This window comes from Siphateles boraxobius, unplaced genomic scaffold (assembly GCF_051911475.1).
Source record: "Siphateles boraxobius isolate OS27281-9 unplaced genomic scaffold, OSU_SipBor_1 1, whole genome shotgun sequence".
NCBI lineage: Eukaryota > Metazoa > Chordata > Actinopteri > Cypriniformes > Leuciscidae > Siphateles > Siphateles boraxobius.
The window spans coordinates 10,423,827-10,484,774 of record NW_027508699.1 but is presented as its reverse complement, the minus strand read 5'-3'; the positions used below and the strand labels follow the sequence as shown (position 1 = coordinate 10,484,774).

General features: G+C 39.2%; 1 protein-coding gene across 2 annotated transcripts; it reads left to right on the top strand.

Annotated features, from left to right (window-relative positions):
* Positions 1–2,063: 2,063 nt before the first annotated feature.
* dipk2aa (divergent protein kinase domain 2Aa) lies at positions 2,064–34,450 on the top strand. Of its 2 annotated transcripts, none has more exons than XM_077203739.1 (4): positions 2,064–2,531; positions 10,214–11,112; positions 24,285–24,588; positions 32,436–34,450. In XM_077203739.1, exons 2-4 carry the CDS (start codon positions 10,465–10,467, stop codon positions 32,774–32,776), a joined length of 1,293 nt encoding a protein of 430 aa, XP_077059854.1. In that variant the 5' UTR covers positions 2,064–2,531; positions 10,214–10,464; the 3' UTR covers positions 32,777–34,450. The 2 variants fall into 2 exon arrangements, with proteins under 2 accessions (XP_077059854.1, XP_077059937.1); XM_077203822.1 differs by having other exon boundaries at positions 2,158–2,531; positions 10,218–11,112.
* Positions 34,451–60,948: the final 26,498 nt, after the last annotated feature.

The window sequence follows — 60,948 nt, the reverse complement described above, 5'->3', positions numbered from 1 at the left end:
GGACTCGGCATGGATCTTCTCCCTCCTCTGGCTCTCCAAATGGACTCAGTAATGGGATGATATTCGTATCATTCTTGTCTCTGCTCATCTGAAACATCAGGCTAATGACTCTGATTGGGTCGTGCCACAGAGAGTCACCAAACGGCCCCGACAGAACTCGTTCACAATCAAATATCGTCCCTTAAGATTACTATTTGAAAGATTTAGGGGAGACTCAGGATGAAAGTAACACCTTTTGTTTGAGCATCAGTAATCCAGTGTTTCTTTGTGATATATTTCTCAAATTTGATATGTAGCCACATTTGTATGAAAAAAAACAACTAATATTTTGAAATATTATTACAATTTATGTATATTACAATATATATATATATATATATATATATATATATATATATATATATATATATATATATATATATATATATATATATATATATATGTTCAATTAACATTTATTATTATTATTATCAATGTTGAAAACAGTTATTTACATTTTTATTTCAGGATTCTTTGATGAATAGAAAGTTCAAAAGAACAGCATTTATCTGGTATAGAAAGCTTTTGTAACATTAAACACTACCGTTCAAAAGTTTGGGGTCAGCAAGAATTTTTATTTTATGTTTTGGGGGAAAGAAATAAAATAAATCAATACTTTTATTAATCAAGGATGAATTAAATTGATCAAAATTTACAGTAAAGAAATGTATAATGTTACAAAAGATTCTATTTCAAATAAATGCTGGTCTTTTTAACTTTCTATTCATCAAAGGATCCTGAAGTAGAATGTACACAACAGTGTTCAACACTGATAATAATGTTTTTTGTTGTTGCTTCAAATCTGCATTTTAGAATGATTTCTGATGGATCGTGTGACACTGAAGACTGGAGTAATGATGCTGAAAATTCAGCTTTGGTCATAGGAATAAATTACATTTGAAAATATATACAAATAGAAAACAGTTATTTTAAATTGTCATAATATTCACAGTATTACTGTTTTTAAATTTTTAAATCAAATAAATGCAGCCTTGGTGAGCAAAAGAGACTTCTTTTAAAAACATTACAAAGCTTACCGATCCAAAACTTTTTACTGGTAGTGTACATGCAACACATTTTTTTTTTAAATTACAAAAGTTTGAATTGTTTCAAAAGATGGAGCAATAGAGCATAAACGACTTCATGCATTTGCTAAAAAAATCAGTCGACACCATTTGCAAGCCATTGTAAAATCTCTCTCTAAAGAGCTAACTCTGAGGATAAACTCCAGCATCATTTCTTCGCAGAGAGGCGCTAGGTATTTCAACGTTTGATATTTTATCGAATGCAATGCAATTTTGTCATTCCCCATCATTTTTATGTGTGACTAGTTTTAAAGCCACTGCATAACATCATTTTTTTCGAAAAAAAGTACCACTAGATGTCACCGGAGTACTGACATCTCCTAGAGAGCTCTTTATATTGTGAAGAGGAGCGATTCAGGGGTTTCTCATTATTTCCAAAGAAATTAACATGGGTTCTTTTAAAGAATTTTGTATTAATCAACTTTATACTTTCGTTAAATATTGTGATATATGTTTAACTGGAGAAACATTTTCAAAGTCAGGCTACATTTGTATTTTCTTGTTCATTCAAAGTCCACTATTGTTAAAAAATAATAGGCTACTAATAATAGAAGGGCATATAGGCCTTATCAATGTTACACTTTCATCAAATAACCTGATATAAGGTTAGGCAAGTTTTACTAAGTTATACAGTATTTGCCTATTCCTGTTAATTCCAGTCATAAACGCATTACAAATTAACATATTAACAGTAGCCTAAATTAATTATATGAAATACAAAAATGTGTTTAAGGCTACACAATATTGCGATAGCTAACAGTTTGATTTTCCATGCATAAATTAATAACTTGTTCGCGTCCTTACATGAACTCAGAATAACTGCGATAGACTGACATGAGTGGTTTTCAATCTCTTCACTCTCATCAATTGCCATTTTGGAAAGTGTTTATGTATGTGGGCGTGCAACAGTGAAAAATATTCACTGATTTTCACTCACCTGCTATTTGAAAGAGAGGTCAAAAGTAGGAGGTATCCTCCATAAATTAGAGGGGGGGGGGGTTCTTATAAAATGTCTCAATTACAGGTCAGGAACATACACCTGAGGATGAGGACGTGAAGAGGGCAGCGCTCCTGAGATCGAGGGAGGAGTTACGACACGATCACCTAGTAACCACTAACGTAAACTGACCAGAAGGGTCGTAAATACGAAACCCGATCCGCGAAGTCGGATCTTTTGTGCAGCTTCCTCAACGCTCGCAGACCGAACTTGTCTCGAGATTGAGAAGACAACCTTTGCGAATTTTAAAGGAATAAAGAAAAGGAATAGGAATGTGCACGCAACAAATGGACAACGTGGGAAAGCATCGATGCACGCGGCTGGTGAAAAGAGACTGGAGTTAATGAATAGAAAACGGACGCTTCCTCGAGCGAGTGGTATAAACCCGTAGTTTCACACATTTTTATTTGGTAGGTTGTGGAATTTGCATGTAATCATTGCATGTGGTCATATTCATATTTCCAATGTTTTCTACCGTGAAATGTGTATGAACTTGTATGAACTTCTGTGTCGAAACGACTAAAGTAACTTGAGTTGATTGCTAAGCGAATGGATGGAGGAACTTTTCTATTTTGCACTGATGATAATGGATCACAAACTGCTCGATAATAATAATTACTATTATTATCATGTCAATACCCATTCAGCTATTTCGTATTATTCTTATCGATCAACATGGGTGAAAATGATATTATCAACAATGGCAACATCTCGTTCTGTGATCGTGTAAGTTACTTCAGAGTGCATCATACCCACGTTTGCCATTTACTTTATATCGCACTAACAAAGTCAAAGTTCCCGAATGCATTACTCAATGTCCTCGCAGTTTCGTTGCTCTTGTTTACCTGCTTTTCTACTACTCTATATTACCCGCTGTTAATATGCTTTAAGTCTTCTTGTCCATTATTGACGTGGCGAATTGACCATTGACTCCAGCGGTCAGAGTTTGAATGGTCAGCTGCTGACATGGTTTAAAAAACAGACGTTTACAGGTCTTACTGGTTGTTTGTGTGACTTGCAATAATTCAACGTCACCTCTAAAGAAAGAGAACTTAAACCAGTTTGTTCAGGCGTCCAATAATTCATCACTGTAAAAAAATAAGTGTTGGTTTAACTTAAAGTAAGTTACCTGGTAGCCTTAATTGTGAGTTCATTGGAATAAAAAAAAAAGAGTTAATAAAATGAATGACAATTTTTTACAGTGATTTTTTTTACAGTGTGCCAAAGTTAACACTCAACTAGTGAACTCCACAGCGGGTGGGCGAAACCATGCTTTGAAACAAAACTCAAGTGAAGTTTCTCTGAGCTGTCTGATTTCATTGTGTGTGTGTGTGTGTGTGTGTGTGTGTTGACAGGAATTATATGGCAAATGAGTTTGGAATGACATCAGTGCTCCAGACTGCGACTTAGTCTATGTTCAGAATGCAGGCAAATGTTGCCCAAATCCGATTTTTGTTTTGCTCACATGCATGTGACTTATAGGCCTAGATCTGTTTTTCTTATGAGCGTGTGAACCGCATACATCTTTTTAATTTCCGATTGTGCCACATCCAAATGTGGTAAGTCTGGAGCCCTAGACATGAAGCTTTATAAATGATGGTGGTGGAGCTTTCATTTTTGGGTGAACTATCCCTTTAAGGGTTGTTCATGTAGGTCACCCACTTGCTTTCACACACTACAGCTATCAATCATAAGAGTGTAAAGTGCAAGCTGACGTCTACCCCCTCACATTTGTGCTTGGCTCCTGTTCGGTGAGGTTTCTTACACGCATAGCATGGATAATGTATTGCTCTTTATCTGGTTGGGATAGTGACTGTTGTAGTTGCAGCATAGCGGCTCAGCCGCGTTGTGTGATCAAACATTATTGACTCGAGCAGTCAATAGCTGTGACAACTGTGGTTTTTCATTTTCAATACCACAGAGAAGTGGAACTTAAAGCAGCACGCAACACAATGAATTGCCCAGCACGCATTGTTTAAACATTTATAGAGAAGTAAGAGAGCCTTTTTTTAAAGACATTCACGTATCATTTACGTAGGCTACTCTATTCTTGAGTCTATGTTGGGTTCGTTTCAATTTTGTATTAGTCAGTGTTGAATTTTTTCAGCACTGAAGCCTGTGTGTGTGTGTGTGTGTGTGTGAGATGCTAATGAGACACTTTTGACACATTTTAAAAACTTTTGGTTTTCTTATGACTTTTCGGAGTCCTGCAAATACAAATGTATAGGCTATCAAAATATTGTGAGAGTAGAGAAAAGTTTCCATAGTGTGACAGGGTTCATTGGCATTCCCAAGCATCATTGTTTGAGTTCATTTGTGAGGGGAAATGTTGAACTTTTTTTTTTACTAGAAACTGGATTTATTTCGCAGTGCTGGAGCCCAGGTTTGTTGTGTAGCTAGCTTTGAAACTGGTGTTGATGAATCATCTTGAAAACCGTCACCATCTGCCAGACGCTTTCCAGGTCTGTTTACCTCTCTCTGCATGATGTGCCCTTATCCCTTCAGAAGAAGTTTTGCGCTGTATATACAAAGTCTTAAAAGTTGTGAGCAGCGAGAACTTTGTGTCTTCTTCTGTATGGAAAACATGTCCGGTGAGAAGGCTGTTTAGTTATCTGAGCTCTTTCTCCATTATGAGGTGTGGTTTTTATTGGAACCTTTTTTCCCGCTCGTAAAGTGCTGAGGGAGAGGCAGAAAATCACTACAGCTTGACTCACATGAGCCTCAAAGAAAGCCATGAAGAACCATCAACATGCATGTTCCTGTCTTTGGGGCCATTCACACAGCACGTTTTCCACTGCACTACTTTTCCATTGTTTTTCAATGTAAACATGCAACGTATTTGATCATTGCGCTCGTGTCTTTAGGTCTTGGAACCAAAGATAGCCTGTGAAAAAATGTTCAGCAAACACACTGTGAGATGATCACGCTAAATTTCTGACACGGTCACAGAAACTAACAGTGACACTAACACAGTGATCCGACAAAACCTGACAAAGTGTCTGTTGCCATCTGTTGGGGTGTGTCGGTCGTCTTTTTCCAGCATCCTGAGCATTTCTCAGTTAAAAGACGTTCAACTTTTAAAAAACACGTTTCTAGACCGTGCTCTCTTTTTTGTTCCACTGACCTGCGTCTTGCGTTTTTGCTGTCAGTGGAACAAAAACTCATTCTGTGTGAACCGGCCATTACTGAAGGTTTCATGCTTACAAATTGCCTACAAACATCATCAATTCATCACTTTATTTTTTGCCATTTTCATAATCCTTTTGTTTTTCATTTGCTTCATGCCAGTGTTTGTGTCAGACATACGTCTTTGGTTGTTGATTTGTCTCACTGTTTTTTTTTCTTTCTTTTTCTTTTTTAGCATATTCATTATTACAGGCTTTGTTACAAAAAGTACAACAATACTGTTTTGTCATTATGCAACAAGGCATTTCCTGAAGATTACCATAATTATTTTAATTAGCAGAGCTGCAAGCATTGTGGTTTTAATAAGTTGTGTCTATTGAATAATCAGTGTTTATTACCTTTTAGGTAAAGAAAAAACAAATCTATGCATGTTTTCCACATTTTTAGTTATGCAGTTGTTTATGGGCTGACATTGCTGTGCCATTATTTGAGTTTTTCCCCAACCTGTCTGTTAATGCGTTATCAGCGATCTCAGGTCAACCCGACTTTATATGACACGTAAAAACAAAAACTGTGGTTGAGCGCTTTACATGCTGGTCTCTTCCTGTCTCTTCCTGTCTAAGTCTGTGTTAAGTGGGTTAGACTTTATGCGGCAGTAGTCAAAAGTCTGGCTACATGAGACTACCAATGCAACAACTGCCAAACACACATAAACACTTTTATTATGATAGGCTTGTGTACTAATTTAGGGTGGTTTTGTTCTCATTAAAAATGTCTCTCTACCCTACTTTATCCAATATTTAGTCAAATACTGTATTCAAAGTATGCATGCTGCTGCCTTGTTTAAAACCTTCTTTTGAATTCAAGTTAGTGATGTAATCACTGAGTCATATATCTCGCTTGACTGACATATTTGACTAGCCCGATCATGCCTGGATTTTCTGCTGCTCTAGCAAATTGACTGTATACGTTTCTCTTCATTTCATTTCTGTCTCTATCTCTGTCTTTTTTTGCTGTTGTTGTTGCTGCTATTTTTAGTAGGGCTAGGCGATATGGCCAAAAAGATTATCACAATGACATTTTTCATAGCAGTCGATATCTGTAAATCACGATAAATGGCAAATCTTTATTTCTTTTAAGTTTAAAGGCAGATTTTTGCTCCTAAGTGAAAGTTGTAGAAACCAGACCATTTTTCAAAAATATTGCATTTGAATATTCGGGCTCATAAAAATCGAATATTTGTTTATTTAAATGAAGTTTAACGAAAAATAGCCTACATTATTTTAATTATTTTAATTAAAGTTTTTAGTTTGTCACCATTTCTGAATAAGCTTATGATTAGGCAATCTACACAACAAGCTTACAATATATGTTAATTTTCTTTTAGTTGAAAATATTAAAAAATAAGCCTATGTGTAAACAAAAAATAATACCTATGTGTAAACAAAAAATATAAAGAACAAAAGGATTTTAGCTCAAGCAGCGCAAACAAAAAACAAAAAAGCCTAATAAAACAGTTATTGTACAGAACATACATATATACTCGAATCAGCATATTATTATCGTTTTTATGTTGTTTCACATTTATGTTGAGATAAACAATAATGTTAATATCCACATGCTCCAGTGAGAAAACACGCGTGTGCTGCCAGACGTTTCAGAGACACAAAAAAAGATAATGATGTTCTAAGTTTCTAACAGCACTTTGCGTTTTCTGTTCTTAAAGGCCCCCTGATATCAAAGTTTACCTTTTTTAGCTTTTAGTATGAATATGTTAAGCAGTTATGAATAAGCTGTTCTGTTCCAAACCAATGACAAAATTTGCATTTAGGAGATATAAGCATTCAAAACATACAGTCCCACACTTCCACTTAAATGGATCATGGATTTTTATGACATCACCGCGGACTTCAGCTTCTCATCACATCTTCTGTCCAATCAAATGCTCTCTAGAATCTAAAGCGTCCCGCCCCTTCTGTTATAAATACCACCTGGCCAAAGCGACCATCGTTGAAACCTCGCGGAGCAATATGGGTTTTTGCCAGGCTCGATATTGTCCCGACCACTTTTTGAAACTTCTCGCGACACAGTTGTACATAATACAAATAAATAAAACATCTCAAATTAGCTAGCATTTTGTTTGTTTGTCAAATAAGAGCGCTGAAATGTTTTGTTTTTGAAATCAAGCTGCTGAACTCGTTGCCGCGGCTATCAGTGTCATGGATACAGTGTTCTCATCTGGCTCGCGCACATCTTCACTCGGACGCGTGCTTCAATCGATCGCCGTTGCGGAGACGCTCTATTCGTTCCGGTGAAATCACAAAACAAACTGCACACAAACGTGTCCCTGATTGATATACAACCACTGATTAACATATTTGGTTTTGATGAGAGAAAAAAAAAACTATACCAGTGCGGATTAGAACCCAGAACCTCTGGCACGCTTGGCAAAAGTTCTGCCACTAGCCCATGAAAGCACACAAAATTGCTATTGTACACAATATTGTAGATATCTTCGCATTCTATAGCAACCTCCTCTCCCCCACACCCCACACACTTGTCCCACCCACTTTTTAAAACAAAATTATGCCACTGGTTGGAGATGTTTGTTCGGTTGCTTCGAGTATTATTCCGTTTTTTATTCCCAACTGTAGCTACATTGGTTAGGAATGAAATGACTAGAGTTTATTCACACCTCTACTATTGAATCCAATATATCATCAGCGCTCGGATTCACTTCCAAGGTGCTGTCAAATAAGACTTGCAGTCTGTGAGGTAAACTAAACGCTATTGGCTATTTGAAAAGGGGGAGGAGCCATTCAATATGTCCCGCCTTAGCTTCCTGTTTCAGTGGAAATTACGTCAACGCATCATACAAAGCTGCGCGTACCAAGGCACTTCAGTGGACCTTTAAACATGTCTACCTCAACGAAACTTAAAGGAAGTATGTGTCTCAAAATCATTATAGTCCCTGTAAAGTCAAAATGAAGTATGTGTTCTGAGTTGGGCATATCACAGAAAAATGTGTTATTAGACACCCAGCCAAATTTGAATGATAAAAAAAACCCGGCAAGTACATAAAATAAGCTATCAAAATCTTGAAAAAATGAGCAGTAGTCTCTGCTTTCAAACGCTGGTGGCGTGTCCGCTGGCTGCGCTGAAACCACGCCCACTCGTGGTAAAGCTGCCGTCGCCACAATCAACTGTCACCCGCTACAGCCGGAATGGATGCTCCTAGCTGCTTATAGGGTTAATTGTAACATAAGCGCACAAGGCAACTTACACTCATTGGTGGGCACGCACTGCCGATGATGTCACCAGTTGTCTGCGCGACAGGATGAAGTACCCTTTTAGCCCCGCCCAAAAAATCCGTAAAATATCAATGGTGAAAAACTGTTTAACGGTCAAACTCCACAATTCAGTACTTCACAGTTCACAGTCTTTGTAATGTGTTTTAGCAATACATTTCTAACATTTATAATGTGTTTAGAATTTTTTTTTTTAAATTGCCTTTACAGGGACTTTAAGTTATCATCTGGGCTCACTCGAGTTCAGCTGCGCTTACCTGTCGTGAATGCAGTGATGGACAGCCGTCTTTCATCGTTCAACTGCTTTTGACTCAAATCAAAAGTATTGATCAAAAGTAATTACATTTTGTAAGATCATTTAGTAAGATCATTTTCAAGTCATTCCAAACTTCGCGAGGCAGACGACAACATTATGTGATCAAATACAAACAACTTAACACGCTCCACAGCGGCACCCAGTGCATTTAATTATAACTGCAAGTTAGTGCTTGGGATTTATCATGGATTCACAGCAAAGCAACGTAATAAAATTCAAATAGTATTTTATTTTTCGAATAATAATTACAGATCGAATATTCGTGCACGACCCTAGATTTAAGCTGTTCTTTATTGCAGAACATGACAAACATTGAATGTTAGGAGTCAGACTTGTTCGGCCAACACAGTTTTTTCACTTCGACTTGGACCCAACTGAAGACCATAAGCTATGATTACTATAATGCATCTTTTTGCATGGAGATAATTATTTGGAAGTAATTTTTTGAGCCAATATGTATTTTTTTTTTTTTTTTTTTACTGTTTGTATAGGAGCCTCATCCCACATTGTTCTGGAAAGAGTCTTCTCCTTAGAGCAGCAGTTTTTTGCTGGATATCAAATGTCATCTAGAGCCTTTTATAAGTGCCTTTTAATTATTTAATGTATTATAAATGTTTGTCTGAATAATTCAAATAAATCTCATGGGCTAAAAAAAATGGACATTGAAAATGCTTTCAAAAAGTTAAAGTTTGGGGTCAGTAAGATTTTTTTTTTAAATAAATAAATAAAAATGTTTTGGTCAAAAGGGACAGTAAAAACAAATATAATGTTACAAAGGATGTCTATTTCAAATAATTGCTTTTCTTTTAAATCTTGAATCATGTAAGACTGAAGACAGGAGTAATGGCGTGTGGAAATTCAGCTTTGTCATCGCAGGAATAAATCAGATTTGATTTGTTTTCTGTTTTAAAAATATATTTTATTTAAATTGTAATAATAATTCACAATATTATTGTTTTTAGTGGATTTTGAAGAAATATATGCTCCTTGATGAGCATAAGAAACTTCTTTCAAAAACATCAAAAAATCGTACCGACTTTTGAACGGTAGTGTACTGTACATTACTGAGTTTGAAGTGTTAAGAACTCACAGTGAGCATTGCCATTTAAATTTTTAATAGTTCCCACCAATCTCTTTCCCTCCCCACAAGGCTGGGCTTTGAATGTAAGATTGAAACATAAACTGACACGAGAAAATGCCAACCTGCAGATTGATTGTTCATCTGTTTTCCCCAATAAACTCTTTAGAACAATATGTTCTCTGAAATGCATCTTAAAGAAGCATATAACTGCATCATTAACGCGTATGGCTTTATTAATCTGATTTAATTTTTCTGTTTCAGGTAGAGTGGATTACTGATGTTGCAGCTTAATGCCTGAACTCAACGTAAAACCAGAGAGCCCTCCTGTAAAACATGGTGAGAGGGGCTCTTGAAACCAATGGGCTTACCAGGCAACATTGCTTCCAGCATTGAGCACTCTAACTAACGTGAACGTGATGGGGATGATAATTATATTACACATAGCAATGATGGATCACCCACATTGACGGAGACTAACCGCATTTATCTTCAGTGCGCTGCAGCCAATCAGCATGCTGCGGTCGCTCAAATTTGGTCGCGTCTACCGATGTGGCAAGTTCCTCTTCATCATAGCGCTTTTTGTGATCCTGCTGATGAACACTCACAACCTGTTCGCCTCGTTTCAGAGGAACGAGCTTACTGACCGCCGATTCATCGGCCTCAACAAGTGTCCGGCCTGCTTCGGCACTAGCTGGTGTCGCAAGTTCATGAACGGCCAGGTGACCTTCGAGATGTGGGGTCGCCTGCGTTTCCTAGACTTTTTCAATGTAAAGAACGTCTATTTTGCTCAATACGGAGAACCCAGGGAAGGGACGCGCAGGGTCGTGCTCAAGCGCCTGGGCTCCAACCAAGAGCTGGCAGAGATTGATCAGAAGATCTGCAAACGGGCCACTGGTAGACCACGCTGTGATCTCATTCAGGGTATGTACAAAACGGAGTTTGCCCGACTTAACGGGGACGTAAGACTGCTGACCCCAGAGGTGGTGGAGGGCTGGTCGGATCTGGTGCACTGCCCCTCGCAGAGGCTTCTGGACCGGGTGGTCAGGAGGTATGCGGAGACCAAGGACTCTGGAAGCTTCCTGCTGAAGAACCTTAAGGACACGGAGCGAATGCAGCTGCTGATGACGCTGGCGTTCAACCCCGAGCCTCTCGTGCTGCAGGTATACACACACCAGCCGATAAAACATCTGCTTTAAATGGAATTTTCAAGTTGCTGAATCTTTCTTTTGATGCAGAAGCACTGTGTCTGATGCCTGCTTGAAAGTTCAAGGGATTACCGCTGCATCTTTGCATATTTTACAGTTCTGCACAAGGCTGTGTAAATAATAGATACTTTGTGTCTGCCAGTGGTCAATAAAAGATTTCTCTGCTTTGGGCAACAGCATGCTTGTCCTGAAAAATTCCTGCAGACATAAATCATGGGTGTTTGTCATTCCGGAAGTAAATTTGGTGTTTAAAGATACGGAGGTGGTGGATTGTTCTCAAAGATTGTTCAAAACATGTTTTGGCATGACACAAGTTTCCTACGTAGAGTTGTGCAATATTGACAAAATAGGCCTATTCTCGATAATGAAAATTAGATATTATTTTGCTGAGTGCGTGCTTGATGGGTTTAGGACAGCTGACTCCCAAAGCTTTTCATATTTTGTGTGCTGGTCAGTTCACAGCAGTGACACAATTTAACCCTTAAATTGATTTCCTGGGGATTTTTACCTTTCTAATGGCCTTTATTTTTTTTATAACCTTATTAGTTGTATACCTCTTCTGATGTCAAATTCTCATATTTATTTAATACATTTTAGAATAGTAAGACACTGTTCAAATGAAATTAGAATCAACAAACAGACATCATTGCGTCAAATTGTAAACTTATTGTTTATTTAATATTGATAACAGGAATCATGCTGATATTTGGGAAAAACAGCACTCTTGCTTGGCTGATATTGCCCAACTATATCATTGGATATACATAGAAGACACAACTCATGGGGAAGGGATTGTGGGCTAATGACATATCGTACATGATACATATCCACTGTATTTTTTTTCTCATGTTGTCATTCACACCATTGAGAGACCTTGACAGCTCTCTTTTTTTTGCGCCCTTTGGTCTGGTATTGATTTTTACACCCAGCTAATCTATTCCAATTTCTTTTGCGATTGACCCAGCTTGTCGAAGGCCTGGGCAAACAAAAGGACATCTCTGTGAGAGCAGCCAATATCCGTTCTAACCTCCCATCATTCACTCCATCAGCCACACCTCAGGCATTCTAGGTGATAAAGGCAATCTGATCCCTCTCCGGAGAGCGGGCCGCTCGATTTGATTAGCAACATACAGTTTAGCCCCCCTTTTGCCCTGCAACCTCTGTAGCGGTTTGGTCAACATAATGAAATGTCATTAGTTTGCTGTGGATGCCGCTAATGAATTGGCTCCTAATCCATAGATGCGATAAGTGTGATCTTCACCAACGCTTGCTGTTCCTTCCTCTGCTAAAAAAACATGATGTTCAAGCTAACAGATGCTTGTCTCCTCAGAATGCTCTAAATCATTCATCAAACTTCCTCAAGCTAAGAAAAGCCAGTTTTTTTAGTTTGCCGGAAGTTGTAGCAACCTTTTGCTGTTTCAGAAAGGCAGGCAAAATCTGCTTTCCAATCGGAAACCTGAGGCAGCTGCCTTGTTGTTAGTCACTGTGTACGAAAGGGCTTCCAAAGCACCATAAAGTGCTGAAAAACATTGAAGAAAAAAATGATAATTAATTAAACCATGCAATACGCGAGATGATAGTCCTAAAAGTATGTAAAATCAATTTAAATTATATTTAAAGTTGGAAAGTAACTGAAGTAGAGACACATCTTTTCTTTCGTATTGTGACTTACGTTTGAGTGAAACGGATTATTGAAAGAGAAAAAAGGAAGAGCGGGGACTGGGTTTTACCCAGCGAAAGTTGATTTGGATGGAGGCAGATCTGAATATGAGCTTGCATTCGATTGTAAGAAATGGGTGGGTTTAAGCGGACTATACGATTTGCCTCTATTGCACCTCAGTTTTAAATCGCTGTTTCGGGTAGTAATATGGATAGCCAATTAACTGTTATGAATGCCTGTGCGGCCGTGCACATTTGACTTTCTCAAATTTGCAGCAATTCGAGGATTTGCTTGAATGGTGGGTTCATATTCTTAATGAAAAACACAACTAGAAAAACGCAACTAATCCTTTGCAGGTTCCCTATTAGTATTGGGTTAAAATCCAAAATTTTGCCAAATAGGTGCTTTTACATTTCGCTTTGAAACCCATTCTTCCGCCATCGTCTTGCCAGTCAGCTCCTCACTCTCATGATCAATGAAATCTTGACTCTGTGCTGCGACTCTCTTTCAGCTCATGCTGCATTCCCCAGACACGTTCAGTTTTTAACTGTAGTGTATGTTCTGTAACATTTTACTGTTACTAATTACTATAAAAATTCAAAACGACGGTAGGCAAGTGGTGTAACCGTCTGAACACCGTCAACACAGAATATCGCAGCAAGCCTAGCCCAGTTTATTCTTTACGGTCTACATTACCAGAAATGTAACTATTTCAAATGTTGAAATCATTCAGTTATTGTTAAAGAGTAACTAAACACTAAAACAACTTTTTTAGTTACTTATCTGTAAGAATGGAGCTTCATAAATGCTGTTCATTGATTCGAGTAAATTTTTTACATTTGGGTATAAAGTGTTTTAATTTTCAAATATATGGTGTAAAAACGTCTGAGTGCTGCCCTCTTCAGGTTAAACGGAAAGCCCCTGCAGTAGGGGTACTCTGTGACGTAGAATACTCTCTGACGTCACTCTGTCACGCCCTTGGTGCGAGCTCACCACGCCCTTGGCAGCCCCTGGTATAAAAGCATCTGGTTCCGTCAAAACTACTGTAGCGAGTCAGGAGTTGGAAATAGGAGTATTGAAAACGGATATATATATATATATATATATATATATATATATATATATATATATATATTAGCATAATAGTTAGCATAGCATTTATATAGTTATTTAGATTATTTCGTGTAGCCTAGGTAGTTAATCTCGCCTATCGCTCCAGTGTGCAACCTGCATTTTACGTGGGATTGCTTCTCCAATGCAATAGAGGTGGAAATGGGCTTCTCCACACAGCTCGCGCTGCCAAACGCCGCTGTACCTGCATGAACTCCACCACCGCAGCGGCGTCATGATGTGAGTGAGCATATGTTTTTGATCACAATTTATGTTCCTTCTTATTAGGTTAAAGTTAATTAATCCTCTGGTGTCGACAAACGCGCCGGCGCGATTTGCTGATTATTTTTTTCACCAAGCGGCAAAATATAATGAACGTAATAGTAATAATAATCCTGGAAAAAATTACCTCAAAATGACTGAATATAAGAATAATCGGATGCCGATCGCGATGCGGGAGTTAAGACCGCAGTTTGAGCTGGTGTCCACAGACAATTCACCCTCCTCCACTTCAGGTGAAGGTGGGGGAGAAAAGTTCTCGACTTCAAATGACCGCTCTGTTGCAAAGCTACTTGCGTCACTCCATTTTAGCTAGTTTGACAGCAGCTGTCTCTGCGGGTCTCAGGTGCACGCCCCCCCGCTCAGCCCCGCCCTCGGTTCGTCACTTCTATCTTCGCTGGGGTCTGCCCACTTTTCCAGCATTTTTCAAATATTGCCAGTGGGTGGAGTCAGGCTTTGACCAGGGGCTTAGTTATCCTTTAATTCTTGCACTATGGATATCGCAATCAGTGTTAGGTGCAACTCATACCGAAGCAATTAATCACTGTAATTTAGCTAATTTTTTTTCCCATAAAAAAGTAAAGAGATTACTCTTAATTCTTTTGTAATTTAATTGGAGTTACTTCTGATGTAATGGAATTAAATACTGTATCTGTAGAACAATTCAATAAAAACAATAGTGGATTTAACGTCAACATTTAACATCTAATGTTAAAATGTATATTTTTTTTTATGTAACCTTCTCCCTTTAATAGGTTTGGTCCGTTTAAAAATACTTTATGCAATTTTTTTTTTGAAAGAAAGAAATAAAAGAGCAGTTTCAAGCCTATCCTTGTATTGCTCAACTGGTCGAGGTTGATGGGATTTATAAAGTAATAAGTAATGCAATACTTTTTAGAGAGAGTAATTAGTACAGTAATCCAACTCCAACATCCTCTGTTGAAGATGTAATTAATTACTTTTTAGAGTAACTTGCCCAACATTAATTTCAGTTAATTTAAATATATTTTGATAATGCAGAGATAATGTGCAGGTGAAGCCCTAACTTTGAATACAATTCTTATTTTCAAGTAAATTCATTTAAAAAAATTTTTTTTTATTTCAGTCACTCTATTAGATGCCATTTTTTATTTCCACCAATGGTTGATCCACACTCACAGGATTGTGGGATATTATACAGTAAGCAGAAACTTTTTTATATACACTTACATTGCATTCGAACATGCTTTATTCTCTTCCTACTTTCATATTCTGCTTTTGAAGACAGTCTTTTTTGCTTTTATACCACAATGGAGACCGGGATCTGTACGTTGGAAAGCCAAATTTAGATTCTGTCATATGACTGTTTTCCGTTAGCCCTGCAGGATGGATCTGGAGTAACTCAAGTTCAGATTTTTGTGGTCTGTTTATTTTTAGGTTTGAGTAAAAAAAGAAAGAAAAAAGAACGGAGTAATTTGTTGTGTTTGGAGTTGACGAAAGGAAAAAGAGCTTATGGAGCCGGAGACGAGCAAGACAGTGAGAGGATTACAAAATCAGCGTGTGACAAGAATTCAGATGCCCCTTCCTGTAGATGTTTTTTTAAAACTTTGTCCACTGGGCATTTTTACTTAGCAGTAAAGGTCAGAAACACCATTTGTTCCCCTTAGCCTGGTATTGTGTCAGATTGTTGTGAAATATGTGTCCTCTGGAAAAAAAAAGCTGCTGCGCTTGACTTTGTGCTTGCATTACTCGCGCCTCCTTCCTCCATTGAGAACGTAGCCCATCTGCTCGGTCAGGCTCAGAATAGCACAGGCAGAGCCCTGAGGGTCACATCCATCACGGCATTAATCTTGCACACAGCCCAGTGTGCTTGGTGTGTGCCTCCTCTCCCTTCACCTGACAATGAGGTTATTATGAGGTTGCCATGCCCGGAGCACCTTTCTAAACAGTCCCAGAGCTGACAGGAGTCAACTGCTGTTTGTGTGTAAGGCTTTCACAAACAAGACTGAGCACAGCAAGGTTGTTAAGGACATGCTTATTATTGAGTGTATGTAAACCAGTGAACTCTTCTCCCTTTGAAGACATTTTTTGAAAGAAAAGGTATTTTTAAAGTATAATACTTGTATGGTCATAAAAGTCTTAATTACTGTTTTATGTACAAAAAATGTCTGATTTATTGTTTGCAGATGTCTTACATTTGGGGGAAGAGATAAAATGATTAAGGTACATTTATAATGCAGAATTAAAGGAACTCTTGAGTAGAGTATGAAGCATGAAATATTTAGTAAGTCAAAAGTTTGGGGATGATAATTAAAAAAAAAAGTTTTTTTTAAAGAATTATCTTATGCTCACCAAATTGTCTGACCAAAACACTTTGAGAAGCACTGCATTAACATTAATTAATTGTACATATTACATCTAAAAACACACTGCTTCTCTAGTTTTAATAACAACTCGTGCGAGTCTCAGAAAAGGTCTCAATTCTTTTGCTGAAAGCTCCCTTCTGCATCCTGTCTTTCTTTCTCTTTAGCTGCTCAGCTTTTGTATTTTTGGCAGATCAGCTGACAGGCATGTTATGTTGCATCACAATTTTATCAGCGTGAATTTGCTTATTGTCATCCTGATAAATATTTGTTTTACATAGTGTAAATTGTGTAAGTCACTCTGTGGTGGAAATCAAGTTTTTAATGTTGTTTTATATGCCTATGTGGCGTTTTATGGTTTAAGACAAACTATGTGCAAATACATTGTATAAATATATCTTCTCCTTAAAACTACAGTGAACCAAAGAAATTCTCAAAAACGTAGTTTGAAATCGCTGATGTTTCTGACATCACAAACTATCTTGTAACCAATCAGGTCAATGTGTGATCGTGGTGCGAGTGAGTGAAGGCGGGGCTAATTTTCATATTCATAGAACCGTGTATACTAAATGAGGCAAGGGTGTAGAGTTACATTAAAGCTATTTTAAAGGGTTGGTAAAACGCATTTTTTCGAAGGCTTGATTGTGTTTGTGGGGTGCACTGTAACATGTGTTCAAGCTTAGTTTTTTAAAAATTGCATTATTTTTCATATATTTTACCTTTATTTTCCACTGCTCTGCCCTCCTTGTAAAAACGGTCTGATGGTTTCCGGGTTCTATGAAGCCAGTCCCTCAAAACTACGCAATGGGCTAAGATTGGTTAGCTGGCCCAGTGTGTTGTGATTCGCTAACCGTCTAGTGCACGTCTCCTGGAAACGTCACGCCCCTTACCTTTACCGGTAGCCTAGTTTGTGCTTTGGCGTATTATAAACAATGAAACATTAGAGAAGATGATTGAGCAGAACCTGTTCAAGAACGGCTGTTAAACGACGTTTCAGAAAGGTTTGTTTTTTGTTGTTCTCTCATTACTTTTTAGATACGCTGTTATTTAATTGTACTAATAATTATAGAATTACAAAAAAATAAGCTTTATAAACAAGAATTTCATATAATCGTTCTAACAAATTATACTACAGTCCTCGAAGGGATTTTTTTGAGTAATGACTGTGGATCTATAGTGATCGTTTCTGGTGTATGCCACCGTTACTTTTGTATTTTTAGAACGATTGTAGCCAATGTGAATGAGCATTTAACAAACCAGCAGAGCCAAACAGCGTTGTCATTTTTTACTTCCTTGCTACAATGTACAATTAACAATACAAACTATTACAGGAAAACACATCGACGAAAAATAAATCATACTTACAGGTTGTGGCCCGTAAACAAAAGCTTCTATTTTTAAAGTTGGAACTGCTCCATCTTTCAGGACAAGCCATTGTGCGAACATTCATTGAGCTTGTGAAGATTATGGAAGCTTTCCTCCATAACATGTGCAGCACAGAGAGCGAGATATGGGTCATAATTATGAGGGACTGAGTTAAAAATAAATTTTAACCATTGGTCCAGAACACCCTCGTCCCTAGGAAGGCTGAACAAAGTGGACCTGCAATCCGGATGAAAATAACAGCAGTGTTTCGACAGCATTGCGACAACTCATCTCCAAAACAGCAATATAAAATGGCCTTGCCCCGCTTAGTATTCTCGGAGGAGGGGTTTATGTAAATAATGGATATGCTGACGTCAGCAACTCCAGAGGAATGTCGTGTAGTCACAAACCGGCTGTTTGCTATCGTCCTTAGAAATCGAATTTTTTCAAAGCAAATATCTCCCTTTGCTTTAAACTTTGAGCGTTGTAACTTTGCAGATGTTGTTTGGGCTCAAACAGTAACATTACACACTAGCTAAAGTTAGAAAAGTGAAATCGTGTTTTACCATGAAGATTTTTTTTTCAATGAGAAAACTTTTAAATATGTCATTTTGGTGATCAAAGATGAGTTTTAAGGGATGACCCTTCGCATAGACCCGCCCCCCTTAGTTACTGTCGCTATGTCCGACAAGCTTCGCCGCTCTCACGCACACACCATGTTCTCACGAAGTGAAATATGCATTCCGGATCAGAGAGGAGACTGACAATACGCTGACAGACAGGGCATACCAGGTTACTTTTTGGTTACTTTTGATATTAAACATATTTAAACAAAGTCTCACCTTTCAAATTTGGTCATTTTTAAAAAGAAATTTAAACAATAAATACCGTTTTGTGGCTCTTTAATGTGTCGTGACAGATCGCTGTAGAGCCTCAGTTAAAGCTGCTCGTGAACCGATCGTCTCTTCCTTCTAGTTCATTTATAGCATCAAATAAACATGAATGAACATAAGAAGGAATGTTGTTTTAACCGCGGAAAGGCGTCAGTATATTCAGTTTTTCAAGTTCAAATCCTCCCATGTTAATCTACTAACTCTCCTGACTGCTTTGTCGGACAAAATGGCGGATGGTGAAGTATGGTTGGTCAGATCACCTGTCAATCAAGCTCACTGCGAAGGGTCAATTATTGACTACAGGGGGACTTTAAGTAATGCATTTTTAATAGAAGTCTAGGGTACGAGACATTCTTGAGGGTTTAAAAGCAGAAATGTGCTGCAAAAAAATATGAATTCTTCTATACAAAAGTGTTACTTGAGCTATACATACTACATATTATTTTCAGGACTAGACAGATGATTATACATTACCAATGTTGTTCCTGTGGATGACTTTTTCTACCTCTCTTTCTGTATCATGGGAAAGTTACTGAGTTTTGCACATACAAAGTTAGTGATTTTATTGCACTATTCTTAGGTCAATATGTGTAATATTTTGTTTTTGTTGGGTAAATGTTGGAAACATTTTTGTACTTTATTCTGTTACAATGTCTTACCCAATTGATGTTCATTGTAAGTGCTTAACTGTAAACACAAATATAGTACAGGTTTGGAATGGGATTGGAAAACGTTGCAGGCAGGCTTTAAACTAGCATTACCCACATGAGCATCAGTGTGATGTGCTTCAGCTCCAACATACCTATATTTTCAAAATAGCACTGCTGTATTCTTTCACAGTTTGTCACATAGAGCATAGCCATCTGTGCAGAGTTGATATTCCCTCCTTACACCTCAGCACCAGTTTGACAGACAGTATTTTACTAATTGTAGCGAGTGTGAGCAAACTAGACTTGAGCTTCGATCCACCCAAACGGAAGTTGCCGTTCTTTATTAGTTGTCAAGCTCGTGTTTGTTTTTTAAGGACCCATTTTGGTCCCACTTTATAAGTGTCTTTAACTACTCACTATATACTGCCATTTAAATTAATCATTTGATGCAGTGCACTTATTTTGTACACATGATGGTTTTGCATTGAATTAAAAAACAAAAATCTGCATGGAATTACAGCTAACCCTTCCCTTATCCCTTAACCCATACTTAAACCTACCCATACCACAAAACCTCTCTCTAACCGTACCCATATCCCAAGTCCATAGTAGCAGAAGTGTTTTGCAATATAACATGAACACAATAATTACGATACCTAACAATTATTTTTGATGCAAGTACATAGTCAGACTACCATGGAGGCAATAAGTCTTGTGGTGATTGGTAATCTAACTTTCCACTATCTTTCAATTTCGGGAATTGGGCCAATCAAGGTTGGAACCGGCCTTTGTGTTTCTTGTCCAGATCTAAAGCTGCCTCTACACTTACTAGGGTTGGTTTGATACCAACATTTTATCATCAGCACAACGTCAGAACCTTGGTATCAATACTAAAGTGGTGCCTCGACACAAACAGATGGTGACATTTAAATATGATTAAATGTGATTTATTTTTTTCCCAAATTCATTTTTTGCATATTTTTTTTCTAGATTCCATAATGAGAAAGCATGTCTAATTAATTGAAATAATGTAACGTCTATATATAATTTTACAACAATTTATTAAAAGTTGAACAAAATTAATAATAGGGCACACGTTTGTTTGAAATCAATTTTCCATTTAAGTTTTCTGGATTCTATTGTAATGGTTTAATTGAATAAAAAACTCATGTCTAATCAATTGAATTCACACACCATTTATTTATTTATTTGACCTATTTTACAATATTAGGGCCCTATAAATGTTTTGTTTTTCAAAAAAATTGTATTTTATGTTTTCTGGATTTATAATTTAATAAAATGTATTATCAAAAATGGTGGTGATCAAATGAGGGCATAAAACATTAACAATTTAATTAATCTTTTAAAATGTAAAATTTAAATTAATTTAACATTTATTTTTATTTAAAGTTATGTAAAGGTTTAATTTTATTATCATCATTATTATTGCTTTAAGAAGTACATTCTACTGTATGTAACGTGTTTGTTCAGTTTTCAATGTTTCACTGTGTTATATCCCTGTTTGCCTTTTTGTTCCCTTTAGTTTGTCTTCATGGTTTTTGATTGAGTTATGCATTTTACATTTATCTTAACTATCCCTGTGTATTTAAACCCTCTGTTCATTCAGTTTCTTTGTCTGGAATCGTCTAGGAGTTACGTGATTGTTATGCTGTTTCCTGAGTTTCTCTTTCCTGTGATCTAGTGGATTTATTATTTAAGACTGTTTAGTTTGTACTCCTCGTCTTCATGCGCTCATTACAGCTACCGTTGTGACACTATACAAAATCACAATTTCTTCAAGTTAAAACATACTTTTATTTCAAGAGTTGCCATGAAAACCTTTGAGTTTGTGTATAAATGTAGTAGATGAAACTACGTCGCTCATTCAGAGACATGCAGAACACGCGTACTTCGTATTTTTGTCTCTTTCGCTTTAATATTCACAGACAGTTGTCCATATCGTGATTTGATTACATTCTGAATTGTAACTGTAAATCGCATCTCTGAAATCATAGGTTCCTAAATGCATATGAAAATGATCATACAGACTGATAAGACGCCCATCTTTAAATCAAGTATGGTCATCGAATTATCTGTTACTAATAATTTATAATATATATATATATATATATATATATATATATATATATATATATATATATATATATATATATATATATACACACACACCCATCATAAGCAGGTTACATTAGAAGGGTGTATCTTCTTAGATATAGATGACTAGCACCTGGCGCGTCTGTCATTATGTGGTGTTGAATGTGCTTTTATTAAAACAAACCTTTCACCTGCCCACTACCACCTATTCAGTGTGTCACGCAGCCATTTGGACATTGTTGGAGTTCATGAAAGAGTCGAGTACAAACAGACGCACATTCCTATTCTTGATGGGCTAGAATTTCCACTGAGTCAGAAAAACAAATAACAAACTCCTCTGAAACGTCTCTCTCTGCACGCTCTTGTTTGAGTTGCTTGTGTTTGTCACTTACTCCATGCTTTACTGATCTGACAACACTCTGTGATCTAATTAGTCTAATTCTGTTACTCTTGAAAGCACGTGTAGCGGAGGCTCCTGAGGCTTCAGGTGACAATAGTTGACGGACAGTAACCTCAGATTTATTATGCCCTTGAATGTGTATGCAGCTCTTCAAACCGTTTACAGTTGTTTGTAGATTCACATGCAGCTTTAGAGTGTTTGAGAATCGAGCATCTCTTTGACCTTTGTTGGTAAAGCATCTCTTAGAAATGGTTTAATATACTTTTGAATGTTATGTACATCGCCATCTTACAGAGTCCTTGACGCAATTCACTGCTCTGTGGGTTTGGAAATAGTGTTAGCTAAGTGTTAGTCAGAGTCTCAATTATAGCAAGAACAGCAATTCAAGTTGAAAAAAAAAAAGAAGCTTGTTTCCGGACCATGTTAAACGGCCAACTGCGGCTCAACAGGTTTGTGGTGTGGAGGGCTGTTTTATTTCACTAAAATTCTTGGAGCTGTTTTGTTTTTATATCATAACCTGGTTTCACTTAAATGTAATGTAGGATTTGGTTTTCCTTCTTGTTGGTAATGAGGCAAATCCTTGGAAATTTGATAGTGTAGCAGAACAGGAGACGTAATGACAGTGATGTTTGACAAAATCAATGCAGAATGTAAGCAGAGAATGTTTAATACAAGTAAAATAGGACTTGACTTGCAACTACACACTCATGATGAGCTGTGCTTGTTCCTCTAGAAAACTTCACAAGCTTGTTTGTCAGAGGATAATAGAGACCTGCAAATTAACTAGATTTATTTACTCTAACTTTTTTTAAACATGGACTGAATACTGGAATTGTAAAATATATTTGTGCAGCAAAATGCTAGAAATTATATAATACACGTTGTTGTTTTTTTGTCACACTTACATACAACCAGATATCTTTCCTTTTTATTTTTGTTTGTACAGCTAGCAAGTGTTTACGTAGTCTCGTCATTTTGATGAAGGGAACTTTTTTGTTTAATTAAATCAGCAAATATCTTTTGGTTCGCCCATGATCCCATCAGCGCATAAGGGTTGTTGAGACCGAATGCACGGACCCAATATATTGTTACATATGCGTTTTCTTTCTCAACTGTTTACGTTCACTTAAGATATAAATTACTGTGTTTATGAGCATATTTGCAAAGATGGGCATTTTGACTCATAGGTTTGTGTATTTGACTGTTCAAGGCCCTACAGACCTTGTTCACCGCAGCGCCATCTTTGATTTTTAATGGGAATGAAAGTGAGGCTGTGTGGGATAGACACACATCTCTTCTGTGGGTTGTGCTGTTATTTAAGGTGATTTTGGATTGTTCTGCTGACTAAACACTGCAAATTTAGAAGTTTCAGTATAAAAAAATCTCCAGACAACATGAGCTGTGAGCTTTATACAGATTTTTATACATGCGTTTATGTATATATGGATGTATATGTGTGTGTGTGTGTATATATATATATATATATATATACTTAAGTGAAGTATACTTTTTTTTCCCCCAAGAACAATTCAACCTCACTCTCACACAGGACATGGCCTTTTACATATTATATATATATATTCCAAATATTCTCTATTTCTCAGTGTTTTATTTATTTATTTTGTCAGTTTTGGGATGAAGAAAAGGAAAATAGTGAGAATTTTTTGGTGGTCATCTATTATTTATAAAGTTCAACATGTGTAGGGGAAACCACTTGGATTCTGCACAGTGAAGTGTTTATATATATATATATGTATGATTCTTCTTGTGGGTTTTGTCTTTGCGTAATTCACTTGTGACCCTTAAAAGATTCAAGGACAGGATGAGTGTAATAGTTTGGACACATCACTGAAAGGCCTCCTGCAGTTATCAGATTTATGAACCAGATGACTGGTTCGCTTTGCCAAAATGTCCATCACAAAACGTATATCGTGAATAGCAGGAAGCGTCCCCTCTCCAGCCCAGACTAGACCACAAGGCCAGATGTTGGAGGCTCCGACTGGTTTCCGAATGCTGTGTTTTTTCCTCTAAATTATTTGAATCTCTAGGATTAAAGTTTAAAGTCACTTATCCATTTTTAATGACTCGACTTGAATTGGGGCTATCGAATATCCACAGCACTTAAGAAAAGTTTGGTTCAACTACTTTGCTCCAAGCTAATGATTTTGCAGTTTATCAGTGTCTTAATGTTGATCTTTTGCTCTAAATTTGAGAGGACATGCTGTTTTTTTTCTTTACCGTGTGTGTGTGTGTGTGAGTGAATGGAGAACATCTCTCTCACCTTGACTCTCTCCTCATGTTTCATCTCTGCAGAGTTTTCCTTCCGATGAGGGCTGGCCATTTGCCAAATACCTGGGGGCCTGCGGCCGGATGGTGGCGGTGAATTACGTGGGCGAGGAGCTCTGGAGCTTCTACAATGCACCCTGGGAGAAAAGAGTAGATCTGGCCAAGCAGCTGATGGACATCGCCGAGCAGCTGACCAACAACGACTTTGACTTTGCCCTTTACCTCCTAGACGTCAGCTTTGACAACTTTGCAGTCGGGCCCCGTGACGGGAAAGTCATCGTCGTCGATGCAGAAAACGTCATAGTGGCAGACAAAAGATTGATAAAGCAGAGTAAGTAATGACTTCATTCCAGTGTCTCTGTGCTCTTGGTTTGCTTTACGAGATTAATTGCACAGGAAACTGTTATCCAGGTTAGACGGTGTGTTTTATTTATTTTGTCTACTTTCATATGTTCTTGACCTACTTTCAGTTTTCCCTCAGATGGGCTGGAGCACCTGTTTTTTTGCCTTCCATGTCAACATAAATGTTTCTCTGACCTATCAGGCAGAATTATCAGTCTAGTAGATACAGATGTGGACACATTGCACAAACTCTGCAATTCGGCACTCAAGTCAAGTCACGTTTATTTATGTACCACTTTACACAATAGATTGAAAGCAAGCAGCTTTACAGTATTAAACATGAAAAAAAAAAAAACAGTGACAGTGTCGCTATTGATTAGAATTACAACAATGTTCTACTATAAAGCGGCTTTCCAGTGTGTACATTTTTACTCGCATCTAACCTCGATGGACTGAACAGAAGAAATTAATCGAAGAAGGCGGAGCATCAGAGCCACACCTACCCATTACGTAATCGCCACGGACCAATGGTAGTTTGACGGTGTTTACCAGCCAGAGCAAATGTTTCCTGAAAGTTCGCTTTTGCAAGCTCTTTTGTACTCCTGTTAACTCCTGATTTTTGTTCAGTGCACACGTTCACTGTCTGAACTCTGCATTTTTGTGAATTCTCTTATAAACAACGCAGTGCAGATCCAATGTAAGTAAGAGATTCATTGTGCAGTATAGACAGATTGAGTGATTGTAACAGGAGTTTCTGCCGGAGTTTATAAATTGCTGTAGACGGAAGTCACGGAAATTGTTTTTGTTCCCTTTCTGCGTATAATTTGTTCCCAGTTTGAACAACCATTTTGTTTTTCACGATACTAAAATAACCAGTTTACTAAAAAACAACAACAACAGGACGGATTTCTGTTAATTGCAGAGTCTACAACGGATTTCCGTCAATATCAGGGTTCTCGCCTGTCCTTATGTCTTAAATTCACTTTTCATAATTTTAAGGCTGTAAATATGCTTACATTTCTCAAATAGTGTCATAAATGTCTTAATTTTAGTTTAAATAAGTCTTAAATTAAGGAAGGACGAGGTGTATTCACCCTGCTGAGGGGGATGTGATCAAAGCCTGCAGTGGAGCGAAAGCACGTTCCTCTCTGCACTCTGTAATCACTCCGCTCCGGTTTACCGGTTCATGCTTTCAGTTAATCGTCATATAGTGCGAGATGTAAGTATAAATAAACCAAACAACTGTTTAAGATAGACATTTTAAACAAGTAACAGAAACAATCAGTTTGCAAAGACTGTATCAATCAAAGCTCAGCTTTAGGAAAATAAGATATACAGGTAAAGATTAAGAGACTGTGAGAAGAAGAAAGAGAGATTGTGATGGAGATGAGAGATGAAGAGCAGGTATTGCATACTGTGCCCATGAGATTAACATTATCACAATGTATTCCTATTTAACACATATACATGTTCTTTGCTAATTACAGTGGAAAATATAAGCTTCATTTAACAACACAAGCACCTATTAATTATAATGCCAATAGTAGTATTGTATAAATATTAATATTTGTATATGGTCCTCAAATGTTATTCCCCCGAACCCCCCTAGCAAGATCCCTTTAGCAACGACCTCTGTATTTATAAAACCCAGAACACGGCCCTTCTCATGCTGTTCACTTTTCATATAATCAACAGATTAAATTAAAAAAAAACCCATTATATTATTTATTTATAATGGTTAGGTTAAAAACAGATAGTATATATAGTTTTTGATATTAGCTCACTTTGCAGCAAAAGCTCTGTTGGCTTTTATTATTTGAGAAATACAATTTTGTGTTAAAGTTATGTAAATGGTTAATTATGTGTATGACTACATCACAAAGAGTCAAGTCTTGTAAAAGCATTAGATTGAAAACATTGAAGTTTCATAAAAGTGTCTACATAATAGAAACGCAGTTCAAAATGACCTTTCTTTAAATGCGAATGTTCTTTGAGTGTTTAATTTGTGAAGGTAATGTATGTACTCACTATACTCCTAATTGCAAGAAGAAGAAAAATCACACTGGGTGTGTGACAGGCTGTGAAATGGGATTTGGCTGAGGAAAAACTTTGTCAAAATATTTTTTTTCACTTTAATCCCTGCAACAATCTAATTAATAAATGTTTTTTTTAGCTTGTTTCGTCTATGTAGCTTTAATCTGGCATACCGTTTCCTCAAACAATACCGCTATCTTTTAATTAGATAAATTGTATATTCTATGTAGGCTGTTTTCATTATGCAATTGTTGTGTGAAAGCATGTATGCCACCTTTGAGCTGCATTAAACATAAATGCCATGTCTGATGCCAATTAGTAATTGGTTAAATCTTGACATAAAACACCGATACATTTAGGGCCAGATTTACTAAACTGGGCAAATTAGAGTAAGAGCGCAATCCCATAAAGGCACTGATGGAAGTGGAAAGTTCTGTGGGTGATTTACTGACATTGCCCACATTAAAGAACACGGACGCAGCCGGTCATTTCCATAATGACCAACGCAATCTACCAAGAACAGTGCAAATTAGCATCTAATTTAAACCAGACGTTAAATAATGGTGCAAATATGACTAGCGCAAACCTTAGAAAAATCGCATTGCGTAATTAATTTAAATGCTCTCCTCTCATAAATTTTGTGTCTGAAAGGGAAACTCATACAAATGCATATATGCAATAAGATCAGCTGCACAAATAACTTTCAAAGCCTTTTCAGCGCTAATTTTTCGCATGCGTGCCTTTAGAAAATCCTGACAGTAGTTTTTTTTTTTTTTAACGACAAAAGAGGGTTGGTGCTGATGCAAGCTGTTAGTAAATCTGGCCCAAATTTTTTTTAAATAATACCCTTAATATAATATAAATAACTAATTTATGCCCCTGGTAGAGCCCCTAATTACCAGTAATAATGCATGGGGTTTAAATTTCAGTTTCATGTTTGATTAAGTATTGCTATTGAAGTGTTTGTATTGCAACAAATGAACGTGGCCCAAAGCTGCACTTTTGATTCTGAACGGTAGCGAGTTGGCATGGATTGGTGCAGTGCTGGTCCAAGTACTGTATGTGTGCCAGTGTATCTGCCATCCAGAGAGGCCAAACTGGGCTGGCGGATGAACTTGGAGCAGTGTGCCACATAACAATGGCTATTTGCTTCAGCCTGCCAGCATTTATCTGAATGGAGCTCGTGTGTGTGTGCGCGTGTTTGCTCACAGATGGGTCTTTCTGAAATGTTAGATAACAATTTTTTTTTTTTAATTGAGTTTCTATTCTGAATTGACGTGTGCTTATGATGTCATATCCCTTCACTGGACCTGCGTGGGCATCAAGGTTCAAAGTCATTTAGCAAAAGGCACTGGATGGATGTGCTTTTATCATTTTTTTTTTAATTTAGTTCACTCTGCTGATAATAATATCTAAGGGCACTAATTCAAATTAATTAAAACATGAACCTTTTAAGGATTGCCGTTCATGGCTTCAGAAACGATTTCCATCCAAAGGTGGTTTCTGCGTATATACTGAAATAATATTTCCAGGTCGTGAAGTGTTGTCAATTTTAGTGGGTTTAAGATGTTTTGAAGATTGTTTATTCTGTTTTGTTCACACAGTGAAAGTCAGTGGGGTTCTTTTGAATCCCATAGAAGAAATTTTGTCAGGTTTGAAATGTTGGTGAATAAATTATAAACTATCCCTTTTATTTATAGCTTTCCATTATCTCTGGAACAGTATTTTCCTATTTCATGTTGTTTCTCCATAAACCTCTGCATGTGATTCTCCGCACACACACACACACACAGCAAAAGAGAAACGCACTGAAGCCAGCGTGCGCTCTGATTGGCTGTGGCACATTAACTCCTCTGGATCTCATAATTGGCTCCCTCGAGAATGATTGGCAGCATGGTGACTTCATTTTCTCTAATTAGTTATTGGCACAATATTGAGCTGTGTCAAATGACCAAGACTGCAGATCCCCCACTCTTTAAGGCACTTTATGACTCAATATAGTTTTGCTGATGAATAGATGTCACAGCAGCCCAGTCTATTTCTGCACCCACCTCCTCCTCCTCCTAAAGGATCCTCAGCTTTATTGATTTGTTCAGCATTAAAATGTGTGGCCAGAGAAGAGCCGCACCTGCTGTCAGAAGAATTTCTTATTTGTCTTCTTTCAGTGAAAAGCTGAATCAATTCAGCGTCTTTATTCTGCAGATCGCCACTCAATTGTAATGCATGTCGTGGTTTTTGAAGTTACCGTCAAGAAATAAAGCACTGTGTTATGTTAAAGGGTTTCTTTTGTTGTTGTTGCCTGCTATACTGAATCTAACAGCAAGATACTTTTCCAGGTATTTGGACCACCAGCCAAGTGTTTTTTTAGGAATTGTTTAAGGCTACAGTTTTAGGTAATGCAGCCTTTTTAAATTTTATTTAGTTAAGAGTAATTAAATGCCAGTTAACAATTTAATAATAGCTACTAAAATAATTGCCAAATAATGATAGATTTGTATGCCGTGAATTGGACAAAACGACGCAAGCGCGTGAACAATTACAGCAGTGCGAGCACAGCGACAAAGCTTGCACGTGAAATGTAAACCTGCAGAAATTTCAAATCCCAAACTCGAGCACAAAAAATATGATTGTGCACACAAATCAACACGAGAAGAAGCAACACAACCACTAATGCTGACAGGTACCACACTCGCAGAACTGACCACAAGCTCGAGTTGTGTTTCACAATGCTGTAATTAACTGGCACCCACATAAAAACACTAAGGCATGACCTTGCTTGCAAAATAATTCGTCTCCTTCCTAAAATAATTGCCTAAGACATTTGAAAATGAAAATGACTTGGGCAATTATTTTAGGAAGGTGACCATATTTTACATTGTAAATAGGTACGTTTGCACCGGAGGAATCTTTTCATAGTTCCTAGAACTAATTGCGGAAGTAACCATTCACATGTTCGCATCGCAGGAACTGGGAACAAAATAGTTCTAGCAATGTATTTTGGGGGAACTAAATTAGCTCCTACTTCAGAGTAGGGTCAAACCCAGCACTCAAGGAAGACATACCAGTGACGTAAGTGTACTTTGATTGGTCATACGCATACCATACAAATGCCATTTTTTAAAAGCCGTGTAAAGTGTTTTAAAGTGTAACAAGATATTGCATACAGAAAGCTAATGTTAACGACATTTACCTGTCACATCTGTCTGCGCTGCGCTGTGTTCTTGTCTCTGCTTCTATGATATGTAGCACCGCAATTTGGTGATTTTGTGCCTCATTTTTGCTCTTTCCATCACATAACTTATATATATATATACATTCTATGTCTGTTATCATGTAACCCACTACACACAACAAAAACACAGCTCTGATCACGACGTCCTCCATCCTCCAGTTGTTGCCTTAAATGACATTGCTGTCGCAGGGCTTACGTCACCTCAGAGTTCCTACTGGCGGTGCGAATGCTACCAGGAAAAGGGCCCTAGGGGGACATTTAGTTCCCGGGGAACTACCCTGGTGGCTTGTTCCTATAACTAAGTTCCTAAACCTACCTGGTGCAAAAGCCCCTATTAATGCACTACTACAACTTCTCAACTTCAGCGGGCTTCTCTTTGTGGTCGTGATTTTGAAGTCTCTAAGTGGTGTCTTAACTTGTTTGTCTTCATACTGTCAGAAGCAAATATTTTGAGGCGCACAACACAACACACTGTTGTCTGTACTGGTGAATCGGAGGGCGAGATAGGCCATGTTTCTTGTCTTTTCACCATTTCTACACGGAAGCGACGGCCGCGGTGCAATAGCTTGAGGCTGTCTACAGGACTTGAGAAATCGAAGGTTGCAAATCCATTTGTCCTTTGTGTCAGAAGTTGCACGAGTGCAAACGGGGCATCAGTTTACTCTCAGGAATTTGTCGTGCTGCACCACATCCAGTGTAGACAGCATCACTGATTATAATGGTTTCTATTTGCTTTTGTCACGACGCTCGCAGCTATTTTAAACATTGTTTTGGTAGTAGATTATCGTCTGCTTTGTTTTCCTGGCACTGGCAGTCCTTTTTACAAACAACTCCATGCTTAGTGCAGAACCAATTTCATTTAAATGTTTTCATGCATCTCTGCAATACTCAATTCTGATTGTTTAATCATGGTATCTAGTGGTCTGTTATTAATACCAGACCAATTTTTGCTTTTGCTGCTTTGAAACAATCTGCATTTTATAAAGCACACTATAAATAAAGGTGAACTTCACTGCTGGAGCGTTGAATTATTTTTGTTTGCCTATTTTTTTTTTTTTTTCTCAGCCCAGAATTGCCTTGAAAATAGCACTGGAGCACAACTTTCCACTCCCATCTGCGCTTTTATGGGATTTTGCTCTTACGTTAATTTACCCTGTTTAGTAAATCTGGACCTTACTCTGCAATGATTTATACTGAAGCACAAAGTATACTTTGTCTGGCCTACATGCTACATCAAGCTACTACAGCTACAAAACGATAACAGGTGTTAGGCTGTTTTGATTAGCTACAAGAAGATATTGCAATAACAGCTTTTGATTAGCCGGATCCCCCCTGGGGTCTAATGTGAACTGTGGAGCGCAGGGGTCCTAACTCTTCATGACACATCAGTGGCGTTTCAATTCATTCTGCCCTGGCTTCACTTCATAGGGAAAATAAGATAAAATCAATAAAAAAAAAATTGAATTCCGTTTGTTGTGAAACTTAGTTTAACAACAATTTATTAAAAGCTTAATTTTTTTTTAGCGCCCCATTAAATACATTTAAATTTGGATAAATCAATTTTCCAAATTCACCGTTTTCCATTTTAATTTGACTGGATTCCATTTAAATTTTAATCAAAAAGCACACCTATTTCTAATTCATAAAACTTTAACAATTTATTAACTGATTAAATTTTTTACAATAATAATGCCTTATGAACTTTTTTTCTAGAGATGCACCAATATGAAATTTTTTTTATCCGATACCGATAATTCTTTATTTTTGAAAGCCGATAACCGATATATTGGCCAATAAATCTAAATCCAATTTTTTTATATAATTTATGAGAGCCTGATTACAAAAACAAAAGTCTCACCATTAAAAGCCATGTCACAAACACAATTATAATGATGTACTCATTATAATTTTATGTAACCTATATGACAGACTTGAGATATGACATGTTGCACTGAACTGTATTTTCCTTTTTTCAAGTGATTCAAATCATATTTTAAGCGATTCAAAACCACCATGTTGAACAGTGGGCATCTGAAGTGTCTCAGCTGAAGTAAATACAGTATTTGTCGGCTTTAATATATTTGCCAAATTTTCTTATCGGGCCGATAACGATAACAATAAAAATGAACATATATCGGCCGATACTGATATGGCGTGCATACCTAATTTTTTTTTCAAAATTCTGTTTTTTCCATTTGAATTTTCTGGATTTATGACTTAACACAAGTTTATTTTGTGTACGATTTGATTTAAGTGTATTTGATTTACAGTTTTACGTATGATGTACTCATCAAATTCATTGACATTCACTGTACTCTGAAATTAAATTTTTTAATGACTGGATTCTGCGATTCTGTCCAGGTTTTCTGCAATGTGGAAATCAAAAGGCCTTAACTTCAGTCTTCAATATTCAATTCTTGAACATCTAGTTTCACCCCATAAACATGGGTTAAAATGTCGATTCATGTTGATTTTAAAGTTTGTTTTATTATTTATTATCATTTTGTTTTAGCAAATATTATCCACCCTTTGACTGATTTTTTTTTGGGGGGGGGGTTTAATCCACTCAGATAAACCAGAGAACTATGACGTGTGGTACGAGAGCCGCTACGAGGAATGCGACAAAGAAGCCTGCCTCTCCTTCTCCAAGGACATCCTCTGCTCGCGAGTCACCGTGGACCACAACTACTATGCTGTCTGTCAGAACCTCCTCTCTAGATTTGCCACCTGGCGTGGCACCACGGGGGGACTCCTGCACGACCCCCCTGCTGACGTGGTCAAAGATGGGCGTCTCATGACCCTGCTGGACGAGTGCACCAAACCTCAGAAACGTTACGGGCGCTACCAGGCAGCTAAAGAACTGCGGGAGTTCCTGACACAACTCACACAGCTGAGCAATACTAACAGGTAGTGCTGAGGACAGGGGATGCTGCTCCTGCAATATCCCCTCAAAAAAGACACCAGAAGTACTTTTACAAATGTGCTGCCAGACTCTGGAACGCATTTGTTAAACCTTCAAGGGAGTTGCTGTTTCGTTGCCGCTATCAATCATGCCAACATTGGTTCCAGTCATGTCTCCGGGCTAATTAAGAAGTTTGCACATGAACATGGATTAAAGGGTCGTGTGAAAATCAGCAGACTAGAGGCTCAAACTGCTGTGATCGCACTAGTGTGTGTCTGTGTGTGTGACTGTGAGCTGATGCTTCGCTGAACCCTCATTGCTATTATCGGTTCTGATCAGAATCCTGTAATACGGTTTCTAATTAATTTATAAATTGGGTGCTGTAAGTGCACCGTGAGCTGTGGTTATTACTGATGTGACACAGGGAGCGGTGAATCTTAAAAAAAAGTTTTCAGGTCCCCCCCCTCCCCTCCCAAAAAAAATTATATATATTTTAGTATATTCCCATTTTTGCCAGGAATATAATTATATTTCAGGAAAAATTATTTTAGTTTTTGCTTTATATTTGTAATTAATGTTAATCTCGTTACGTTAATACTTTAAATTTGAAAATGTAAAAAAAATATTTTATTTAAAGCAGTTTAATACTACCATGATGTATAATTATTTTTTACATGTCAAATTCCACTAAGCAAATTGTTTTGGGGGGGGGGTGAAAGATCACCAGGACATGTTCTTGACAGGATTTGAGATTCATCCATTTGTGTTTTCTCTATATTGGAATAACCACCTGATTTCTTTGCTACGGGAGTCTTAGTGAAGTCTTAACTGAATTTGAAAGTTGACTTGGTCAAATTATGCCTCTTTTCGAAGGAAAATTTGATCAAGTGTTTCATGTTACAATTAACCTTTTTGGTGAGACTTTGATGCTTTTTGTAAAAGTTGCAGTCAGTGTCAGTGATGGTAGTTGGACGACATGATTTAAAAAAAAAAAAAACCTGAAAAAATATAACAAAACAACAAAAATGAGTTGAAACAATAGAGTATGCAAGAATAAAAATACCAAAGAATAGTGTCACCATTGTGTGGTTCATTTTGTTCTTTTAGCAATGCTTTGACCAAGATTGTTCAAAAGGGAAACCACAATAAATCTCTTATTCTTATATTTCTGTGTTCATAAACCTTTGTTTTTTTAACCTGCTTTTTGGACCGATGCAGTTTCATTTTTCATAAGCTGGCAACTACGACATACCGTCACATTCACTTGCACTTGCATTAAGTTTACAGAGACAAGTTGCACTACATGTTCAGATCATAGTTTTTCCTCATAGACTCTTTAATTTTTGCCCTCTTATCAATTTTGTCCTCTAAAATATTTTTTGTGTGATTTTTTTTTTTTTTATGCCCTACTAATGTTACCCATGTTTGTAATAAGCAATATTGGGAGTTGCTTTAAAAAAATCCTCCTTTCATAATGGTTTGAAAACATTCCAACCTTTGAACTCTGCTGTTTATGTTAAAATTTGAGTTATTTGTGAATTTTCTGTAAGAAAAAATGTCTGCTTTCTGTATGCGTTTGTTTTAAGACTATGGATAAGTCTGATCGTACTGTGCCTTTCATTCAAAAGTTGTATTTTCGACTGGATAAGAATTTAAAAGTCTATTAAAATTTATCTATACTTACCTGTTCTGATTTATTTTCTTTATTAATTATCATTATCAATCCATTATTAGGTTTGACAATAACAACAATTCATTGCATTCAGTGCATTATTTTAATTCCTGAGAATTGATCCCTGAGATAAATTATCTGTCTGTGTTTTTTCCTGGTAAACCCTATGTAATGGGGACAAATTGTCCCGACAAATTTCCCCATGAGGAATTTGGTCCCCATGAGGAAAATGGTTTACAAATCATACTAATGCCGTTTTTGTTGGTGCAAGCAGTGAAACAAGGATTAAAATTGTTACAATGTTGCGATTTCTCCTTGGTTAGGTTTGATTTCACAAAGCAACATTACTAAATTGACCAAAAATGACTTAATACGAATCAAGTACTCATTGGTGCAGCTGTTGGGTTTGTCTGACAAAATTTCAAAAAGGCATTTCACTTCATCTACGATTTATATTGAGAGGCATTGGCAAAACAAATACTGCTGCTTTTCATAAAAGGTATGCATTTGCCTATTATTGTGATACAGTCTGTTTTTTTGGTGCGTTGGGTCGGATTGCTTGCTTTCGTTTGCAATCAGGCCGAAACCACCTCGTTCAGACGATCTCAGGACGATTATTTTGTTGCGGATCCGAGCGAGATTGCCTTGTTCACGTATGCAAACACTAACCGAACTAAGGCCGTGTGTCCACCAAAGCATTTTTAGCCAGCTGAAAAGGTGCTCTGCTGAAAAAATGAAACAAATGCTCCCAATGAGCCAGGTGTGAAAATGCATTTAATTACGTTTTTAAAAAATGTAAAAATCCAGAAAGTTTTCTGTGATGGGTAGTTTTAGGGTTAGGGGATAGAACATACTGTACAGTTTGTACAGTATAAACATAATTTTGACTATGGAATGTCCCCATTAAACATGAAAACCCAACATGTGTGTGTTTCTGAGGACTTCCATATGGTTTCATCTGGAAAAAAGCCAACACACATATCCTGAGCAGGAGCCACAGAGAAGTGTGAGAAGACCCCCTGAGACATTATAGATCTTCCGGAGTACCCCCAACACCACCAATTGTTAACAAGAAGTTTTTATTTATTTATTAATATTTATTTTTATCAATTTTGTGAGAATAGTTAATAGAATCATAAACATATGATACAAATCTCAACAAAAGTCAACATATGATACAAATGTCCTGAATATAATGATTTTAAACAGATATGCACCCAATCTCACACACAATAGGCCTACAACACATATCCAACATCTCATTAAAGCTATTGTTAACTTTTCACATACTGATAAGTATTGCGTTTCACATATGATAACATTGTATGTTTTCTTAACTTCTCTGCTGTAAAATAATAATAAAAAAAGAGAACACATTAACAATAGTAAACTAAATAGTAAACAGTAACAGTATTGTGTTTCCACAACAATGTTAGTGAGTAAATCTACTGAAATTGCCACCAACAGTGGAGTGTGATGTGTTAGATGTAGGGCTACCACATTTTTAAATTACTATTAGTAGAAGTTAATATAATAAAATACGTGCCTACGCCAAAAAACTAGTTGAGGATACATTCTTTAAAATTGGGCAATTCCAGTGTTATGGACGTGACATTTGCAGTCAAAACTTGAAATATAAATTCTCAGAAAATGCAAACGTCTGTTTATATATCCATACTCCCTTAATAAAGCTCCAGACATTAGAAAAATATCATTCTACACATGCGTTTTATATTTGATATGAGGTAAATACACATGTGACGTGACACAAAAAACGTCTCGGTTACGTATGTAACCCTAGTTCCCTGATAGGGAACGAGACGCTGCGTCAAACGCTGCGGGAACGCCCCTGCGTTGTGCGTCATGAAGCACGTATGGAATCAGCCCAATGGAGAGATGAAACGTCATAGGCGGGTGACGTCATCGACCAGGAAACTATAAAGCACCCCAAAAACACAAGCGCATTAGCTTCTGATAGGCTTGAAGGAAGCGCTAACGGGAGTGCCGGGAGTATGGCGGAGCGACGCAGCGTCTCGTTCCCTATCAGGGAACTAGGGTTACATACGTAACCGAGACGTTCCCTTTCAAGGGAACTTCGAGCTGCGTCAAACGCTGCGGGAACGCGAATACCCACGTCGCCATAGGACCAAATGACCGTCATGTGAGACTAGCGCACAGAGGACGAGAGCACCTGTGCCCCAGGGGTAGAGCTTAAGTCTAGGTCATAGAACTTAATAAAAGTATGCGGTGAAGACCATCCAGCCGCATCACAAACATCACTCAGGGAAACCCCCGACAAAAGAGCTTTAGAAGCAGCCATACTCCTGGTAGAGTGAGCTCGGACAACCAAAGGTGAAGGCTGGCCAGCCGACTCATAAGCAAGTGAGATAGCCTCAACCACCCACTTGCTCATTCTCTGTTTAGACGCCGGACACCCTTTCCTGGGTGGCCCGAAACATACAAAAAGTTGTTCTGATTTCCTCCACAGGGCAGCTCTGTGGACATAAGCGTCTAATGCCCTAACAGGGCAGAGTGAATTAAGTTTCTCCTGGTCCGATGACATAAATGGAGGAGGACAGAAAGCCTGCAGAACCGTAGGTCTAACAATATTAGTAGGAACCTTAGGAACGTAACCTGGTCTAGGATGCAGAAAAGCTTTAACCATGCCAGGTGCAAATTCCAGGCACGAGGGTGAAACCGACAGAGCCTGCAAATCTCCGATTCTTTTTAGTGAAGAGATAGCAAGCAAAAAGATAGTCTTAAAAGTGAGAAACTTCTCGGGAACTTCTTCGATAGGTTCAAAAGGAGCTAGGGAAAGACCTTCTAATACAATGGCCAGATCCCAAGTCGGCACCCTCGTACGAATTGCTGGCCTCAGCCTCAAAGTGCCACGGAGGAAACGAGTTATAAGCGGGTGTCTCCCAAGAGAAACTCCACTGAAAGGGACGTGGTAAGCAGCTAGTGCCGCCACATACACCTTTAGTGTGGAGGGGGATAACCCTGTGGAGAAGCGCTCCTGCAGGAATTCCAGCACTGCACCCACTGGGCAGTTAACTGGGTCCTGCAGGTGTTCTCCACACCAAGAAGTGAAAAGTTTCCACTTCAAGGCATAAAGCTTCCTCGTGGATGGAGCTCTGGAGTTAAGAATGGTCTCAACAACCTCGGTTGAGAGACCGGAGTCTATGAGCTGGGCCCCCTCAGAGGCCAAGCCCACAGTTTCCACAATTCTGGGCGGGGGTGAAGTATCGTGCCCCCCGCCTGGGAGAGTAGATCCCTCCTGACCGGGAGCTCCAAAGGAGAACCGTCCAGGAGAGAAATCAGGTCCGCAAACCATACTCGGGCCGGCCAGAACGGGGCTACTAGTAGTAGACTGACCCCGTCCCGGCGGACCCTCTCCAGAACTCCTGGTAACAGAGCAATCGGGGGAAAGGCGTACAGACGTGACCTCGGCCACGGCTGCACCATAGCATCCAACCCCAGGGGGGCTGGAAGAGTGATGGAGAACCACCGATGACAATGAGTGGTCTCCTTGGAAGCGAATAGGTCCACCTCGGCGCGACCGAAACTCAACCAAAGGAGCTCCACCACCTCGGGGTGGAGTCTCCATTCCCCTGGCCTCGGCCCCTGCCTCGACAGGGAGTCTGCTACCACTTTCAAATACCCAGGGAGATACATTGCTCTCAGAGATAGTAGCTTCCCTTGGGACCACAGGAGGATCTGACGGGCCAACTTGTAAAGCCGGCGAGACCGCAGGCCCCCCTGATGATTTATATAAGAGACCACCGACGTGTTGTCTGATTGAACTAACACATGATGGCCTCTCAGGTCTGTTAGGAAGTGTTTCAGAGCCTGAAACACAGCCAACATCTCTAGACAATTTATGTGCCACGAAAGATGATGATCCTGCCACAGACCTTGGGCTGGGCGACCACTCATGACCGCCCCCCACCCTGTGAGGGAAGCATCCGTCGTTAGCGTTATGCGACGACAAAGAGCCCCCAGCACAGGACCTTTGGATAGGAACCAAGTTTCTCTCCACATGACCAGAGCACGAAGGCAGCGCCGCGTGACTTTGAACGTGCGGAGCGGATTTCCCCTCGGGGAGAATCCCTTGGTCCTGAGCCACCACTGTAGCGGTCTCATGTACAACAGGCCGCAAGGTATAACGTTGGACGCTGCTGCCATCAGACCCAACAGTCTCTGAAACTGCTTGACAGTGAGTAGCTGGCCTAGCTTCACTTGTTTCACAGCTGAGAGAATCGAAGCGATGCGGGTCGGAGAGAGTCGCGCCCGCATCGATACCGAATCCCAAACGACACCCAGAAAAGTGGTCTTCTGGGAAGGAGATAATACACTTTTCTTTGCGTTCAGCCTCAACCCCAACTTTCTGATATGAGCGAGGACGACATCTCGATGCCGAACCGCCATCTGCTCGGTCTGAGCTAAAATCAACCAATCGTCGATGTAATTGAGAATACGAATGCCCTGAAGCCTCAGAGGCACTAGTGCTGCATCCATGCATTTCGTGAAAGTGCGGGGAGATAAAGCTAGGCCAAACGGAAGAACCCTGTACTGGTACGCCTCGCCCCCGAAGGCGAACCTCAGGAACTTCCTGTGTTGTGGAAGGATGGACACATGGAAGTATGCGTCCTTCAGATCTATCGTGACAAACCAGTCCTCGGACCTGATTTGAGACACGATCTGCTTGATAGTGAGCATCTTGAATTTTAGCTTCCGTACCGAGCGATTCAATATGCGCAGGTCTAAAATTGGACGCAACCCCCCATCCTTCTTTGGAACGATGAAATATCGGCTGTAATAACCTGACTCCAAACTGGGAGGAGGAACCCGTTTTATAGCCTCTTTTTGAAGGAGCGTTTTCACCTCTTGTTCCAATACCAGAGCCTGCTCGGGGCCCACCACTGTGTGCAGAACCCCTCTGAATTTTGGTGGACGACACCTGAACTGGATAGCATAACCCTTTTCTACTGTCTGCAGGACCCAATGAGATATTTTTGGAAGGCTTTTCCACTCTGCCAGAAATTCTACTAAGGGTACCAGCCTCTCGAGACTGGCCTCTGGTGTAACTTGAGCAGCAGACGCAGCGCCCTGTAACGGCGCACCGGCAGGGAACAACTGGTCTGACCGCTCTGAGACCCTCCTCAGAGGGAGCGAGCGTCCCTCGGGAAAGCGCTCGCTGGGATCGTCTGTGCCCCGGCATAAAGGCGGGGTTGGCAGAACGAGCCCCTGAGGGCACCGAGGAGGAATGGGCACCGTAAAAAGAGGTGAACACCTTTCCGCCTCGGTGGGGACCACCCTCAGCATCCTGAACGGCTTGGCGTCAGGACTTCTTCTTAGCCGAAGCCTTCTTAGCCAATATAACTGTCCTCAGATCAGTTCTACTGGGAGAAGGCTTCGGCTGAGAGTGTCGCGGCTGAGCCCACTGTCCAGCAGGGGGAGCACGAGACGCGACACTCTGCCTCTGCTGCGCTCTATGTGATGAGCTCGAAGACGGCCGGGGCTGCTCCCGCCCAGCAGCCCCAGGGACATGAACTTTAAGGGGAAGAAACTTTTTAAAAGCTGCAGTTTGTTTCTTTTCTTCTTGGAATTTATCGATAACTGAATTCACAGCATCACCAAACAACCCCATGGGAGAAAGAGGAGCATCTAAAAGAAAAGCTTTTTCTCTCTCTTTAATATTAGTCTGATTTAACCACAAATGTCTTTCTGCGGCCACCAGAGCTGCCATAGAACGACCCATTAATTTGGCCGATTCTCTGGTGGCACGCAGGGATAAATCAGCAGCCTGACGCAGTTCGCGAACTACGTCAGTACTGACCTCCTCACTCTCACTCATGTCCCTTAGCAGATCAGCCTGGTATGCCTGCAAGATTGACATAGTATGCAGACATGACGCAGCCTGACCTGCTGCCGAATATGCTTTACCCACCAAAGCCGAAGTGTTTCTTAAAGGCTTGGTGGGTAATGCCGGTGCCTTAAAAGATGATGCTGCTTCGGGGGAGAGATGGCTCGCAAGCGTCTCTTCCACACGAGGCAAAGCACCATAACCATGAGCCTTGGCTCCCATAATATTAGCGTATGTTGAAGTCTGGGGACTAAACACTCTATATGACACCGGTTTTCCCAATGATTTCGACACCTCGGTGTGGAGATCATGGAAAAACGGCAGGCACCGGCGTGGAGGCTGCACACGTGACGGCAAAAATCTCTCATCCAACTTTGATTTAGAAACAGACTCCTGTCTAGTCACTGGCCATTCAATATTAAGTTTTTCAACAGCTCTTGTTAACACCTCCATAAGCTCATCACTCTCAGGAGTGTGGGGTGGCGAATCCTCCACATCTCCCTCAACACTAACAACATCAAGTTCCTCAGAACTGGATAGCTGCAGCATTGGTGCCTCAGCCCGAGCGGAAGAAACCGCAGCGCGTGCTTCCGAACCCGGGACTGAGGCACTGGATCTCACAGGTGAAGGGAGAGATAAGGCAGAGCCCGTCTCAAACCCCGCTGTGAGATCCATCTGCGATCCCCACGATAAGCGCCGCCGCTCTGCCTCGGCAGAAGCGGGACCCGAACCGCGGGGAGCGCGCACCGAACCGCTCTCCTCAAAGAGCGATCGGCGGGAGCGGAGCGTCCTTAACGGCAAACGCTCGCAATGCTCACAGTCTGCTCCCTCGAGAGCAAACTGGGCATGCTGAACTCCCAAACAAACAACACAAAGATCATGTGTATCCCCGCTCGTTAAATAACGCGAGCAGGGAGGAACACACTTTCTAAACTGCTGTTCGTCCGCCATAATCTCTCAATATATATATATATATAGGGATAAATTGTTTGTGTGGTGCAGGGTATGTAAGACAGACAATATCACACAGGGACAGATTCACATGTAGCGCGACTGAAAGCACAGAAGCTAATGCGCTTGTGTTTTTGGGGTGCTTTATAGTTTCCTGGTCGATGACGTCACCCGCCTATGACGTTTCATCTCTCCATTGGGCTGATTCCATACGTGCTTCATGACGCACAACGCAGGGGCGTTCCCGCAGCGTTTGACGCAGCTCGAAGTTCCCTTGAAAGGGAACTTTAACTTTTAGGTAGCAAAATATTTTTTAGTAATTCTATGAACTACACTGCGCAAAACAAAAGTAATACTACCCACCGGATGAGGGTCGGCCTCCACAGAACATAAAATATTTTTTTTATTTAATTTTTCGTATTCGCATTTATGAGGAAAAAAATAATGTTACGGATGTGACAGTTCTCCGTTACAGACATGACCGCTCTGAAAGCGACTTTAAAACTTTCACAGAGACCTCAAACAGGAAGCACAAAGCCTTTCTTTAAAGTGTATTTCTGAATTGTATCTTAATTTTAATCAATGTTTCATCAACCACTGAGGCGCCGGCGCGTGAACTGGACTCTCGTCTAATAGGCTAAATGAACCGAAACACAGTGTATAAGGTACTTGCCTCACAGACCTGAGAAATATATAGAAAGGTTGAAGTGTTGCTTGAAAGCTTGAAAAAAGCATCGCCAACTTCATCTTTGCAGCCAACACTGATCAAACACTTGTTTATTAATAAACAATTAAAATGTCTCCTTGCTATATTTGACATATTCATAATCATTATGCCGGTTCTTTGTGGCAGCTTTTAGATACTTTATTGGCAGCGCCACCCTTGCATGTTACATGAACGCGTCACCACTGCATCAGCACCAAAAACATGATTTCTTTCTAGTCTAAAATCAAAAATCGTGATACGAGCCGAATTGTAGGTTTGGTCTATCGTTACAGCCCTAGTAAGATGAGAAAGCAGGAGTTTAGTCGTTTGTCATGGTTGAAAAAAAAACAATGCTATCTGAAAATCTTTGCCAAGGGCAAACCAGTACAGAAGTAATCAATAAATTATCGGGGAGAGGGTCATGCCTTTTTTCACAATCATTTTGGAGGGTCATAGAAAAAAATATTGCTGGCGAAGGGAGGGTCAAGTCTTTTTTGACTACAGATCTGAAAACTCCTCCGGTAGCCCCTTAAATAAAAAACGAACAGTCCCTTAGATCTTTTTTCATGATCCCAATGAAATCAGTCCCCCTGAAATCAGAACCCCCTGAAATTTGTCTTTTTTCAGTTTAGTCCTTCAGCTTCAACAAAATGTAAATTGCTTAAGGATAATCTGAGTTCAAGAATTATTGTCTGGTAAAGCATTACTTTAGTTGGACAACATACTGTAAATAAACTAAAGTGTTTGCCGTTTGGGTTGATCGCAGAAGTCATTTATATCATGGCCTGAAGCTGGAGTCGAGGTTTGCCCTCCTTTGAACGCGTTCTGGTGATGAATGGAGCGACTCTGGGCTAAAGTTAAACACATTCACCCATGGCATCCTAAATATAGATTTCTTCCTCTGGTTGCAAAACCCACAGCAAGGATTAGAGAATACAGAGTCAGCGCCATTCTGACAGTTCTCGAAATCTAGTGAAGAGGGGAAATCGAGGGGGAAAAAAAAGACATCCAATGCCCCGAAACCATTCATATTATTCACCCGTTTTATACACTCCAGGCTAAACAAAAAGAAAGTTTCAGGCTGCCCAAGGGTTCAGGAAAGTGGAAAAAGTACATGTGTCCCAGTGTCAGAAATGTCTTAGAAAACTTTGATTTCGAAGCAATATTTGTGGCCCCTTTTTCCCCCCAAACTATATAAAAAACATACTACTGGTTCTATCTAATGCTAAAATTAAATAATTTAACTGAAATACTTATACAATCATATACATATTAAATCATATGAAGCCCCTAAGGGGACATGGTGGTGGAAAAAAAAATATGAGATGGGAGGAAAAATAATAAGTCAATGGTTTTGTGTTCCACTGAGAAACTTTGCGTTCCATTTTGCGAAACATTTTTGATTATTATTGAAAACACTTGAGCTGATTAATATTTTTATGAAAACCAAGATTTTTTTTTTTCAGGATTCTTTAATGTAAAGAAAGTTCAATGAACCACATATATTGGAAATAGAAATCTTTGGTAGCTTTATATACATGCTTGCTAAATTAATTCGATGGATGGATGGATGGAAGGAACTTTTGAACGGTAGTGTATTTTGCAGACAGATTCATTTTTTGCATACAGCAAAAGACACTTTTATATTCGCATTTTAAATATAAATATAAGTTTGATTACCAGCTTTACACCCAGCCTGTGCCTGATCCAGGGGTCTCATTTATAAAACTGTGCGTAGGATCCTTACTAAAAGTGTACGTGCGCCCGAAAGCCAAAAATGGCGTTCGGCAAAAAATATTCAGACTTATAAATCCGTGCGTACGCCAGAACCTGCGCAAAACTCACTTTATAAATCAGCAGTCAGCAGAAGATTGTGCGCACATGCGTCTCCTCCCCGAAATAGCCATATATGGAGCTTAAAACGCCTAGTTTTACTATGCATATCCTTATCTGCATATCATTTGGATATGCATATTCATCCATGTTATACCATGTTTAAAGGTACAAGACATTAGGAAAATATGAGAAACGGATGTGCCATAAAACGTTTGTGTGCAGGTGCGCTAATTTTCCAGTCAAGTTTGTTTTTATAAATCACAACTCCTTACGCTTACATGTTACTCTTTACGCCTAACACGTACGCCTCTTTCAGGTCCTGTTTTGTGCGTATGGAACGGGTATAAATGAGGCCCCTGGTCTTTTTGGGAAAGATGAGGTGTTCTACCATGTCTTTAGTCATGGAAAGAAGAAGAAGAAAGGAACATTTCCTTTAGAGATGATCTGAATATAGCGTACACAATATAATGAGCATAAGTTCAGTCATTATTTCATTGCCACGACGGTGTGAAACTGTACAAGTCAAGACACCGGTCATGACCTCAAGAGGCACCGCACAGTCTGAACACAGTTTAAAACATGCTGTAGTCTTTATTTTTATCTGATGGTGATGCAGAATAGTCAAGGTAGGGCAACATATTCACCAATGTGAGACTTACGGTTGGCTGCAACTTCTGTTGTGGAATTAATAACCTCTTTATGTGATGAAAAGATTAAAGTTTAAGTCATTTTAAAACCAAATTAAAACCAACTTAGCATTTGAAGCATGTCTGATTTCTGTCTGGCAGGGCAAACTCACAGGACTAAGACTACCTGAATTGCTGTGGTGCTTAAACTACACAACAAGGTTTCTTGTCATATGTCGTCATATTGTCATAGCAACATACTGTCATATACTACACAACGCTGATGAGGTGCACAACTATGACATTTGGCCAAGAGGCAGTCCCAATCAACAGCGAAAAAACGTTTTCCCACAGAAATTCACAGTGATTATGTGATTTTCCCATTTAGACCATCTGCACTGGGATTGGCTGAATTAGTTGCACCTTGTTGTTGAATTAGCCACACAAGATCCAACCCTATCTCACTGCAATTCGTACGTATTTATCTAATTCGTACGAATTCACACGACTTCACTTGTACAAATTCGTACGATTTTTGCTAAATCGTACATATTTTACAAGTTGACGAATTCATACGAATGACCTAGCCCTGACCCCGCTCCTAAACCTACCCATCACTGGGGTTTAGATGAACCGAATGGAATTCGTACGAATTAGCCACCTTTTACTCACTCGTACGAATTCGTACGAATTGGTCGTGAGATAGCGTTGCAAGATCACATGGCTCATACTTGACGAGCATCAGCGACCGCAACGAGCACCGATTTGGCCGCGATCCGAGAGATTTCCAAGGTCTGCGACAGCAAAATCCAGCCAGAAGTCGTATAATGTGAGCTTGCCTTGAGTGTGCATTGAACAGTGTTCTGATTTTATTTGAATCGTGTTGGCTTGAGAAATCATCTGAAGAAAATAGTCGTGTTTAGATTCTAAATTAGAACACATCTGCATCTTGCGGTCAGAGGACTATCCAGCTGTCTGGTGTTAGATAAACTGTTTTATTATTTGAATGTTTGGTCAGGTTCACAAAGTAAACTTCATGAATCAATTTGTAAGTGACACATTTACAGCTGTGTATAATGTTATTCAGTCTCAACGGGAAACTTTTGCAGATCGTGGCCACTTTGTTGCTGATTATGCTGACAAAAACATCACATCATAAATGTCAGCATGTACTCGAAAAAGCCACATGGCTGTGGTTTTATGAAATTTGAGCTGTAAGCACAGATGTTACAGCAATAGTTAATTGTAAATAGGGGCAGCGGGAAAGAAGCAAACAAGGAACTTCTGGTGTGAAACTGCTGCTTTTTCTTTGTGAGGGGATGAAGGGGAAAACTATGATAAAAGAATTGAGATCTACATGACAAGCACCTGACCTGACAGTATACAACTCCATAAGCAGCTCTATATATATACTGTCAAATCAGAACACACACAACCATTGCTATAGCTGCCTTCTGTGACAGCATCCTATAGTAAGACAAATATAAGCTCATAAATAACTGATCTGGATGCTATACACAGGCCTGAGCTCTATCTGTGCATGCCATGCGCACAAAAGACTCGCAAAGGATTTAAAAATAGGTGATATGAGAGGAACCCTGCTATGCTGTATAGGACATACAATTTTGGGGATATAATTAGTATTTTTTTAATTATTTAAAGCAGTTTTTGATAATGTTTTTGAAGGCTCCAGCATCCATGTGACCCTACATAGGACAAGCAGTTTGGACAATGGATGGATGGATGATAATGGGGTAAAATAGTCATAGGACTATTTATCTATCCAGGCGGTTCACTCGTATTAATATGAATGGGTGAAAGTGCACCAGGCAATATGGTGGAATAAGTGACTGGCGCTGAGATCTGGAGGGCAAAACATCCATTGAACTGCAGCACATAATAGTCAATTTTCCATCTCAAGACATAACTATGGAATAAAAAATGTTTTAACAAGTGAACAAAATGCACTTGTGATCCAGTATTTCAATCTCTGAAAACAGCGGGACATTCTAAACTGTGAAAAAACACGGCATCATGAATTACCTTAATGTACTAAAACAGTGATATTTAAAGACTAAATTTAGTATACATCTTATTGATGATGCATACTAGGTGATAAGATGAGTCCAGAATATTATTTTCTATTGAAAAATGATTAATGAGAAACTGTGTTTATTCTGGGTTTGTCTGCTTGGCTGTACATAGTATACATTATCAATAAGTTGTACATTGAATTTGGTCTTTTAATATAACTGTCTTACTACATTAGTACTTATACAAACCTGGTAAAAATGAATGACGGGCTCTCCTGTAAGGGTATGATGTCATGTGCTAACTATGAATTGGTAAAGTCATCACATCACTGCAGTCCCTTTCAAGAAAATCGTTCACTCGGCGGCCGTATTTGCAATGCCATCGGGCAGCTATTTTGGGCATTCAACTATTTACTTTAATGTTGAAATCCTGAAATTTCAAAACTGCTTGCCATACTCACATTTAATTAACATATTTCAAATCTACGACAAAATCTGTTTCTTAAGCGTTTTCAGGCTGGACCAGCTATCACAGATGCACAATGCAAGTGCAGTCTCAGGATTAAATTTAATCCTAAGGATTAAAAAAAGGACCCATTAAATGGACAGTTACTGTTTTTTGTTGGTTTGTTGGTTTTTGTTTTATAAATGAGGCAGTATCTAATTAAATATACTCTTATTTGCATACATTTCTAGATCAGACATCTGAGTATTGAATAAAGCCAGGTACAAAAGTCTTGTTTCAGTTTGTTTATATATTAGAGTCAATGTTTTTTACAGACAGGAGTTCGTATTTTATGTTGCTTTATCACTCAATATATCAGAATATACTATCAACATTCAGAGAGAAAAAAATAACCACATTTTTAAGGAATAAAATGTTTTATAAATCAGGCAAATATTATATGAAAATTTTACCCTCTGTAAAAAAACCAAACAAACCTCAGAATGTAGATAGAAATATAACTGGAAAATGTGGTGTATGCTACTGAAGTGGAGCTTCCTGGCTCAGGGCAGGAGAAAAAAAACTCCATCACTTTTGATGTGAAACTTCAACACTGTCTTGTTGTTGACGCTATGGGGAAAGCTGTGAGTGGTGTCTGAGCATGTGTAAACAAACAAATGCTAATTTAATCAATTATCGCTGGCAGAAGGCAGTCTGTGACATCACATGAGGAGCATTTGTAAATATAAAATAAAACAAGAGTTATAATAATAAGAGTTACACAACATTGGCTCTTTTGTCTTCAGGAGTCTCTTTGTTTGTATGCATGTGTAAGATGAGAATCTGTTGGAGCTTGTTTGACTCTCAAGGGAGCTGGATGCTCTTAATTGTGATGGATTTATGTTAAGTGATTGTGTTCTTGTTTGATTCTTTCTTGAGGGATCTAGTGTTTGCACTAGTTCGACTCTCGAGGGAGTTGGAGGCACTCATGGCGATGTAATACCAGTAGGAAGCTCTGTTCTTGCTTGATTCTCTAAGAGCGATGAGAATCAAGCATTGATGTTTGGCTTTTGAGGGAGATAAATGCATTCACTGTGATATGCTTCGCTGTGGGAAGCTTCACCCATGCTTGACTTTTTCTTGCGAAATAAGTCGAGCATCTGCACCTTGCGATTTGGGTTTCACTGCTGTAGCTGTGAGCCTTTTATTCCTGGATCTCCACATTGATTGTATAGTGTCTCTCCCATGTAGTCAAACTATTTGCATGTGGAGGGGCAGCGTGAGCAGTGATATGCAAGGATGCCCCGGTTAAAGAGTTGCTTGCGAGCTATCTCTACCTTGGTGCTGCATCCTCTTGAAAGGCTCTTACCTTGCCAATGGGAGTAGAGAGTAGTTCGGCTCTATTTACCTCCATCCCCAACCATGGTTGGGGTTTAATGTAGGGACTTTGATACTTTGACACTTTCCCATGGGAGGAAGTGTGGGGATGATGGATGTCATGGGCAGAATGCTAAGCATCCCATGTCCCTCTTTTACCAGCATCTCTAGATATATGCTGAAGTTTCAAGTAGGGCTAATGGCTTCCTTCAACACATATCTTTCCGTACAGGATGAATGGATCTATGCTGGGCCGTCAGCCGTTCATCTCCCTCCACAACCATTGTTGGGCTTCAAGTAGGGATGTAAGCCCCACTTTGGATGGGTTGCTTGGTAGTATAGTTGTTCCACCACAGTTGGAAGACTATAAGTCCAATCCTTCTCTTTTTCTGCCCTCTCCGGTTCATGATTTTAATTAGGGCTAAAAGATTCACATTAGACCTCCCTTAATAACCTCACCAGGTTTGAGATATAGATGAAGTTATGATGGGCGATTCCATTGGGGTATAGAGCCTGGTTTACGAGAATGCCTTTGGGTTCCACAGTATGTCCCATGGTCTTGTTTCCTCCCTCCTTTATGATTTGTATGTGGTCGGGATAAATGCTTTCCCTTGGCCGGTGGTGATACTAAGGTGGTAGCTAAAGACTTAAGGGCAGAGTTAAGTTGGACTTAGCATTTGCTTGTCCACTCCTCACCTGTCGCCTTTCTCAGTAACCTCAGTTTGGAGGTACTGGCTTGCTCCCTTTGGTAGACTGCTCTCTATGAGCCTCTCAAGCTTATACATAACATTGCTGAGGCTATGTTGTGTATTCCCTTTATAGCCTTGCTTCTGGGATTTCAGGCCAAGGATGGGGCTGTCTAAATCTGAACTTCTTCATCTGAAGTCAGAAGCTTGTGGGATATTCCCTAAGTTCCTGTGGATACTAATCTGTGGAACAGAGCCCCTGTGCATCTATTGCACATAGGATGTGGCCTTGGGCGTTGATGTGCTCTTATGACTCCAGTTTGAAGTTACTTAAGTGCTATCCCCACTATGTTTGTGCATACTCACAGCCTAGTAGGGCAGGCAGTTTCTTCAGCATGGCTTAGTGGGTATTACTTTCCCCATAGCGTCAACAACGCAGCATCGAAGTTCCAATTAGAAAGTGAACGTCTCAGTTTTTGAATGCAAAGGGGAATGGGGGAAATCTCCTTGGCATGCCTCCTTCAGACAAAAGAGTTGATGACTTGTAACTCAGGCGCCCTTTTATATTCCAAGGGTCTCTGCATGTGATATCATATACTGCTGTCTGACAGTGATTATTGGTGGTTGTTTACACATGCTCAGACACCTGTCCGAATGCTGAGGGCGTTCCCCCTAGCATTAACAACAAGATACAGGATCTTGTTACCCTTTTCAGGGAACAGGAAACCGGGTTGCTTTCGCAACCTGAGATGGTTTGTCTGCAGTGTATTGCTTCAGTGAGTTATAACTATATTTGAAAAAAAATTTTTCCCAGAATCCAGCCATCAGGTCATGAACGCATGAACTAACAGTTCTGCGTTTGTCATTGAAAGCATATGTCGTAATTTAGATATATTTTTAAGATGGAAGAATGCAGTGAAACAGATGGCTTTCAAATGAAAGGTTGGTATCAAAGAGCACACCCAGGTTCCTAACCGACGACGAAGACTTGACAGAGCAGCCATCAAGTGTTAGACAGTATTCTAGGTTACACGTACAGAGTTTTTTTTTCCTAAAAATTAAAAACTCAGATTTTTCAGAATTAAGTAGTAGGAAATTACTAGCAATCCAATTTTATTTTATATCATCTATGCATTCCTTTTATTTTGTGAATTGGTAAGTTTCGTGAGGGCGCGGAAAAATATAGAGCTGAGTATCATCACCCTAACACCGTGTCCTAACCAGACGCGATGTGATAAGATTCCAGTGACAAATAATTTGTCTGTCCACACTAGACGCGTTGTGACGCGACTGTGAGATGTGTCGAAAGCAATCAAAACCCACAGCCAATCAGAACAGCATGTGGGCGGAGTCTCACGGCAAGTGCACAGCGCCAGAGTAATCTTGACAGCAATGGCAAGAAAATGGATAACAGTACATAATCAAAATTCACAAATATTACACTATTTAAACATTATTAAAAATACATAGGCTACTGAATTACTAAAACAACCTTTGTCAAAGAATACACTTGTTTGTTCACAGTTTGAACGTTCTTGTTTCCATTTGTTTAATTTCAAGATCTAGGTGTATTATCCATTGTTGCTTTTACAGTTACAAAGCTGGGAGCACTAAATGATATTCAAAGTCAAATTGCATGCTTTTAACATTAAATAAAGCACTTAAACAGTACCTGAGATTATCATTGCCACACTTTGTGTTTGTTGTTCCAGTCGCGACGTCGCAGAAAAATAGAAACTGGCCGTTGCAGCTGGTTAGGACAAAAACTCTAATTTTCATGGAAAAGATGAAAAAAATATTTTATTGGGTTTCGCGGCGTCGCGGCGCTTGTAGTTAGAACACGGTGTTGCAGTGAAATAGTGTTGGGGACACTTAATTTTCAACAATATTATGGATCTGCCTGCACTGACACCATTATTCGAGAACTGAACTGAGCTGGACGATGACATCACTGTTTTCTCCAGAGCAGCTATATATATTAGGGGTGTAACAATATATCGTGCCACTATATATCGCAATACAAAAATGAAACAATACGTATCGTGGATAGTGACACAATATGTATCGTGGATAGTCCCCCCCCCCCCCCCCCAAAAAAAAAAATACTGTGAAAAAAATTCTAGTTTTCAGAGTTTTAGTGTCAGTACTACATTAAACTACAATATATAATGTTGAAAATAATGTATAATAATGCAATGGGGGAATATTTGTGGGTCCTGATAATACCAATTGTCTTATGTTACCTGACCAGTAAAAAGTGTCCAACATTATTTGAAATATATCTAGTCAGTGAAAAAGTGCAAGAATATTTGTCTAAAATAATCCTGTATTTTCAGCTTCAGAATCATGAATATTTTTATTCTGGTGTCACCATTGTCCTTGAGTTAAAAGCACAGAGTCCAAGCCTATTCATTTAAACCCATAATGTAATATCAAAGTTAGCATTTTAATCAACAGTAAATTTTTTGTTAACCTTTTATCATATGTCTTGGAGTATCGCAATAATATCGTATAGTGAGTCCAGTATCGTGATATGTATCGAATCGTGACATGAGGGTATCGTTACACCCCTAATATATATAAATTAACTAAATTAATATTTTTTTACAGCAAAAATGAACCATCACTGAACCATTACTTAAGCTGGACTATGACACTATTTTCTTCCAAATATGCTGTACAGCCGAAAAAAGCTTTGTTGCATTTTTTTTCCTGTTATCACTGTAAATCTGTTTTGAAACAATCTGTATTGTAAAAAGCACTATATAAATAAAGGTCAATAGGTCTTATGAGGCAGCATAATCAAGTTGTGATCATTTAAAACAAGCTTATGCCTATGCTATCTTAAATTGGTGCATTTGGAGGTAGTTCACTATGTTTTGGAAAAAAGCTAGTCTTTTCTGTCAGCACAGTCTTGTGAGATGGCCACAGGCACTGGGGTTAGAGAAACAGAGAGTGCTTGGAAAACCAACACAGCAGGGCGCCTGAACAGCTGTGCCCCCATTACTCTCACTGCCCACATGACCACCCCACAGAACACATAGGATGTGATTACTATTGACCTGAGCAGAAGAAGAAAAAAAAAGACAACACCATCCATACCCCCTGGGGGACTTTTAGAGCTGTGTTGGCCTCATGATTACAGCTCTACTGTGTTGTGGTGTGTGTGTGTGTGTGTGTGTGTGTGTGTGTGTGTGTGTGTGTGTGTGTGTGTGTGTGTGTGTGTGTGTGTGTGTGTGTGTGTGTGTGTGTGTGTGTGTGTGTGTGTGTGTGTGTGTGTGTGTGTGTGTGTCTGTGTGTTTGTGTGTTTGTGTGTGTGTGTGTGTGTGTGGAACTACACACTGACCTCTCTGCCATCCCTCTCTATTACTGTCACAAAAAACACAGCACTGCAGGACACAGTGTTGTTCAGTTCTTTCTCATTGCTCTTGTCCTGAACTGCAAACTTCAGAAGTTTCAGCTTTATTTGAAGGCAGAATTCAAAAAATATCCTTTATTTTCCATAATGTCACTACTTCCATGGAATGCAAAATAAGATATATTGTAAATAGAATGAACATTCTGCTTAATAAGTGAACAGGGACATTCACAAAGATATTCAGTTCCCTTTCAGTCGATAACGTCAGACGTAGTCGACTGAATGGGGATCGCGTCAGAGAGCCTATCATCTTCGAGTACTATTGAACGAGCCAATGTAATTGGCGTGCGTGATTCGCATCACACACTCCGCCCCAGCGGCCCGGGTATAAATACGGAAGTGGATGCACGCACTAGTTGCCTTTCGTTTCGGAGCCGATCGTTTGATGTCTCTGAGAGTGCTGTTGTTTACAACAAACGAACAACCGAGTGTGTCGGTGTTCTTCAGGAAGACTCTCCCAGTGCTGGTGTTCTACATCGCGAGTGCAACGGTGTAGCTATCACACTACAGAGAGAGAGCAAATTCATCTATTTCTGGGTCCCAAGAGGGCCAGTCTGGCGGGTGTGACCCTGTATAGCCTTACACCCCTCAGCTCCCCCTTGGTCTCCAGCAGGCAGCTTCGTGCGTTTGAGTACCCGGTCATCCATCTTCTCACGTGCCCCCTGCCGCTAGTGGAGACAGGTAAGTGTTGCACAGCACACTAACACCACTCTCTCTACTTTACTGCCCCACCTCAGGCTCGGCTATCCCGCTCAAGTCAGTGATAATCATCACATTAGGTGTTGAGCAGACGTGCTCCTGAAAATCCAGTGATATTCATCACACCTAGTGTTGAGCAGTGCTCCTGACTTGTGCGTGCTTATCTTATCCTGCTCGCGAAGGATTTGATATAGCCACTCCTCCAGCCGGTATGAAGGCCAGTTGTACACTCGTTCTTCATGCTACTAGGTGGTGGGTCGTGACCATCTTGGCCCAAGATTGGTCTGCAGCTCCGACCTGAAAGACATGTGCTTCAGATCTCTACCTTCCGCGCCGCAGGCCATCCTGTGTGTTGCGTGTGAGGGTTGAAGTATCAGTACAGAGTCCTTCCCTTGGAGTGCTCCAGAGCCTGTTGGGTCTTCAGGTCAACTGGGAGAGAGTAATCTCACCCACCGGTGACTCTTTTTCAGTTTTGGAGATGGACTCAGTCCAACACGTCTCTCCAATGAGAGTGTGTTCAGCTGGTGTTGAAGTGAGAAAGGGTCCCACTGAAAGAACTTTCAGAGGCTCCTGGGGCATATGGTAGATGCAGCCATTGGCTTCCTCCATATGATGACCGCTTCAGCGCTAGCTTCACGATCGGGTCCCGAGGTGGCCGTGGCAGAGCAGCTCACCCTGTGTGACTATAGTTCATCCCGGTCTGCTGCCAAACCCTCTTCAATTGAGGGGCCATGTAAAAAGGGCGTTTTAACGGGGGCCTGGGCGACCCTCGACTACACGGGCATTCATGCCTTGAGTTGTTAGACATTGTGACCGTTGCGCAAGCTTCCCTTGCATGTCACAACTCACCCTCCTTGGAGTCAGAAGCTTCTGAGGACGCTTTGTTCCACTCTTCCCACTCTACTCAATCGTGCCGCCAACGAGCCTCACGACAGTTATAGCCAGGGCAAGTGGAGACTCCATCCCCTGGGTCCAGCTGGGTCATGACCATTCCGGGGCCGCTCAGTTGCCTCTCCGTTTTCGTCTTCCTGCCAGTGTTTCTGTCCGAGCGGACTACCCTTGGACAGACAGTGGCTCTCAGCTGCCCCGGGGGCCCGCAGAAATGCATTTTCTCAGTGAGCCTCCTAAAAGCGACTGCGACTCATGGTCGCCTTGCGCCTGCTCAAGTCAGTTAATTCATCACACTTCATATTGAGCGGAAATGCTCCTGAAACTAGTGAAGTTCATCGGGGCGGAGTGTGTGATGCGAATCATGCACGCCAATTACATTGGCTCGTTCAATAGTACTCGAAGATGATAGGCTCTCTGACGCGATCCCCATTCAGTCGACCGTCGACTACGTCCTCCGTTCCCTCCTTCAGGGAACGGGGGTTGCATACACAACCAGGACGTTATTGTGCGTAGACACGTTGCGTCGTGAGGTTCAGCTTAAAGATGTACAATAATGTACAAGATTTATGGGCTTCTTCATCTCAGTCCCCCTAAAGATCTATGATCAACTCCCTATCAGCCCCCTTAAAAATATGTGATGTGTGTAGTAAATTATATTAGGTTATTGTACGCTCCTTCCTTTTGTGAATGATGTTCAGCACAGACACAGTTTGCACTTTTGCCATATCTCATTTCTTTATCCGAACGCTATCCTTTCCAGCGAAATAAAAATTGTTTAAACCAAATACGAATCTGTTAAGGTAATATATATGTCAGCTGAGCTGACAAACACTTTATTTATTATGATTGTAAAATAATGTTTATTATTTATGTAGCTTATATTTTAAATATTTTTAAATGTTAACATTTGTATATTATTAAATATTATTATTTGAATACTATTATTTAAAATGTAAACATAATTTTTTTTACATACATATTAGAAATAATATTAAACATTTAAAATCTGAATGAAATCAAAATTTACTTTTAGGACTGTATATATATATATAGACCTCATAATTTGTAATCAAAATATCATAATTTGTTAGGGTCTAAGCAGACGTACTCACTTTTCTTTGTGGCAGTAGGCCTACTGCATGTATTTGGAAATCTAAGCACTTCTTGCCGCTCACTATTTTCAAGTAAAGGATTTGGATGTTGACTGGTGATCTTATGTTAATGACATTTATTTGGCAACGTTTAAAAAGCAGAGATCGTAAACCATTCAGGTGTGCAGAATTTCAAGATAATTTGGATGCACGTTTTTTGTGCGTACGTTCAGGCCTACGCACATTTGAAAACTGATCGTAAGATCAAATGTAGGGCGGTTTCAGTGCAACATTTTATAAATGAGGCCCCCTCCCAGACAGCAACATAGTGTCGGCCCAGATCCGGCCCACATCTGGCCGACACTATGTTTTTGTCTTTTTTTGTTCAATTAACCAGTTCACAATACACACAAGTAATGTAGCAACCATCGTTTAATGCCAACTTTAAAATAATGTCAGATGATCAAGATTCAAACCTGCATTCTCTTGCAGACATAATAAAGGCAAAGAGCTCTCTTCCAGGTCAAGTAAGTCAATTCAAGTCCGAGTAGCTTTTAAGTAAGGGATTGAGCACATCTAAAGGTGAAATCCTAGAATCGCTCCAGGCTACTTTTATGATACTTTTATAAGTACTTTTTGTACTTTTATTAGCTTGACAGTAGCCATTACTACTTACTTTTATTAAATGGAAAATTAAGAGCCTTCATTTAGTAAAGAAGCACAGAGCATAAATATTCTGCAAACCTTGAAATAATAAGAAACATGTTGCCAGATATATCAACATTTAAAACTTTGAGATATTTGACTTTGTTGATCGTTAGTTTCATGCATATCCAATTTTCCCTTCCACAGTTTCTCCCTTCATCTTTCACTTTTCAAGCAATAAAGCTCAACCAAGGGCTTGCAAACCTCTATTGAGCCTTTTTGTGCCGAATCTCCAATTTTCACCTTTAAGGTTTTCCATCTCTATTAAATGAATGGAGAGTAAAGACCTGAGGTGCATCCACAGATCAAATGCATCGACGTGCTGACTCAGACGCAGGACGCTCGGAGACGCTGCACCTCTTTAGCATGGCAGTGTGGATCAATAGAGCAAAGCTTGTGATTCAGGACGGCGCCGTGCCGAGCCAACAAATTGGGATGCTTCTACTTCATCTTTTGATCAACATTTCACTCTGATGAAGATCAGTGCCAAATCAGTTTAAAGCAACATGTTGTTGACAACACACATCTCTCAGAGCGAACTCACTTCTGAGAATGATTAGAAAATGTCACTTGGTTTCAACTCTGTGGATTGATGGGCTCACAAACTTCTGCAGTCAGAATGTACTGAAAATTGAAATTAAATTGATCGAAAGTGGCATTTATAATGTTTTGATTTCTATTTAAAATAAATGCTGTTCTTTCGACCTTTCTGTTCACCAAAAAATCCTGAAAAATAAGGATCATGGTTTACACAAAAATATTAAGCAGTTAATATTACAGTTAAACTGTTTTTTAAACTTTGATAATAATAATACATGTTTATTGAGCACCAAAACAGCATATAAGAATGAATTCGGAAGGATCATGTGACACTGAACACTGGAGTAATGATGAGTAATGATGCTGAAAATAAATTACATTTTAAAATATATTGAAATAGAAAAAAATATATTTTACATTGTAATAATATTTTACATTATTACGTGTTTTACTGTATTTTTGACCAAATAAATGTAGCCTTGGTGAGCAAAGGAGACTTCTTTCAAGTATTATTGACTTACCCCACTTTGCCTCAGAAGGCCTTTATTAACCCCCCGGAGCCGTGTGGAGCACTTTTATAATGGATAGATGCACTTGTATGGACTTCAAAACAGATACGGCCATTCACTGCCATTATAAAGCTAGGAAGAGCCAGGATATTTATTAATATAACTCTGATTGTATTCGTCTGAAAGAAGAAAGTCATATACTGTACACCTAGGACGACTTGAAGGGTGAGTAAATCATGGGCTAATTTTCATTTGTGGGTGAACTATCCCTTTAAGAAATTAGATTATAAAGTGTATCTATTTTGAGAGTTACTTTTACAAAAGCAGAGCCAAAAAAAAAAAAAAAATGGAGATTAATCCATGTGTCTTTTCATTGGCTAAAAGTACAGAAGGCTCTTATTGTCTATTTTTGGTGCTTTTACGAATTAAAGTCCACTAATGGCATACTAGATGAAGTATAGCCCAAGGAAGCGTGCATTTGTACTGTGAATTTAGCCTGTCTGAGCATGGAAAGATTAACACAGCTCAGTGGTCTCAGCATGTCTGGTCTAAGTGCGAATCTCACTAAAGACAAAGCAACCAGCTAGAGCCGCAGCCGCGTGTGTAATTCCTTGCAGTATTCCAGTGTGTGGCATACTGAATAAACCCAAAGAAGTGGAAAGCCAAGCATATGGCGATGCATTAGATCAACATGATTGCTGCCCTCTCTAGGGCAAATTGATATGGTTGTTAAATCAGTTTTATATCACATAGCAACAGACTCGGTCTAATTGTGACAGATCGCCCATGCTACCCATATGTAACATCATATGAATCTGATTCACTTGCTAACAATGTGTGTGTGTGCTGTAAGTGGAAAATGTTGATGCTAATTTGTGCTAATTATAAGAGCAGAACCATGCTGAAAAATAGATGAGTGGTTTCCTCAAGGGAAGCTTTCTATAAATGTTGTACACTCATTGCCAGCATGTAATGGCATTTTAGATAAGGTAAGACAGGAAGCGATCTGATTTGAAGAAATTCACATGCGCTGCTGAAAAACAGAGGCAGACAATCCAAGACACGCTAATAGAAAAGAGTCACAGAGGTTGTAGCGCTGCAAAGGAGAAAACTAACTGCGCTAATGTGTTGCGTTTCTTCATTTATGCTGATGCTTTAGCAACGGCTGCTTTCCCGGTCGGAAATACTTAGAACTCCCTTTGAGACTTGGATAGCTAGCGTTAAAACTCACGTGGTGCTTTTAAAATGGGTCTGTGTTTATTTTCTGAATGGCCAGCCATCTGGTGGAATGCTTGTCTGGTAAAGTTTTATGCGGTGCACACTTGAAAAAGTGTCATTTAAATCCATTGTGTCTAATCTGGACTGCAATAAAGACAAGTTACAACTTTAAAAGGAATAAATGGTATTTATAAGGCAGAGAAATTGTGCCACTATAGGACACATAAGATTGTTCGGCTTTTAGGAAAAATTCATCTTCATTTTTCAACATCTTCTGTGGATAGGCTTCAGTGATCTTGGTAATAGGGGAACACAGGTGGTGTCTCTGATAAGGTAACAAATGGGTGAGCTGTCTAAGCACACTACTGAAATATTTGACCAATCTCTCATTCTCACTCGAGCAAAAAAAGTCAGTGGCAGATTGGACGGCAGATGATCAATAAAGCTCAGAAAGCAGTAGGTTTCCTCAGGGCATATGCTGATGCCCCATCAAAGCTAATATAGCCAGCTGTGTGCTGTAATAGCCAGGAATGAAATTATCTCTGGCAATAATTGGCACAAATCTTAGTGACAAATCCAAACTAAAAACATCTTTGCTAGGTAAAAAAAATGCCATGTAGAGGAAAATAACTGACACTTAGAACTGTGAACAAACTCCACTAGGTGCGAAAAAAGAAAGAAGCAACACGAAAACACCTCCTGAAGTGATATGCTTTGCTGCAGTTTAGAGTGCACTTTCAAAAGTGCCTTAATGGGATTTTTCACCAGAACAGTTTTTGTTTTGGACCCTACTGACTTTCATCATATGGCCCAAAACAGTTCAAAATAACTTCCTTATGGAATACAATATAAATAAAATAGTTCATTTACTGAGTTCATACATGCATTTGATCATCATTTTATCAATAGTCTTTAATGCAAAATATTATTTATAAAAAATCATAAAACAGAGGGGTGCGTAGACCAAGGACAGAAATTGGCTTGCTGCTAAAATCTCATGAGTTTTGGTGTTTTACATTTATAGCAAATTATATAGTAAGCAATTTCAAACGAACAAGAGTGCTACAACAACAGTTCAATAAACAAGAAGTTAATAAAGTAGAGGCCAAAAGTATTGGCAGTGACATAAATTTTGTTTCTCGAAGTTTGCTGCTTCAGTATTTGTAAATTATTTTTTCGCATGTTTCTATGGTATACAATGATGAGCATGTAATACGTTTTAGGGTTTTATTGGCAAAAACATTCAATATGTGCAAAGAGTCAATATTTACAGTGTTGACCCTTCTTCATAATCTCTACAATTCGCTTTGGCATGCTGTATATCAGCTTCAGCGGACACATCCTGACCGATGGCAATCCATTCTTGCCTTATTAGTGCCTGGAGTTGATCACAATTTGTGGACTTCTGCTTGTCCACTCTCCTTTTGAGAATTGACGACAGGCTTTCTATGGGATTAAGACACAGGGAGTTACCTAGCCACGGATCCAAAATTTCAATGTAATGATCTTCGAGCAACTCGATTAACATTCTTGCCTTGTGACATGGTGCTTCATCGTGCTGGACAATGCACGGATCATCACCAAATTGCTCCTGGATTGTTGGGAGAAGTTGTTCTTGCAGGACGTTTTGTTTACCAATCTTTATTCGGGGCAGTGTTTTGGTGCAGAATTGACTATATGCACGGCCACTTCCTGGTTTTAGATAAGCCAGCTCAGACATTTCCGGTCAACTGTCAAAAATCAGGCGGCCGTGAATATGTCTTTCTACACTCGCTGCCCTCAGGATTTACATCAAGTCAACATCAATGATGTACACACCGGCTTATTCAGGAAAACTTGAGGGCTTCGTTCAGTAAACGGGAAAAATGATTTAAGTTGTACATATCCAGTTATATTCATGACTGTGAAGGTAAGTTATCGATTATCAAGTCTACTGTTATGATGTTGTTTACGAGATAGGATCGCTAGCAAACATCCAAACAGTTACCATAGTGTTTAACGTTAGTTGTCAGCATTTACATGTACAATTACGTGTCTAGGTACTCCCCTGTGATTACCAGGCTCGACATATACAATAGTATGTTGTTAAATAACATGAAACTGTAAAATGCAACAATCGTTACTTAGTTGCTGTTAGTAACTTTTATTTTATTTTCAAAATGTACACAATTTATATAATGAGCCAGTACATCATGAATCCTTTTTCCAAACCGTGTTTTTGTCTTACCCTGAATCACTACTTTACACCTATAACAAGTGTTTATATTGGCACTATTTTAGACCAGTCGGCTCGTACCACTATGGATTGGAGTAACCGCATACCTGCATGACTTGCCATAGACATAAACAGAAGTAACTCCGACTACTTGTAATGTTCTTCCGCAAGACGCTTGCAGTTCTGTTTATTAACCGCTAGAGTGCTAAAGGTTACAGACTTTCCGTTTTGAATGATGTACTTATCTGTATGACCATAAACAGTATTTGGTTCTTTTAAATGGCGTTAGGTAACAACGTTATTTTAGGTAACGAGCGCTCAGCTTGATTTAAAAAACAACACATTTTAGTGCTAGATCATTTATTTATTAGCGAATTAAATTAATGCTCTGCTAGTTAACTGGAGATGTTTTATTTATTTGTATTAGGTACATCCGTACCTCAATGTTTCAAAAAGTGGTGGGTACATAATGACTCATGACGAAATATGGTGGGGACGCATCCCCACCGAAATCGGCGCCTATATGTAGATTGAATAAACTGTGTAATCTGAACACACCCCAGGCTCACACAGCTAGTGAGGAGGTGGGTTAATAACGAGGTAAGCGATTATGATTGGCTAAGGCAGAGTCATGTTTCATGGTAGCCAATCAGAGCCAGTGTTTTAATACACATGCCAGCACACGGCCCACACACAC

Excerpts from the sequence above, each read along its gene's own strand:
- dipk2aa (XM_077203739.1), top strand. The coding sequence starts at position 10,465 with ATGCTGCGGTCGCTCAAATTTGGTCGCGTCTACCGATGTGGCAAGTTC. Across the intron at positions 11,113-24,284 it reads CCGAGCCTCTCGTGCTGCAG|AGTTTTCCTTCCGATGAGGG; the intron begins GTATACACACAC and ends TCATCTCTGCAG. Across the intron at positions 24,589-32,435 it reads CAAAAGATTGATAAAGCAGA|ATAAACCAGAGAACTATGAC; the intron begins GTAAGTAATGAC and ends TAATCCACTCAG.